A 71518-nucleotide genomic window follows, 5' to 3' on the forward strand; every position below is an offset into this window, starting at 1 on the left:
CCCAGATCGGCCAATTGAGCTGAGATTGAGTGAACTTCTTAGAGAAGTAAGCGCACAGATGCAGTTGACTGTCCCTCCTCCCACTGCAGCAGCACACCTCCCACTGCCACCTCAGAAGCGTCTACTTGGACTATAAACATTCGTTCACAATCAGGGTGCTGTAGAACCGGTTCGGAGGTAAACAGTCGTTTGAGGCTGTCAAAAGCAGTTTGACATCTGGCCGTAGGCAAGGTGGCCGCATTTCCCTTTCCTTTAGTTTTAAAGAGGTCAGTGATGGGCAGCGCAATCTGAGCGAAGTTGGGGAGGAACCCCCTGTAGAAATTTGCAAATCCGAGAAATCTTTGAACTTGCCTACGTGGGTGGTTCCCAATTGGTCACAGCTTGCACCTTTTCTTGATGTTGCAATACTTCCCTAACCAAAGCAACATGTTCATCAAAGGTTTTTGAATAAATTAAAATATCATCCAGGTAAACCACCACCCCCTTGAACAGCAAGTCATGTAGGATCTCATTAATGAGTTGAAGACCCCAGGAGCCCCTTTTAATCCAAAAGGCATCACCAGAAACTCAAACATCCCAAAGCAACTGGAGAAGGCTGTTAGAGGCTCATCTCCTTCTCGAATCCTGATTCTATAATAGGCTTCGACTAAGTCCAATTTGGTAAAAATGTGTCCCTCCTTTAGTTGCTCAAAAGATCCGAGATGAAAGGAATAGGGTAGGCATTCGTTTGGGTAACAGCATTGAGTTTTCGAAAGTCAATGCATAAACCCAAATCACAGGTTTTCTTATGCATGAAGAATGCTGGGGCCAAATAAGGCGCGGTAGAGGGTCGGATGAAACCTCGAGCCAGATTCTTGTCTAAAAATTCATGGAGCACTGTTCTTTCAGTAGAGCTCATGGGATAGATTTTGCTTTTTGGTAGTTTTCCATCCCCCACCACCTCAATAGCACAGTCCGGCGGTGCGGGGGTAACACATCACATTCCTGCACATTAAAGACATCCATAACGTCCTGATATTTGGGAGGCAGTTGGGATGGACTGGAAGGAGTTGATTGGCCAAGGCAGGAGTTGATTGGATTACGGTCTTAACAGCTATTTCATATCGATGCTGTTCACATAGCAGGTTAGTAAACGTTAAAGTCTCGGCCTCCCAGTCTATGGTGGGATTGTGTCCCCTGAGCCAATTTATTCCCAACACCACAGTGCAACGAACATTGGGGGCTATGGTAAAGTTGATTTGTTCCCAATGGTGGCCAATTCCCATTGCCACTCCATCAGTGCGACGATTCACCGCCCCACCCCTGAAATCACTGCCATCCATCTGGGCGAACTGAACAGGTGCCGGTAAAGGCACTGACTTAACTTTAAGTGTCTTAAAAGTGGCTTCATTGATCAAAGAGCGGGCACATCCAGAGTCTATTAAAGCTTTAACTTGTAACTGGGAACCCTTTCTATAATGCTGCAATACTACATCCACATATACAGTCTCTCTCACTTCACTCACCATTAAGGGAGCTTTGGGTTTCGCAGAGGCACCTGCGGAGGTCTGCAGTGTCGCTCCATTCACTGCAGACACAGTCCGTTTTTTGGTTGCTGGAGGGGAGACTCCAAGTTGAGGGCAGGGGAGTCCCAGTGGCCGCCTTCCTCGGATGAAGCAGAACTGTCCTCCTCTGGGGCAATTGTAATCCAGGACCCCGACGGGTCCGCTGGCGAGGACTCGTTTACAGTTTCCTCAATGTGGAGAGCTGGGGGCGCTTTCCGTCCTGGAGCGACGCTACAATCAGCCGTGGCGCCTCTCCTCTGAGCACTTCCTCTCCCGCGAGGGGTCCCCTCTGGCCAGGGAGTGGGAGTCGTTGATTCTGGACACGACGGGCAGGCCGCAGTGAAGTGACCCATGGCACCACAAACGAGGCAGGCTCCCCTTTGAAACCACGACGTTCAGTCTTGCGAGGGTTGAGCCGGTCTCCGCGGAGCAGGAGCGGCAGCCTTGGGAGGGTTTTTCTGGCCTCCCCGCTCCTTGGCCTGACATCGGGCAAGAGAAATGAACTGGCGGCAGCTTTCAACTTCCTCCGCCAGTAGGATCCACTCCTCCAGGGTGGCTGGATCCCGCTGCATATAAGCCCAGTTCAAAATCTCAGGATGTAAGGCTTCTCGAAAGTAATGCACCCGGGTAGCTTCCGTCCAATCGACGATTTTACTAGCAAATCTCTGAAACTCATCAGCAAACTCCCTGACCAAAGAGGATCCTTGACGGAGTTGTAGAAGGGCAGCCTTGGCCTTCTCTCCTGAAACGGATCCTTGAAGTGTCTTCTCAACGCTCACATAAACTCGTTGAGCGAGCGGATGGATCGGGCTCAAGTATCAAACTGTAGGATCATCCATTCAGCAGCCCTCCCGGTCAAAAGAGATGAAACAAATCTCACCCGACTATCTTCCGTGGGGAAGGCATTCCCCTGTTCCCTCATGTAGCTGTCCACTTGGTGTAGAAAACAGGGTAGTGCTTCCGCAGATCCGTCGAAAGTTACTTGTAGACGGGGCTGTTGCCATGGGACGACCGGTGCCGCTGGTTGGACCAGTGCCGCCGGCTGCATCGGGACCGCTGGCTGGATTGGAACCCCTAGCAGTGGCACCGCCAGCTGCCCTGGGATTGGTTGTCCCGGGGCCAGCTGCCCTGGGACCGGTTGTCCTGGGGCCGGCTGTCCTGGGGGCGGTTGTCCCGGGACCAGCGCCGGCATGGGCACCGCTTGGCCCCGATGCAGGCGCCCATACTCATGCACCAACACGTCCATTTGGTCCTGCATCCGGGCCATGCGATCTAACAACTCAGTTTTGAAACTTTAGAGCGTGTTGGTTCTTGTAGGTTATCCGGGCTGTGTAACCGTGGTCTTGGAATTTTCTTTCCTGACGTTTCGCCAGCAACTGTGGCAGGCATCTTCAGAGTAGTAACACTGAAGGACAGTGTCTCTCAGTGTCAAGGGTGTAGGAAGAGTAATATATAGTCAGAATGGGGTTGGGTTTGAGCTGAGTATTGTCCTGCAAAAGTAATGTGCTAATCGTTGTCCTGTAAGTATCAAGATAATGTGCTAATGATGGTATGGTATGTTAATATGGAACCATTGTATCCTGAAGTGATCTGTTAATGTGTGTAATCCAAAACTAATCTGCATGGCTATTGTTGAATGTTGTCTTTGTTAGTCTGGAGGTTTTTTAGAACAGGAAGCCAAGCCTTATTCATTCTTAAACTCTCCTCTTTTCTGTTAAAGTTGTGCTGATGTTTATGAATTTCAATGGCTTCTCTGTGCAATCTGACAAAATAGTTGGTAGAATTGTCCAGTCTTTCAGTGTCTTGGAATAAGACCCTGTGCCCTGTTTGTCAATCCATGTTCAGCCACTGCTGATTTCTCAGGTTGGCCAAGTCTGCAGTATCTTTCATGTTCTTTTATCCTTGTTTGTATGCTGCGTTTTGTGGTCCCCCTCACCTCTGCAGGAGTATATCGTATACCTTGCAGCTGTGGAGCGGCAGCCTTGGGAGGGTTTTTCTGGCCTCCCCGCTCCTTGGCCTGACATCGGGCAAGAGAAATGAACTGGCGGCAGCTTTCAACTTCCTCCGCCAGTAGGATCCACTCCTCCAGGGTGGCTGGATCCCGCTGCATATAAGCCCTTTTGTCTCTTTTGTCTTTTGCTGATCGTAGCATTTGTTGTATTTTCTTGGTGGGTTTAAACACTGTTTGTAGGTTATGTTTTTTCAAAAGTTTCTCCATCCTATCAGTGACTCCTTTAATAAATGGGAAGAATACCTTTCCTATGGGAGACTGTTTTTCCTGAGTTTTCTGATTTTTGTTTGGTTTAATGGCCCTTCTGATTTCATTCTTGGAGTATACCTTGCAGCTGTGGAGAAGTTTACATCGGGACCACAAAACGCAGCATACAAACAAGGATAAAAGAACATGAAAGTTGCTCCGCCGCCTGTTGTTGAGCAGCCTGAGCTTGAGCCGCTTCCAAAGTGGTGGCCCAAGCCGCCGCTGCCGCCGCCACCAGCAGCTCAGCCGCGTGCTCCAGTAACAGCTGGATTTCTCTATGATTGCCCAGTAGTGGTAAGAACCTGTGGGCAAGATCCACAGAGGAAGAACCAAACTCTGGTTGAAGCAACTTTAGTACATCTTCCTCCGACGCCGTGTTTGGCGGTGAATCCATAAGGGACAAAACTGTCCTGGCGGCTGCGTTTTGAGCGTCTTGGCTGCACTGGCTGGGATCCGGAATATCTCCTCCCCCAGCTCCCGCCATTGGGAACTGGAAACCGGGGACCTGGATTGGGGCCACCGGCTCCCGCTGCGCCCCGCAGAACGCAAACTCGGCAAACAGCTGGGTCAGGAGAGTAGAGTCTTCTTGCGCTAACCGGGTCTCCTCCAGCAAGGTGTCCAGCCAGCAAAGTTCGCTGTGGGCACGGAGGTCAGCGTCCCGTGTCTCCCAAGGGGCCGCTGCCGCCAGTCGATGCCATTGATCCGCCACCAACCCAGTAAGTGGGTTGGTCTTGGCATGAGTCCGCCGCGCCTCCTCAAGGATGGCACGCAGGTCAGAATCCTCGGGGAGCTTGTCCAAAGCTCTAACCCGAGTTCCCGGCGATCCCTCCAGGGCTCCAGCCAGGGAAGAGTATAGGATAACGGACTAGTGTCCAAATGTGAGCTCTAGTCCTGTGACAGTTCCATAAACAGACTTCAGCAGACAGGCAGTCCAACAAAAGCTGATTTATTAGAAAAATCTACAAGTATCAGAAGCCATAAGTCAAATGGACGCTAGTAAAAGCTATGGGTACAGTACAGGGCATATATAGAAGAGGAAAGGGCAAATCTGAGTAGATCTGGATACCATGGCAACCCCCCTCCCTGGAGCTGTCAGGGTGCTAGGAGAGTTCCCACAGATAGAAGTCTAAACACATTGTTCACCGGGCACGAAGCTGGCCTTGGCCAGCACCTGGGGAAACCACAACATTCCTTTCCCGGGCCCATGCCAGACAGACCCCGATTATCTTCTGAGATCTGACTGCACCATGCTGCCTTCTCTCCCTGCTATTGCTCTGCTGGTGGTGTTGCAATGTCCTGACAAGTCACAGCTGACTTATGGCAACCCTGTAGGGTTTTCAGGGCAAGAGACGAACAGAGGTGGTTTGCCGTTACCTGCCTCTGCATAGTGACCCTGGACTTCCTTGGTGGTCTCCCATCCAAGTAGTAGCCAGGACCAATCCTCTTTAGCTTCTCTGGTTATATGTAAGTTAGAGAATACATGTTTATATTTTTACCTAAAGATTCTGGCAGAGGTGTATAAATATAGGTATACACTATTAGCTAATGATAATTTAGAAGTTTTATGTATTGTTTAGACATCTTGGTTAAAGGCTTAGAAACAGTAGTAGCATACTAATACAATGCAAGTTGTGTTAGGTAGCTAGATTAGATGTAGGTTCGAATATAAACGTATGCATTTCAGTTATGTCAAAGATACAACCACTTTCAAGTTCTAATGACTAATAATAGATATTTAGAATGATTTATTTCCATTCCTGAGTGAGGATCTTGTTGTACATATGGAGTAAAAAGCCAAACCACGCCTGTTAAAATGTTTGAAGTGTCATTTGAGCAGAACTCAAAAAAGGGGCCTGTATGGCCCCTTCCACCTCTACGATTCTACTATTTCTTCATCTGACAGCCAGAACAACTACAGTTCTCAGTAAGCAGTATGAGAGTTTGCACTTTCCGGTGTAAACAGGGTTGCCAACTCTGGTTCGGGAATTTCCTGGAGATTTGGGGTTGGAGCGGAGGGAGGGCAGGGTTTGGGGAAGGGAGGGACCTCAGCAGGATAAAATACCACAAAGCAGCCATTTTCTCCCAGGGGAACGATCTTTGTAGTCTGGAGATTGGTTGTGATTCTGGGAAATCTCCCAGTCCCTTTTGGAGGTTGGCAACCCTAGGTGAAAATGGAGAAGAATAAGAGTTGGTTTTTATATGCCGACTCTGCTTTTTAAGGAGAATCAAACCAGCTTACAATCTCCTTCCCCTCCCCACAACAGACATTTTGTGAGGTAGGTGGGGCTGAGAGAACTCAAAGAGAACTGTGACTAGCCCAAGGTCACCCAGCTGGCTTCATGTGTAGGAGAGGGGAAACCAACCTGGTTCATCAGATTAGAGTCCGGTGCTCATTTGGAGAAGTGGAGAATCAAACCCAGTTCTCCAGATTAGCGTCCACCTCTCTTAACCACTACACCACGCTGGCTCTCCTGTGTAGAATAACTACACTGGGAGCCGTTGAAAAATATGTATGGAACAAGAGCAAAATTGTTACTAGAGGACTAAAACCAGCTGTCATTATTGTCAAAGACAGGGAGAGAGGAGGTTGCACCCTTGCTGAAGACTCTTTCTCAGCCAGGCAATGAACTGGTACAATCCACACTCCCTTTCACTTAATTTTGTAGTCAGATACCTATCACACCTTTCCCTTTTTTCCCCCATCATGGCTTTGGTCTGACTGCATTCCAGAGCTTTGCCTATTTAGCCAGGGAAGTTCTTCTTAGAACAGCTGGCACATCTCCCCAGGTTGCCCCTTATGGGGCAAGAGAATCTCTAGTCAGTGCTTGGCTAGGCACTCTCGACCGATCTGGGGCACAGAAATGTCGGAATCTGCTGGGGAAAGTAGCAGAGTCATTAACTATGCATTTCATTAAGTTAATTTTGGCTGCATTCACATGCGCCTCCGGCATAAAGAATCTTGTACCCTTCCCGGAGACAGCATGGGAATCACTTCTCTGCCATTTTTTCCCATGCTGTTTCAACTATGTAGAACAGGAGGAACTTGAAGGAGACAGAAAGGAACACACCAGGTTTTGTTTTTGTTCTTTCAAACCAGGAAAGGCCCCCTTTTGGAACAGAGAAAGGCCACCGTGACGCAGGCTGTGGTCACCCTCAGAATCAGTTATGGCCGGGGTCCACACCAACACCTTTCCTGGTGCCTGCCAAGAGTTTTAAGAAAATGGGCAGGCCCAAGTGGGGTTTTTTCCCAGCAAGGCTTCTGCTCAGCCACTGAACACACATCAACACATGAAGCTTCCTTATACTGAATCAGACCCTTAGTCCATCAAAGTCGGTATTCTCAGACTGGCAGCGGCTCTCAGGCAGGGCTCTTTCACATCACCTGCCTGCCCAGTCCCTTTAACTGGAGATGCCGAGGATTGAACCTGGGAACCTTCTGCATGCCAAGCAGATGCTCGACCACTGAGCCATGGCCCCTCCCCAAGAGCCGAAGAGTCTCTCACTGGTTACCAGATAGGCTCCAGGGCCAATTCAAAGTGGCGGAAATCGGTATTGCACCAATGGTTTGATGTTGTTCCCTGGTTTGCACAGGGTGACACTCTTGCTCCCTACTTCCCATGCTCCCTCCTGGAATTATTCGTGATCTCCAGGTGACTGACATAATTTCCCCTGGAGAAAATGGCTGCACTGAAGGGTGTATTCTATAGCATTATACCCTGCTGAGGTCCCTCCCCTTCCCAACCCCTGCCCTCCCCAGTCTCCACCCCACAAATTTCCAGGAATTTCCCAAGTGGAAGTTGGCAACCCTAATTCTATCTATGTAGTGCAGCAGTTAGAGTGTAGCACTGCTCCCACATTACAAAGAATACACACATATCCTAGATGTACGTGCCTTTCCTTTTATTACTAAGCTCGCATGACCAAAGGTTTTGAGCATAAAACCAATACACAAACCAATATAACATCACATAACAACAAAAGATACCAAATCAATAAAATACAAGTATCCACAACACATTAGGAACTGGATGTACATGCGTATATCTGGTAGTAAGAAAGCGCCTATGTGTGTTCCCCTTACAATGAAACCAGTGATCAGTAACTGAATAAATGCTCTGTTTCAGTCACACGTACAATTGTACCTGTGTTGAATGCATAGATTGTACATGCATTCCCTTTCATAAGAACATCAGAAAAGCCCCTGCTGGCTCAGACCAAGGCCCATCAAGTCCAGCAGTCTGTTCACACAGTGGCCAACCAGGGGCCTCTAGGAAGCCCACAACAAACAACACGACTGCAGCAGCACCATCCTGCCTGAGTTCCACAGCACCTAATATATGAGGCATGCTCCTCTGATCCTGGAGAGAATAGGTGTGCATCATGACGAGTATCCATTTTGACTAGTAGCCATGAATTAGCCCCCTCCTCCATGAACATGTTCACTTCCTGCTTAAAACCTTCCAAGTTGGCAGCCATCTCCACCTCCTGGGGCAGGGAGTTCCACAATGTAACTATGCGTTGTGTGTCACTTGTGAACAGGGCCTTTCCACACAAACCCATGTCCGTGCCACTATCCCGGGCTGATGTACACACATCTGGAAACATTGTTATTTCTGTGCCAGACTGTGTGAACAACTGTCCCAAGGGGCAAGGCCCACGATTTGGGTTAAGAGTTCCCACGGAGCCACATGAAACAGATAAAAATAGCTCCAAAGGTGCATTGGCGTATGTTTTTAAATTTGTTTCTGTATTTACGACCGCTGAGGAAGGAAGGCCTATTCAAGCTGAAACGTGTATGGGCCAGTATCGGTCATTCATATTGAATGTATATCAACTGTGCATAAGAATTTCGTAACAGATAATGTTATATGTTGCCTGGAATACAGGTCCTGTGTTTTTAACAATTTTATAGTGTACACCTTGTAATAAACACAATTGTTTTGTTGTAGTTTATAGTGTTACGGATACAGCGGCCCGCCAAAAAAACAAATCAGTGGGTTATAGATGAAATCAAGCCTGAACTGACCCTAGAAGCTCAAATGACTAAACTGAGGCTGTCGTATTTTGGTCACGTTATGAGAAGACAGGAGTCACTGGAAAAGACAGTCATGCTAGGAAAAGTGGAGGGCAGCAGGAAAAGAGGAAGACCCGACAAGAGATGGATGGACTCAATGAATAAAGGAAGCCAGGGAACTCAATTGGCAAGATCTGAGCAAGGCTGTTAACGATAGGACGTTTTGGAGGATATGGATTCATAGGGTCGCCATGACATGAGTCGACTTGGCGGCCCTTAACACACACACACACACACAGCTTGTCGCGCACCACCACCCCCTCCCGAATTGCGGCCACTCCCTCCTTCTCCCCCTCTGGGCCGCTCTCCGGACAGCAGCTCCAGGCCTGGCCCGTTACACCCCCCCGGGCCAAACGTGGGAACGGTCTTCCGCCGCGACCCCCGCCCTCCCCCGTCTCCCGAGCACTCTGCCAGGGCGTCCCGAGACGCCTTTTCCATGCATGCCTGCGCGCGCCCGGGACGCCCTTGGCACGCGTGCACGCGCCCGGGGACGCTGTCTGCATATAGGGTGGGGGGTTTTTGTTTTGATTTTTTGCAAAAGGGGCGCGCGCGCATGCATGGGAAAGGCTTTCGGGGGGGGAGCATGCATGCGCGCGCCTTTTGCCAAAAATAAAAACAAAAAACCCCCAACCTGGGCGCGGAGCAAGGGGAGGGGGAGCGGCGCTGGCCCCGGCCGGGGGGGGGAGGCAGGGCGAGGGGGCGGGCGGGCAGGGAGCGGTCCTTCCCTCCAGCCTTTCAAGCTGCCTCCTCCCCCCCCCCGCGCCCCGCGAGGAGATGGTCTCTTCCCGCGGCCAGCCCTGCTTCCGGAGGCACTTTCGCTCCCCCCTATATAGGCGGGCGGCCGAGTGACAGCTGCGGCCAGAGGGGGGGAGGCCGGCCGGTCGCTGCCGTCGCGCGCCGAAGGGGAGCCTCGCGCGCCTTGGGGAGCCGGGAGGGGCGGCTGACCCCCAAGGGGAAGGGGGGAGCCCTGCAGCAGCAGCAGCCGCAGCCATGAACGGGACCCTGGAGAGCCTCTGCGGGCCCGCGCTGAACGACGAAGCCGTCTTCATGTTCACCTCGGAGTCGGTGGGCGAGGGGCACCCAGGTCAGCGGGCCCCGCGGCGCGGCGGGGGGGGGGGAGTCCCGGGCCCCCCGGAGCATATTGGCTAGCGAGAGGTCCCAGTGACTTCAGGGGACTTTGCTGCTGCCTGCCTGCCTTCCTTCCTTCCTCTTCTTCTTCTTCTTCCTCTTCTTCCTTTTCTCCTTGCTCTTCTTCTTTCTCCTTCCTTCCTTCCTTCCTTCTTCTCCTTCTTCCTTCTTCAATATGCTTCGAAGTGCGGCTTGAAGGCTGTGGCTAGATCCCTCCTCCCCCCCCCACAAGTCAAGGAAACCTGGAAATTTGTGTACTCTGCAACAGCAACTGTTCAGCAGTTGTTGAGCTGGTGGTTTTTGTGTGTGATTCCATTGTCGTAGCGCAGGGGTGGGGAACCTTTTTCCTGCCAAGGGCCATTTGCACATTTATAACATCATTCGGGGGCCATACCAGGTGTAGGGGGGGAGAGGCTAGGGTTGCCAGGTCTCCAGCCACCACCTGGAGGTTGGCAACCCCAGGGGAGGCCACGCAGAGAAGGCCTAGAGGGCTCCCCCAGTCCTCCACCCCTTCCAGGCAGGAGGGCAGCCAGCGGTGGGCCCAAGCAAACGAGGCGCCAGGGAGGCGCAGCCCGCGGTCAACCGGCAAGGGAGGAAGGAAGGAAAACAGAGAAAGAGGGAAAGGGAGAGAGGGAAAAAGAAATGGAAAGGGGGGAGAAAGAAAAGGACGGAGGGAGAGACAGAAAGAGAGGGAGAGAGAGAAGCCTTCCTCCCCCCCACACACACCCGCAGGCCCCACGCAACCTGGCCCCAGGCTCCATGCCCTCCCTGCTCCAGAGTCCACAAAAGGCCCCCTGAAGCCCGACCGGCTCCTGCGCGCATGCTCTGCCGCCGGGAGCCGCGGGCCTGTTTCCCCCCCTCACTGCTCAACAGCCGACAGGCAGCAAGAGTGTGCCCCGGCATTCCTGCATGCTGCGGCTATAGGAGGCAACCTTGGGGGAAAGCGTCCCTCTCCCTCCTCTTGCCGACCAACAGCCATCAGTCGGTGAGAGGAGGTCCAAAGGGCGACGCAGCACCCCTGCAAGCCGTGGCCCCAGGAACACCCTCAGGGAGGGCCGCCCTATGCCACGCCTTCGCGGCGGGGCCCCAGAGCTCCCAAGGGCCACAAAAAATGTCCTCGAGGGCAGCATACGGCCCCCGGGCCTGAGGTTTCCCATCCCTGTCGTAGCGGCTGAATCATACAATCGTCGAGTGGCAAGGGACCACCAGGGTTATCTAGTCCACCCCCCACCCCCCGCACAATGCAGGAAATTCACCAGTGTTCGTGAGCTGGTGTGGACCACAAGAAAAGCAGAATACTGTTTTTGTGCTTGTGTTTTTTTGAAGCCGTGGATAATGGGTGAGATTGGGACGTGGAATGGTACAATATAGCCGGATGTCATCAGATTTCAGAAACTAAGCCAGGTTGGTACTTGGAAGGGAGACCACCAAGGAAGGCTCTGCAGAGGAAAGCAATGGCAAACCACCTCTGCTTCTCACTTGCCTTGAAAGCCCCTTGCTGGGGTCGCCATAAGTCGGCTGCAACTTGTCACCACTTTACACACACAATGGCTAGATCTGATGCAACAGATCTTAGGGACCCAAAGATATGTATTTTAAATTGATTAAATGATGTATTTTATCAAGTGTTCCCTTTTGGTGCGGCAGTAGCAAGCGTGTTTTAAAGCAACACAGAACCCTTCATCAGTCAAAGCGTTCCCTGATGAAAATTTCTGTGCAACTCAGAAGTCCACGTCTTCCTCTCCATGCAAAACAGCTTGTTCCGAGACCTGGCTTCCTTTCAAAGCTTTGGAGGGGCCCCGCGTTCATCTTCTCCTGAACGCCATGCCGTGTTCCCCTTCTGGAATTCATCCGCATGCTAACTATATCACACAACTGTAAATCATTGCCCGTAACAGCTGGGCCTAGCATTTACGAGGAGGTACCCTGTCTCCTGCTTCTGGGGCAGCTGAACAGGGGCGGGAGACAGTCGGAGATTAGCACGCCAATTTCATTTTTTTAAAATTAATTTCAACAGCAAAAGGAAGGGTTGAGCATGGTGTTGCTTAACCGGGCAAGGGGACAGTTATCAGCCAGGTTCTGTGCGCCAACTGCACAGTGCAAGTTAATGTTATCTGGTCCTTACGGGAACACCAGTTGCATGCTTCCAGCAGGTGGGGAGAGACAAACGTTCTTTCGGACAAGGCTGAAGTTGTTTGATGTACTCAGGTGCAATCCGAGCAATCCGGAAAGGTTGCATCGTGATTCAGGGCTTTCCCTGAGGTTGTGTAACAGTGAGCAGAATTTTTTTATTTTTATGGACAGGTTTAGCTATTAGAAAGCAAAACAACTTCCCATTGCTTGGGGAAGGTCACACTGGTGTTTGCGCATGGTTTAACTTGGCACGTTCTTTCCAAAGCATTAGCTGAAGGCCGTGTGACACTTACCCTTAAGGAAAAACCCACTACAGTAGATCTGCGGGACTCCACCAAACAGAAGAGTGTCCCCCCCCCCCAGTTTATAGTGGATGATATTACGATACCAAGTTACAATCGTGCCTTAGGACTGTGTTCTTCAACCTCATAAGTTGATGGGCCTTGTAGAACCCCACCTGAGATCCTATTTTTGTTTTGCCGTCAAGTCACAGCTGAGTTAGGGCGACCCTGTAGGGTTTTCAAGGCAAGAGACACTCAGAGATGGTTTGCCATTGCCTGCCATCAGTGTTGTGTAGTGGTTATGAGCAGCAGACTCTAATCTGGTGAAGCGGGTTGGTTTCCCCACTCCTCCACACAAAGCCTGCTGGGTGACCTTGGGCTAGTCACAGCTCTCAACTCTCTCAGCCCCACCTACCTGACAAGGTGTCTGTTGTGGGGAGAGGAAGGGAAGGAGATGGTAAGCCGGTTTGAGTCTCCTTAAAAGGGAGAGAGAAAGGCAGCATATAAGAACCAACTCTTCTTCTTGTCACGCCCCTGGTATTCCTTGGAGGTCTCCCATCCACATACTTGTCAGGGTGGAGGCTGAGAGCGTACGACTGGCCCAAGGTCACCCAGCAAGTTTCCATGGCAGAGTGGGGATTCGTACCTGGGTTTCCCAGATCCTACTCCTTCATCTTAACCGCTACACCATGGTGGACAGAGCTCCCTTTTCTCCTGCTTTTTGGAGACTCCACAATGTTAGTGCGCATGCGTAGACAGAAGGGGGCGCCCTACCTCTTGTGTTTCTTTGCATGTGTGTTCAGAGGTGCAGCAGGAAGGGAAATGAAGTCCTGGCGGGAAAGGATTCCTCTATGGCAGGGGCGTCAAACATAAGACCCGGGGGCTGCATTCGGCCCCTTGAGGGCTCTTATTCAGCCCGTGAGCCAGCTGAGGCAACCCCCTCCCACACACACTCTCTCGATCTGGGCTGGCAAGGCATAGCCCAGCCCGACCAAGTGACATTTATGTCATATCCGTCCCTCGTAACAATTGAGTTCGACATTCCTGCTCTGTGGCTTTGAGCTTTGAGGGGGAGAAGGAAGTTTTAGCCGTAGCGCAGGATCTCTAACTGCCCATTCACACACATGGAACGGCCTTTATTTTTATAGCTGAACTTGTCCCCTCAGTTCCTTGGCTCAGCCAAACTGCCCTGCTTTCCGGTCTGTTCTCAGAATGCTTCTCTAAAGATCTAGTTACTTCCTTGGTATCCCCAGGGGTGCCTTAATTTAGTTCATCCCCCCTCAATCCATAGGCTGTTCACCCCTGGTATCCCTCCCCCCACATGTATAGATGTCACCACATTGAGCTGGCTGGCTGGAGCCCCCCCCCTTTTTCCAACTCTCGAATTAGAGTGAGTCCACTTCCGTGGAACAGTTAAGAACATTTATTCTGGTACAGGCTGCTGAATCTCGTAAAAGAGAAAATGCACAGGGAATACAAGGGGGATCTGGGGCCAAGATTTGGTATTAGCCTATAATTTCGCATGCAGTGAATATTTGAGCCAGCAAATAACAATACTACAAAAAGAATATTCAGGCCAGCACACTTCCTTACTGAACTCCTTGTAGATTGACATGAGGTAGCGAAAATGATTCGTTCTTCCTGGAAGCTCGGGATTCGATAAAGCAGGGGTTCTGTCGAGCCATTGCTGGTCTTTTATGCATGGCTGTTTCACTCGCCATCACCCCTCCGACAACTTCGAGTCTTTGTTTCGATTACGTATGCCATTTCCAACCGTCAGGTCGTCTTCCCCTGCATTTCCCCGCATTTTGAGGTACCTGTTTTATCTCGAATTTAAAAATGCAGGCAAAATGCGGGGAAAGGCAGGGGGAGAACGAGGCAACCTCTGATGGTTGGAAATGGCATGCATGCATAATCAACACAAAGACCTGAGGTCGTCAGAGGGGTGACGGCAAGTGAAACAGCCATGCATAAAAGACCGCTGTCTGACTATGTCCAGTAAGCACACTATGCATGCGACTGATTCTCTTTAAAGATTTAATTTTTTTTTAAAGCATGTAATTTTGACAACGGTGGGGGGAAGGCAGCATGGTATAGCCCGATCTCCTCAGATCTCGGAAACTGAGCAGGGTTGGTACTTGGGAGACCACCAAGGAAGACTGTGCAGAGAAAGCCAATGGCAAACCAGCATGGTGTGGTGGGTAAGAGTGGTGGTTTGGAGCGGTGGACTCTAATCGGGAGAACCGAGTTGGTTTCCCCACTCCTCCACATGAAGCCCGCTGGGTGACCTTGGGCTAGTCACAGTTCTCTCCAAGCTCTCTCAGCCTCACCAACCTCACAGGGTGTCTTTTGTGGGGAGGGGAAGGGAAGGTGATTGTAAGCCGGTTTGATGCTTCCTTAAGTGGTAGAGAAAGTCGGCATATAAAAACCAACTCTTCTTCGTATCGCTTCTGCTTCTCACTTGCCTTGAAAGCCCCTGTCTGGGGTCGCCATAAGTAAGTTGCGACTTGACGGGACTTAAGTACGTATGTAACTTTGGCAGGCCGAGCGCTATATGTAAAACTGATTTTTTAAAATAATAACAAAAATAATAAAGGTGTCTTGTCTGTGAAGGGGGATTCCAAGACGGCCCTGTGCTGCTCCAGTTCCTGCAAATCTGGTAGATCTGTTAGCGTCCCGGACACACCCCTGTTCCAGACTCTGAAGGACGGGAGGGGTAACTGTCTACGAAAACACCGATGTCTCTAGACGTCCATTTACGCTGTGATAAAGTAGCTGGGTGTGGAAACACACCAAAGCACATTTAGGACATGCCAATGCTACATGCTTAGACACAGGTCAGGGCATGATCTTAGGCCTCTCTGACACACCGTTGACAGGTCTGTACTAGAGCAAGGTTGGCATCTGCCTGGGTATTATGCCAATTCCTCCTCCACCCCCACCCCCTGGTTAGCAACTACCACGTTTCCCCGAAAATAAAACACTGTCTTATATTTATTTTTCCTCAAGAAGACACTATGGCTTATTTTCAGGGGATGTCTTATTTTTATAAAGTATGGTACAACAATCTACATTTATTCAAAGATAGTTGTCGTCCGAATTTGGCCGAATAAAGCCATTAAAAACACAATCGCACCTTTCCGTGGCTCCGGGGGGGGCATTTTGGGGGGTAGAGGTCCAAACTTTCAGCGTCGCTTGAGGGGACCCTTCTTGCAAGAACCCCCAAGTTTTGTAAAGATTGGGTCAGGGGGGGCTGAGATATGGGCCCGAAAGGGGTCCCCCCTCCTTAATGTGCATCTCTGACAATGGGGGTTTGCAATTAGCAGAGCTTGCTGCCCACCCCAAAGCTCCCAGACCCGACAAACAGCTGAGCTGTGGGGAGCAAGGGCGGGGCAGGTGCGAAGAAGTTTGCAAACCATGCAAAGCAACACATTTGCAGCCATACAAACCATGCAAAGCTACATGTTTGCGACCATGCAAAGCAACACGTTTGCAACCATGCAAAGCAACACCTGACACCTGGGAGTTTGCAAACCATGGAAAGAGACAGAGGCAGCTAGCTATGCATAAGGAGCAGGAGGGGGTGGAATTTCCCCTTTTGCATCGGACTCAGGACCAGGCAAATGCATTCTTTAAGTCACCATTTGAAAACCAGTTTTGAGCAAGCATCAGAATAGACCTAACCGATCTTATAAATGAAGGAAAACCTGAGGACGCACAACTGAAGCCCTCCCCTCAAACCAGGGAGAGAGAGACTCAGGGGGCACCCCCCCAGAACAGGCAAAAGCCCCCTTTGGCTTCCCCCCCACCCACAGAAACTGCTCCCTCCCCACACACACACAGACTCTGCTCCCCCCCCCACACACACACACAGGAGAAAAATAGAGAAAAGCCCCAAAATGGGTCTTACTGTGGATGTCTTCTGTTCTGGGAATGGGCATGGCAGGGGGAAACGGGCGGGGCTACAGGACGAGTGGTCTGAGACCGAGGAAACTCTCCGGGAACAGCGAACTGGCGGGAAGTCTTGGTACGCTGCATAGCCACGCCTATCACTATGTCTTATTTTCGGGGTATGGCTTATATTGCGCAAATGCTTAGAAATCCTGCTATGGCTTATTTTATGGGTATGTCTTATTTTCGGGGAAACACGGTAGTTTTACAGGAGGGTCATGGGCCAGCCCCACCCTTAAAACTAGATTGACAGCAAGAAGTGTCTGTCTGTCTGTCTCTCTCTCTCTCTCTCTCATCCATCTATCGATCTGTCTGTCTTATCTATCTTGTCTGTCTGTCTATCTGTCTTATGTGTCTGTGTGTCTATCTATTTCAGAGATTTAAAGATGGTATAATACAGGAACCGTTTAACCCTATTTTTTTAGAAGAATCTGTATCCCTGATGTTAAATCTATATTATATGTTAGTGCTGAGAGACCAGTGCAACAAACTGAAGGTGGAAAATAGTGGGCGATCCAGCTGACAGAGCCCCCCCTCCCCAGAGATCATCATTGGGGGGTCCTACTGAAGTTGGTGGGGCTGGGCGGTGGTGGTTATCATTCTCCACGAGTCTCTCCCTAGTTTGCAGAATCCCGGCGCAAACTACTGACAGCAGGTATTGACTGTTGCTTATGTTGGGATTCAGGGATAGATTGCGTTGTCTGCATGTTTACTGCTACCTAGGTCTGTGGTGAGTGCCCTGTCTAAGGTGCCAGAGGTAATATCAGGTAATATCCCTGTCCATCTAGGCCTTTTATGCAAAGCTGTTTCCCTCGCGGTCACACCTCCGACAGCTTCGGGTCTTTGTTTTGATTATTCATGCTGTTTCCAACCATCAGAGGTCGCCTTGTTCTCCCTCTGCATTTTGCCGCATTTTGCCCTCTTTTAAAAATTCGAGAGAAACGCGGGGAAACGCAGGGGGAGAGCGAGGCGACTTCTGATGGTTGGAAACGGCATGCATAACCCAAACAAAGACCCAAAGTCATTGTCAGGGTGACAGTGAGGGAAACAGCCCTGCATAAAAGGCCCATGTGGCTCCATTTCTTGGGAGACTGGATTTGGTCCAGAGGTGTCCAGCTGCTGATCTCTGTGTTTGTGCAGGCACTAATGGAAAAGCAGAAGGAATTCACCGTTGCATCCTTCATTCATCCAGGTTCTTTTTAATTTATGGTGAGAAACCAAAAAGACAAGCTTGGTGGGGCACAAGAATCATCTGATCTGTATTTATTTTTGCGGTTATGTTAATTTGTTCCCCCATCCAATATCGAACGAGTGTAATGTAAACCTTTGACAGTTGGGAGGGTTGCGCAACAGTCTGACACACGCATGTTTTGGGCAAACATTCCAGTTTGGACAAGTCAGTTCCCATAAGTGGCAGTTCTGTATCATCCCCCTTTGCTTTGGCAATGCCAAGTGGGCATTTTAAAATCTGGCACAATTCCATTGAAATCACTGCCGTCTCCCCCTCCAGAGTTTCATCTTCATTTGAATTTCAGCAGAGATGCCAGTCATTTCCCTGTAGAACGAGATCACATTTCCAGAAATTTCAGCTTGCGTAATAAAAACAGCGGACTAGTTACTCCACTTTGAACCGATCCATTTCAGTAACTGGAGTAACTTCGCAGAGGATTGTATTGCTTGGACCATAAATGCAGCTGGTTACCATTCACTTCCCTTCTTCTGGCCTTTCCCAGCTCCTGTGCCCCCTTCTTTCCCAATTAGGGTTGCCAACTTACAGGTGGTGGCTGGAGATCTCCTGGGATTGCAACTGATCTCCAGGCAGCCGAGATCACTTCCCCTGGAGAAAATGGCCACTTTGGAAGTGGACTCTATGGAATTACACCCCATTGAAGTCCCTCCCCTCTCCAAACCCTGCCCTCATCAGGCTCCACCTCGCAAAATTTTTTTCTAGGTATCCCCATCTGAAAACCCTATTTCCAATTAGGAACCAAAAAGGTTAAGACAACATAAATGTATGGGCTCAATATCTTATAGACGTTCTGGCATGCACCCCAAAACTCTATAGCAACCATAAATAGGGTTGCCAACCTCCAATCTATTATTTGGGGCACGTATATATTCCTATATTTCTTTAGATTTATACTTTTAACATATAGGAATATATATATATGTATGTATGTATTACAATACTCCTTAAAAACACATATCCTGACCCAAGTAATAGGTTGGAGGTTGGCAACCCTATTTATGGTTGCTATAGAATTTTGGGGTACGTGCTAGAGCATCACCCCAGCACAATGCTGGCACTTCCAGGTTACACTGGAAGTGATGTCATCGTGCAGCAGTAAGTACCCACCTCCCCTCTGCTGGCTGCTGGGCCATGCCTGGAAGCCCTACCTACTACATGGAGATATTTTACACTAAAATGGATAAATCGTTTGTAGGTTATAATGAGAAGACGTATGGGATTCAAATATGATCGATACCTTTTCAGGGATTTTTTATCAGTACACGGCAGGAAGTAGCTCTTGATAGTTTCACACCTCTTTTGTTTTGATTGGTCTGTGATGCCACTTGCCAGAAAGCTCAATTGCAGAACAAATGCCTCTCTCTGCATTAACCATAATGGCACTTCGGCATAAACAGCACAAGAAAAAAAAACATTAAAAAGTCCCAAAATTCTGTAAGAAGAGTTTGGCGGAGGGATTGAGTGTTGCACTAACTCAAGTTGAACCTGAGTTGTCATGTAGGGGACTACATTATCTCTCTAGTGTGGTACGTGGCAGGTGGGAAACCACAGTCCGGGAGTAGAGTAGCGTATAGGAGCATTTCCTATTTCTGACCATAGAGTCAGATTTATGAGAAATTGCCAGTCAGCAAGGTAATATTGGTCAGTCATCTCAAGTAACACCATCTGCAGCATATGGAGACATGCACATGTATCGGGAGGTGGCCCAGATCCAAGGAAAGAGAGCCGAGCCTGCTGTGCTTTGTGAATGGCTGGCATTTCAAAGATCCCCAGCCGCCAGTTTAGGTTTTCATTTGTGAAGGAAGAGGTCCCGAGAAATAGGGATTAGCGAAGTCAAGTCTTCAGCTGCCTTGTCTAGAAATAACACCGCGGCTCACCCAGTCTGGAGGAGAGATTTCTCCGCACAGGCTAAAGAGGTGGAGAAAGAACTGATTTCCTCGGATCAGCAGAGCAAGGGGCGTTCCAATGACTGATGCGCTTTGGGGCAGTTCCTCCAGGTTGCCTGAGCTTCCCATCTCCAGGATCTAGCTTGTATTCCTTTTTTAAAAGAGGAAGACCCAACATGAGTTGAATTGACTCAACCAAGGAAGCCACGGCCCTCAGTTTGCAAGACCAGAGCAAGGCAGTTAACAATAGGAATGTTTTGGAGGACATTGATTCATTGGGTCGCCATGAGTTGGAAGCGACTTGATGGCACTTAACACGAATACACACACACACTTGAGCACCTTGCTGGGGGAGCAACTTGACTTCCCACCTTCTTCCTGTCTTCCGCTAGGAGAGAAAAAAACTTTTAAAACTAAATGTGGATATTTTTTTTTGTCAAGAAAACCGCAAAGTAAAAAAAAGATATTTTTCCACAGGTACCATAAATGTGGAAGCGAACATCTCCAAGCATCTAGGTGACATGTCTCAGGACGTTGTGACCAGTTGTGGTTCTAGGGTGGCCAACTCTGGGTTCGGAAATACCTGGAGATTTGGGGGTGGAGGGTGGGGTTTAGGGAAAGGAAGAGCTTCAGTAGGGCATAATGCCATACAGTCCACCTTTCACAGCAGCCCAAGAGAAGAGGAAGACATATTTTAAATAAATAATTAATAGATGATCTAAGTAGTCTGGAGAACAGTTAAAATTCTGGGAGATTTCCAGGCCCCACCAGGAGGATGGCAACCCTTTGTGGTTCAAAAGGAAGCACTTCCACTGCATATTCACAAGTGTTTGGAGAGGTGCTTCTCTCCTGAATGCATTGGACCTGAAAGAAAGTCTGGTGTGAATACCAACACAGCAATCATAACACAAACTGGTCCCAAGGGCTGAAGCTCACCACAGACGGGAGTCTTTATTGGATCTTTTTTTCTGACCTTATTAGTCCGGAAAAGTAGGATTTTGGACCTTGATGACTTGCAAACTTAAAAAAAAAATCTGTCAAGGACCTAGAAGGACGATATGGTTTACATGCTTGAGAAGATAATAGTCCAGGGGTCCCCAACCATTTCAAGCCAGTGGGCACCTTTGGAATTCTGACAAAGGGTAGTGGGCAAAATCACAAAAATGGCTGCCACAGGAGGCAGAGCCAACAACAAAATGCCAGGGATCAAAGTTATATTCAAATCTAACCATCACCCTTCAACATGTCAGACAGAAGCTCCGTTTAGCAGGATGCCTTTAAATCTGCAGGGCCAATCAGAAGCCCTGTTGGGGAAAAAGCCTCACCTAGCCCCACCCACTTTCTAAATGCACTTGGGGGGCACCAGGAAATGTGTCGGCGGGCATCATGGTGCCCACAGACACCGCATTGGGGACCCCTGATAGAGTGAGATGCAGCAGTCTGCGATCTCTGCTAAGCTGTTCACTTTGGTAGGTTTTGGATTTTGTGAGCTTGCTGGGGAGTGAGAGCATTTCCATTTGGCAGGATGCTTTTTGGCTGCATAAAAAGAGAGGAGAACTCCTTTCCTTGCCTGAAAAAGTCGGAATGGGCCTTTGGAGATCAGCATGTTGGAGAGAAGCGGACGAAAGTCACTTGATTTGCCACAGTTTGTCCCCTATCATAAACCTTAACCTTGGATAACACATTTTCCATTCAATTCAGGCTGCACTTTCTTGCTTGCCGAGTGGCTTCCCGCATTTTGCCTGGGTTTTCAGGGATCTGTTTTATCTGGAATTTGAAAATGTGAACAAAACATGGGGAAACACGGGGGGAGAGCGAGGCGACCTCTGATGGTCGGAAACAGCATGCATAAATGAAACAAGGGTCAGAGGGGTGACCGCGAGGGAAACAGCCATGCATAAAAGGCCTTTGGCTTTGACTTCTGAGCTTCTCTTAAGGGTCTATAAATGGGCCAACTTTCCCTCTTCACAATTGTGAGCCGCATGCTAGCGTCACTTTCCGACTCTCCACTCTGGTCTCTTTCAGACAAGATATGCGACCAGATCAGTGATGCGGTGCTCGACGCTCATCTGAACCAAGATCCAAATGCCAAGGTGGCTTGCGGTAAGAAATCAACCCTTTTTCGTCTCAGTGGAGATCTCTTCTGCCATCTGCGTTTTCCAGCAAAATCTCTATCATTACAAGGGGTGGATGGGAGGCATATACTGCTGAGATCCTTGGCAGAAATTTAGAGAGCGTGGAGAAAGGCTCGCTCATCCCCTTCAAACCATGTTTTGGGGCACCTGATTTACACTACCCCTTGGATTTAAACCCCCCATTTTTAAAAAAATCTGATTTTTCTGCAAACCTAGAAGGTCCCCCAAGTCTGCAGAAACATCTGTTTGGGGTGAGTGTGCCCCCTATTTAGGAATCCGCAGGCAGGGGGCACACTTCGGAATTAGATATATAGATCTGGGAGACCTGTATTTTGCTTGGAGCCGGTTGGATGAAAGAAAGGGGAATAAAATGTAATTTACAAAAATGTTTCAAGTATAAAGTGAAAGGGCTTGCAAAAGACATAATACAGCGCTTGTGAGTGACTGGTATCCAGGAGCAAGGAATGTATTTATTTTTAGAGGAATCCTTCAGCCAGCCTAATAGTTTCCCCACTTGCTTTCTTTTAGAGACAGTGTGCAAAACAGGGATGGTACTACTGTGCGGGGAGATCACCTCTCGAGCTGTGGTGGATTACCAGCGGGTTGTACGAGACACAATCAGTCACATTGGTTATGACGATTCCGCGAAAGGTGGGTGGAAAACGGATGGATTCTTGTCCGGTCAGCCAAAGGTGGGAAAGCATGTTTTGGCATGTTTTGCTAGGAGAAGGCAAAAGACCCATGCGGCTGTGCCTAGGGAAATGCTCCAACACTTCCAGCGGATAAGCTCTAAGTACTTCGGTAACAAGAACAAAACTCCTTCCCTGGAGGTTTTTAAGAAGAAATTAGATGGCCATCTGTCAGCAATGCTGATTCTGTGACCTTAGGCAGATGATGAGAGGGAGGGCATCTTGGCCATCTTCTGGTCACTAGGGGTGTGGGGGTCGGAGGTAGTTGTGAATTTCCTGCATTGTGCAGGGGGTTGGACTAGATGACCCTGGTGGTCCCTTCCAACTCTATGATTCTAGGATTCTATTTACCTTGCAGTTAGAATTATTTCAGGAGAGAAGCCATGGACCGCTTGTGAACTGGAACCCTCTGTAGCATCCCTGCTATTTGAGCTGGGATTTGCTGCTTCCGCTGAGTATTGTTGCATCCTGCAACCCAGCCTTAGGATGGGATCAGGGAAATAATGTTGCAGTGCCAGGACAGGGGTAATTTGCCCTAGATCAGGGGTCCCCAACCGTTTTGAGCCTGTGGGCACCTTTGGAATTTTGCTAAAGTGTGGTGGGCACAGCCACGAACTGGCTGCCACAGGAGGCGGAGCCGGCCAAAAAAATGGCTGCTGCAGCTTCCCTTCAGTCACACAGCGAAGATCCTTGTGCTGTGGGGGCAGCTGCTGCCAAAGCAAGATTTTAAATAATCTGTACGGTCAATCAGAAGCCTTGCTGTGGAAAAGCCCTGACTGTCCCTGCCCACTTTTTAAGAAGACTTAGTGAGCACCAGAAAAGTGATTCAGTTGAAAGTGTGAGGGGGACAGACGAGCTTCAGCCTCCCCCACCCCCCCGTGCTGTTTTCCTGAGCCAAAACAGCTCTGTGTGTGTGGGATGCTATAGCCCCTGCTTCCCCTGCGCCACTCTCCTGAACTGAATCAGGCCCTGGCTGCTAGGTAACGTAAGAACATAAGAAAAGGCCCTGCTGGATCAGACCAAGGCCCATCAAGTCCACCAGTCCGTTCACACAGTGGCCAACCAGGTGCCTCTAGGAAGCCCACAAACAAGACGAGTGCAGCAGCATTGTCCTACCTGTGCTCCACAGCACCTAATATCATAGGCATGCTCCTCTGATCCTGGAGAGAATAGGTATGCATCATGACTAGTAGCCCTTTTGACTAGTAGCCATGGATAGCCCTATCATCCCTGAACATGTCCACTTCCCTCTTCAAGCCTTCCAAGTAGACACCCATCACCACATCCTGGGGCAGGGAGCTCCACAATTTAACTATGCATTGTGTGAAGAAATGCTTCCTTTTTATCTGTTTTGAATCTCTCACCCTCCAGCTTCAGTAGATGACCCCGCATTCTGGTATTATGAGAGAGGGAGAAAAGCTTCACCCTGTCCACTCTCTCCATACCATGCATAATTATATAGACCTCTATCATGTCTCCCCTTAACTTGAGTTCTGTGATGTCACAAATGTCTCCAAATCCGGTCCAGGGATCCCATACCTGACTTTTGAAACCTGTATCACCTAGTTTGGCCCTAACATACAGAAAGCCGTTGTATGGTAGTGGTTTGGATCTAGGATCTAGGATTTCAAGCCCATAATATGGCCATGAAGCTTTTTGGCTGACCTTAGGCCAGTGACCATCTCCGACCGAACCGACTTCACTGGGTTGTCGTGGGGATGAAATGGATGCTGCCCTGAGCTCCTTGTAGGGGACGCGAGACAGAAAGCAGGCGTGTGGGTTTTTATAGCCCTGGAGGTTAGTTTAGTGACAAAAAGACCCAGAGATACAGGCCTTTTATGCAGGGACGTTTCCCCGCAGACGCCTCCGCCAAATGCTTTGGGGCTTCCTTTTGATTATGCATGCCTTTTCTGCCCCTCAGAGGTCGCCTCTCTTTCCCCACGTGTTTTGCCCATGTTTTCCAAATGCTGTTTTAGCCAGAATCCGGAAAATGCGGACAAAACGTGTGGGGAGAGCGAGGTGACCTCTGACGGGCGGAAAAGGCATGCATCATCAAAAGGAAGCCCCAAAGCATTCGGCGGGGGTGACCGCGGGGAAACGTCCCTGCATAAAAGGCCACAGTTAGATAGGAGCAAAACGGATGTGAACTTTACAATGTGCACGGGTGCTGTTGAGGCTTGGATTGCTTCTTCAAAAGCCAAACTATACATTATGTGGGAGTTCCATGGTTGATTTCTCAATATCCCCTCTCCCCCCAATTTTGAACACGGGATGAGGAGTAATTTCCAATTTGTGGGAAACAGTATTTGGGGAAAATGTGTTGCTGTTTCCCCCCGAAAAATATAGTACATGATTTTTTTCCTCTGATAAGGAAAACAACAGAGTGTGTGTTCGGAAAGGGTGGTGGTATTTTGATTGCGAATATGGTAGAAACTGCTGACAAACACTTAAGAACAGAAGAAAACCCTGCTGGATCCGACCAGGGGTCCATCTAGTCCAGCATCCTGTCTCACTCAGTGGCTGACCAGTTCCTCCGGCGGTCCAACGAACAGGGCATAGAGGCCAAGGACTTCCCCTGATGTTGCCTCCTGCCTCTGGGATTCAGAGGTTGACTGCCTCCAAACGAGGAGACTCCCTTTGGTCACCATGGTTGGGAGCCACTGATAGATCCATCCTCCATGAATCTGTCTAATCTCCTTTTAAGGCTATCTATGCCTGTGGCCGAGGAGAGAAGGCAGCATGGTATAGCCCGATCTCATTGGATCTCAGAAGCTAAGCAGGGTCAACCCAGGTTAGTCTTTGGGTGGGAGACCACCAAGGAAGTCCAGGGTTGCTGTACAGAGGAAGGCAGAGGCACACTGCCTCTGTTAGTCTCTTGCCTTGAAAACCCCATAAGGGGTTGCCGTAAGTCGGTACTCTACACACCCACACACACACACACACACACACTTGTGGCCGTTGTTACATCTTCTGGTCTCCCCCTTTTCCTCTGGTTTCTCCACTTAGTCTCTCCTTTGTGTTGAACCATCGGTTGAATACATTTTTATTCCTTCCTTCCTCCAAGGAATTAAGGGCAGTGTACATAATCCCCCCCCATTTTACCTTCACAACAATCCTGTGAGGTAGGTTAAGCTGAGCAAGTAAATAGCTCAAGGTCACCCAGCGAGCTTCCCAGCAGAGTGGGGGTATTTTAACCTGTATCTTCCAGATCCTAGACCCACTCACTAACCACTATGCCACAAATTGGCAACCCTTCCACACACATGCTTAAAAAAATTGGGAAATCCATGAGAGATTTTCAGGGGGCTTAGCACAACTTTAAAGGGCCAGACTATACCTGACAGAGCAGCCATGTTGGTTTATTCACATGTCTGCCCAATCACAGATATAAAGTGTGGATGGGGTGAAGTTGGGGGTGTAATTTTTACCTCAGAAAACTGTGTGAAGGGAGTTCCACATACGCACACCCATACCTGTTGTTTCAAACCATTTTTCACTCCCACGCAACTCACCTCCAGTATACAGGTTGAGCATCCCTTATCCGGACATCTGATATCCGGACTGACCCGAAAACTGGACTTTTTGAGCCAGCGTGCACTCATTTCTCACAGGCCCTCAGCAGTACACCAATTTGCTTCCTGATGGTTCAGTGTAATCACAATTATTAAAAATATTGTTTGACATTACATTCAGGCTATGTGTATAATGTATTTATAAAGCATATATAAACGTAAATGAATTTTGTGTTTAGACTTGGGTCCCATCCCCAAGATATCTCATTGTGTGTATGCAAAAATTCCAAAATACGGACAGGTCCGAAATATGGACCACTTCTGGTCCCAAGCAGTCTGGATAAGGGATACTCAACCTGTATTACCTAAATGATTTTTGAGCTTTCTGTCTGCTCAAATCAAATTGAATGTATTACAGTCATAAAACAAATAAAACAAAACGTTACATAGTATGTGATAAAAACACAAATATTCGGGATAATCTGTCTGCTCAAGGTGCATGGTTTATCAGGATCATAGGTGGAGCGGAATATTTTCCGAGGGAAATCAAAACCATGTATCTGTCTGCTTAAGGTACATGGTTTTGATTTCCCTCGGAAAATATTCTGCTCCACCTATGATCCTGATAAGCAAATCTCTTTGCATGTGGACCGAAATCCCATAACTTCTCACTAGTCCTAGTAAGAGCGTGCTTTGGTTATGCCTTCCTGGCTTCTTACATCCTCTTTAGAAGAACTTGGACGCTAAAACCCCGCTCAGGGGAAGTCTCTGGAGGGTATCATAAAAACATTCCGTGTGGTCTTGCAAATCATGATTTTAAGGTTGGGGGGGGGGGAACTCAAGGCCATTCACAATCTGGAACTCCATTCCACAGGGTTCGACTACAAGACCTGCAACGTTCTGGTGGCGTTGGAACAACAGTCCCCTGATATCGCTCAGGGTGTTCATCTGCACCGGGCTGAAGAAGAAGTAGGAGCCGGGGACCAGGTAAAGCAAAAACAAAAAACACCTCACCATTAATTCAGATTAACTGTTCCAGAATGTAAAATTCATTCTGTTTTTATTGTACTGGGCTGTCAGCCTAAAGCAGGGGTCCCTACCGTGGTGCCGATGGGTGGCATGGTACCCGCCAAACATTCTTAGAAAGTGGGTGGGGCCAAGTGTGGCTCTTGCCCAGAAGGTCTTCTGATTGGCCACTGGAGATCAGATTAGCTGGGCAGATTATAATAATATTGTTTTGGTGGCAGCTCCCAAACCAGCGTTGCTTTTGTTCTCTCTCACACTCCCCTTTCCCAGTGTATTTTTTTTTAAAAATTACTACTCTTATCTCCCCTGCACTTGAGCTTCCTCTGTGTGTGGCTCTACCTGCTGCAGTGGCCATTTTGTAGCTGGCTCCACCTCCCAGGGCAGCAATTTTGCAATCACGCCCACCACACTGTATCCAAATTCCAAAGATGCCTATAGACTCAAAAAGGTTGGGGACCCCTGGCCGAAAGCAACTAAGCAACGGATACTGGATCACGGAATAGAATAATACAGCTGCTGTCAAGCTGTAAACAAGGGCGGATTGGTCCCTAGTGTTAAACGAGGATTGATCCCTGGTGTTAAGGATGCAAATCGTAAAGGTTCACTCACTACTTCCAGTTACCCTTTAACAGAACTTTCTCCTTGCCAGACTATTTCCGTTGGTTAGAAATCCATAAATTTGGACAAGCTTTCTTATTGGCAAGATGTAACGCTTTAGACTCAGTCGAAATGCAAGGGAGATTACAATAAAATTATTGCAGAACGCATATGTCCGTTTTGTCCGGATCAAGTAGACCCACTAGTCCACATTGTTTTATCATGTCCACAAAATAACAGTGCGCGAAATAAATATATCACTCCCTGAATAAAACAGCTAATGACACTTGCTGAAAAGTGGATGCTACGTTATTTGCTGTCAAATAGACCAGCGAATTGCATCAGAGACGTGGCAACTTTTCTCTTTATAGCGTCAAGAAAAAAAATAATGTTCATTTCCACCACCGCCCCTTTTTTTTTTTTAAGTGTGAAATGGTAGACAGATAGCCAATGGCTGTTAAATCTAGGGAAAGGAATACAGCTGCTTTCCCTCTGTGCACACACATAATTGTCAAGTCAAAGGCAAAAAACCGGGCGGGTGCAGGTTATGGGGGGGGGGGGGCTGTAGTCAGGGCCCACAGAGAAAGGAGGAACAAGGAACATCAGAAGAGCCCTGCTGGATCAGACCAGTGGTCCATCTAGGCCAGCGTCCTGTCTCACACAGTGGCCAACCAGTTCCTCTGGAGGGCCAACAACCACGGCATAGAGGCCGAGACCTTCCCCTGAGTTTGCCGCCCAATATCCAGAGGATGACTGCCTCCAAACGTGGATGTTCCATTCAGTCATCATGGCCATTAGCCTCTGAGAGTCCTGCCCTCCACGAATCTGCCTAACCTCCATTCAAAGCCGTCTACGCCTGTGTAAGAGAATGAAAAACAGGAAGGCCTCTTTGTTTGCCGTGAACATCGATCCTTCTCTTCCTGCTGCAGGGTCTGATGTTCGGCTACGCGACAGACGAGACGGAGGAGTGCATGCCGCTGACCATCGTACTGGCTCACAAACTGAACGCCAAGCTGGCTGAGCTGAGGCGCAGCGGGGAACTCCCTTGGCTCAGACCAGACTCCAAAACCCAGGTCAGTTGGAGCTGGACCCTAATTGGGGGGGGGAAGGGGGGAGTCGGCAATGGGATGGAGAAATCAGAGCTTGGACACTCGGTCCACAAGGCCACAGCCAGCCTGGAGAATACAGTCAGCATCCCCTATTTAAGTTATCTAATAAAAGATAAAGAACCCCCCCCCCAAAAAAAGTCCAAAAAACCCCCAGACTTCATAGGGTTTTCAAGAGATGTTCATAGGTGGTTTGCCATTGCCTGCTTCTGCATAGCTACGCTGGACTTCCTTGTTGGGTCTTTCATCCAAATACTAACCTCAGCCAATGCTGCTTAGCTTCTGAGATCTGATGAGATCGGGTTAGCCTGGCCCATCCAGGTGAGGGCAGCCACACGGAGGTGTTTTGCCATTGCCTGCTTCTGCGTAGCTGCCCTGGACTTCCTTGGTGGTCTCCCCTCCAAGTAATAACCAGGGTCGACCCTGCTTAGCTTCCAAGATCGGACTAGCCTGTCCTGTCCAGGTCAAGGCAGTCCTAAGCAGCCTTAATGAAAATTTCTTTGTATCTCCTACCGCATTTTACTTAAGTCACAACCGGTTTACTCCCTCCATTCTTAAGCAGAGCAAGCCCTAAAACACCGCCAGGACATTTTGCGACTAAAGGTGAGTCTTTTTGGAAGATGGTGAGATGAGCATCCTACCTGCTCGTCCCGCCCTCTCATCCTGTGGTCCTTTCAACGTTTTCTCTTGTCTCTCCTTAGGTCACTGTCCAGTATCTCCAGAAGGACGGCGTCGTCATTCCTATGCGCGTCCACACCATTGTGGTCTCTGTGCAACATGACGAAACCATCTCCCTGGAGGCCATGCGCAGGGCCCTGCGAGAGCGGGTCGTCAAGCCCGTGGTTCCCGCCAAATACTTGGACGAGGACACTGTTTACCACCTTCAACCCAGCGGCCGATTCGTCATCGGCGGCCCCCAGGTGTGTGAAAGCATGGACCTGCCTTATCCTGAACCAGAACCTTAGTCCATCCAAGTCAGTATTGTTTACTCAGACTGGGAGCGGCTCTTTCACAGCACCTACTGCCAGACCCTCTTAATTGTGAAACTCCCTGCCCCAGGATGTGGTGATGGCTGCCAGCTTGGAAGGCTTTAAGAGGGGAGTGGACATGTTCACAGAGGAGAAGGCTATCCATGGCTACTAGTCAAAATGAAGACTAGCCATGATGCTTACCTATTCTCTCCAGGATCAGAGGAACATGCCTATTACATTAGGTGCTGTGGAACACAGGCAGGATAATGCTGCTGCAGTCGTCTTGTTTGTGGGCTTCCTAGAGGCACCTGGTTGGCCACTGTGTGAACAGACTGCTGGACTTGATGGCGATTGCCCGAAAGTGGCGATCGGCATTTCCCTGGGCATGTAAGAACGGGCCACAAGATCCAAACACTGACACAGCCCCTCCTGCCCTCCCTCTCACGATCTGTTCAAGTTCACAGAATAAGACTTGATGACAGAATCAGTTTTGTAACATTCCGAATTGTACCGTCCAATGAAAACACAAGGAGTGACATCTACCATTGTAACATCACAGGGTGATGCCGGAGTGACCGGCCGGAAGATCATCGTGGACACTTACGGCGGATGGGGTGCTCACGGAGGTGGGGCTTTTTCGGGCAAAGACTACACAAAGGTGGATCGGTCCGCGGCATATGCAGCCCGCTGGGTGGCCAAATCCCTGGTGAAAGCCGGCCTGTGCCGCCGGGTTCTAGTCCAAGTAAGTTCTGCAACTGTAAACGGGAAGTAGAGTGCGTGGATAGTGCCGAAATGAACAGCCCCGTGCCCTCATCGTTCCCGCTACTAGTGTTTCCAAGACTTTGCCAGTACTAGTGTTTCCTGGACTTTCCCACTAACCAAAGAAGGTCTTTTTATTTATTTGTTTGTTTATTTAATTATTTATTTAGAAGAAAAGTTGGTTTTTATATGCCAACTTTCTCTACCACTTAAGGGAGACTCAAACCGGCTTATAATTACCTTCCCTTCCCCTCCCCACAATAGACACCCTGTGAGGTAGGTAGGGCTGAAAGAACTGTGACTAGTCCAGGGTCATCTAGCTGGCTTCATGTGTAGGAGTGGGGAATCAAACCCGGTTCTCCAGATTAGCGTCTGCCACTCATTTGGAGGAGTGGGGAATCAGACCCGGTTATCCAGGTCAGAGTCCACTGCTCCAAACCACCGCTCTTAACCACTACACCACACTGGCTTCCACACCATGCTTTACTTTAATGATACTGGCCAATTCAGCCTGAACAATGTCACACTAAAATCAAAATTAAAAAAGGAACTATATAAAAACTTGGCAACTGCCAATGTAGTATTAAAATCCACCCCTGCTAAAAGAACCCTCAGATATTCCAATTCACAAGCAGATACCCAGATGAAAGGTTTTATCCATCCCTCCTTCGCTTCGTTGAGCAGGTCGCAGCTGAACAAGGAATGCTGAAGAGTGTCTATTTGGCCAGAACCACAGTGGCATACTCTCTCACAATAGGGTACCCTATTTAGGCGACCCATTAACTCCCCTGATGGAATGGCATTTAGTCTAACCAACATAAATAATTGTCTGGATCGTGGGATTGTCAGAAAATCAAAATGCATTAGAGAGATTGCGGCAAGTTTAGACCTAGTTATAGAGGTGAGCATACTCTACGTGCTCTTATGGTAGTACTTCTGGAATCCAGTTTTTGCAAGCAGCTCAGGATGGAAGAAAGAGCTGCCAATGACCCGCGATCCTTTAGGTCAGAAAGAGACATTCCTAAAGACTGGATATGACATTCAACCAGTTTACTCCATGAGCTCTGGTAGGAATCAGCTTGAAGTAGGCGTAAATATCCATTCACCTCCATGGAGGAAGAAATCTTAGGCCAGAATCTAAAAGCCATAGCCCAAATCTGAGCTTCATGGGAACTAAGGCCCGTGTGAGAGATCCCCTCTCTCTGAGTTTGCTTCTCCAAATCAAATGTTCAGACGGTGGTAAAGAAACAAAGGATTTATTGAAGACATCAGGAGATGAGACAGGCACAGGTAGAAAGTTGCAAGTGAGGGGCTATTCGGGTTTACAGAATATATTGACTCCAGGGCACTGGGGCACTGGGGTTCACACTTATTGTTATGGGAAGTTACCAGCTTGGCATAATACAAAACATCAGACGAGTCCCAGGAAGTCTGGTGAAGCTATCACACTTCCAAGGCCGCATCGGCCTGAGGGAGTACTGACAGGAAGAACAGCGGGGGGGAAGATACTTGGGGCAATCAGGCCTGGCGCCTGAGACCAGAAGGTGTGAACTGCTTTTACGAGTTCACTGATAACAAAGCAGGTGATGGGAAGCAGAGACACATAGACAGAGACCCTCACAGCCCGATTCGGCATACAGTGATACCCCGGCAATACAGTTGGGAGCGCCAGTAATTGTATTTATTTATTTACTATTGTCAACTTCTGTCCCAGCCGAAGCCAGGCTTAAGGCAGGTAACAATACATTCACAGTTGATGTGTATCTATACAATGACCAGACGCGTTTCAGCCTTATCTAGGCCTCCCTCAGTGGTCATACATAAAATTATTATATAATACACATCCTGACATCTCCATTAACGCAATACAAGGTTAAAAAATATGTAAAACCCTTTTATTATGTGTGGCTTTGTGTAGGAATGTTTATTCCATGTGTATTAACACATGGCCCACAGCTCACACCTTGTGTAAGATGACGAGCTTCTCAGGATATGTATAACATCAACAAGCCCTGTATTTTTAACATAATTGTGCACCATATTAATAAAACAGATGTATTTGTTGATATTTTAATAGCTTTATGCTCAAGCCCTTTGGTTTCGTTCTACTTTCCAGTTGAGTTTCTTTCTCTCCCCTTTTTTTCAGTTGGTTTTCAGGGCTGGTAACAACTAAAATTAAAAGGTTCCACAGCTTATTATACCACTGCCCAGTGGAAGGTATCTTAGCTTTTTTCCAGTGTGAGGCAATCAGAAATTTGTCACCAGTAGAAGTATCGAAATTAATTCCCTTTTTAGGATAGAGGGTTTTTGTATATCCAATTTTTCAAATAAGACAGTTAAGGCATCATGAGGGACTTGGTAATGGGTGATTAACCATGCAATCCTGAAGGGAGACGGGTGGAGCCTTATAGGAGCCGGTGTGACCCCTACACCAGTATCCATGCCGCTTGCGCTGTGCAAAATGGCATGGACGCCGGTGCAGGGCAACTTACACCGGCCCCAAGAACGGCGCAGTGGTGCGGGCCTCAGGTGCCGGTGCTGTCTCCCTGGCAGTGTTGTCCAGGTGTAAGAGGACGCGCCGGCATCCAGGGGGGGCATTCCCAGGGGTGGAGCTGATGTTAGTCATCCTCCAAACCCCTTTTGGCCCAAGAATGCCTCTTTACATTGTGGCTGAGCTACGCCTGCAAAAAAGCTGTCATAGCCCTGTGAAACTCTGTGGGCAATTTTCATGGGGGTTATTCAACAGCACTTTTCATTTCTTTTTCTGGCCGAGATGCTTCTCGGGAGGCGGCACTGCTGGGCCGTTCCCAGCCATAGCCTAACCGCCCGCCCTCAGGAATGGGCTGTAACTCTATCAATCTCAAGATCTTGTCCCAAAATAAACATACTTTTGGGCATGTTCCCCAACAGTGTGAAAAATTAGCTGGGTTGCCACAGCCTTTCCAGCATAGACCTGAGTGCCCTGGTATGATAAGATGAAGACAAGAGGGCGTGAGATACCACTAGCCCATAATTTTATAAGCAAATTCTTTAATGTTGGTAGAAGCCCATTTAAGAGGGTACGTCTTCCAAATCGATGGCCACTTGAGCGTGATGGAATTTAACAGTGTAGTGCAGAAGAAAGCATGAAGTAATAGAGAAGCGGAAGAACGGACGGACGGGCCGTACGAAAGGGCTTGAATGGCAAATCAAAAACACAGGAGACTTGAAGCCAAGCTTCTGGACAGGACAAAGTGCCCAGTGGAAAACAGCCAAGTTTTCAGGATTCTGGGTTGGGGATGCTTCCTCAAGCGTCTGTTGAGAGACTGAGCAGTTATGACAAATTGGTTTCTCTGGCCCAGTGTGGGACTGTAACAGAAAGGCCGTCAGCTCTGGCTAGGGTTGCCAACCTCCAGGTGTTGCCTGGACAACTCCTGGAATTACATCTGACCCCTGGACTTCAGGGGTCAGCTCCCTGGAGAAAATGGCTGGTTTGGAGGGTGGACTCTATGGCATTGTACCCTCCTGTGAGGTTTAGAAGGGCATTAGAATTACTTTCATTTCTAGAATAGGTAGAAGAATAAATTGTGTCTAGATTTATTATATTTCCAGTGATAAATGACTCCCTGTCTGCCTCTTTTCCTTTTAAAACAGTCCCCCTTCTACACAGGTGGCGGATTGCACATTTAAAGGCATGCATGTCAGCTGATTGTACGTAACTGGCACATTGCACATTTAAAGGCATGCCTGTCAGCTGATTGTACGTAACTGGCGCATTGCACATTTAAAGGCATGCATGTCAGCTGATTCTATGTAGCTGGTGCATTGCACACTTAAAGGCATGCACGTCAGCTGATTCTACGTAGCTGGTATATTGCACATTTAAAAGCATGCATGAGCTGATTCTATATAGCTGGCGCATTGCACATTTAAAAGGATGTGTGTCAGCTGATTACATAGCTGGCACATTGCACACTTAAAGGCATGCATGTCAGCTGGTTGTACGTAGCTGGTGTAGTGCACATTTAAAAGCATGTGCATTAGCTGATTCGCGCATGTAAAGTTGCTGAGCGCCATCACTGTCAAGGCATACGAATTTCTGAGCAGGGTCTCAATATTGTGCTTTTTCTTTTTATAACAAAAAGGTTGCCTATGCCATCGGCGTGGCCGAACCTCTCTCAATTTCACTGTTTACTTACGGCACCTGCGTAAAACCCGAGAAAGAATTGCTGAACATCGTACACCAGAATTTTGACCTCCGACCAGGGGTCATTGTCAGGTAAATACTCTTCTGCTGAATCTGGGCTACCCATGTCCTCCGGGTCAAAAGACAGCATCTTAATCTGTGCGCACGCATGGCCCTCACTACACCACTGGTCCCCCTCTCGCCACAACGACTGAGCCCTTTTAGCTTTTTTGCTAACCAGACAGCAATTTAGTCTAGGGCGTGTACGCACTCCTCCAGCCGTTCAAGAAGAAGGTAGGGCATTCTATTCCTGCCCCCTTTCCCTTCCCCCCATAAGAAGTTTTGGCAGGTGTGGAATTTGCCACCGACAAAGAACAGCAGAGCAATACTCATAAGTAAGCAGCCCAGATCTGCTGCCCTCTGTCTTAAACAAAGGGATGGGACTATCATTAGCTGGTTGGTCTGCACATGCTGCCCTATGAGGAGCATTTAAAAGGCTTAGGGCTGTTTAGCTTGGAAAGAAGGCAGTTAAGGGGAGACATGATAGAGGTCTATAAAATTGTGCATGGTGTGGAGAGAGGACAGGGTGAAGCTTTTCTCCCTCTCATAATACCAGAACGCAGGGCCATCTGCTGAAGCTGGAGGGTGAGAAACTGAAAACAGATAAAAGGAGGTATTTCTTCACACAACGTATTGTTAAATTGTGGAACTCCCTGCCCCAGGATGTGGTGATGACTGCCAGCTTGGAAGGCTTTAAGAGGGGAGTGGACATGTTCATGGAGGAGAGGGCTATCCATGGCTACTAGTAAAAATGGCTACTAGTCACGATGCATACCTACTCTCTCCAGGATCAGAGGAGCATGCCTATTATATTAGGTGCTTTGGAACAAAGGCAGGATGGTGCTGCAGTCGCCTTGTTTGTGGGCTTCCTAGAGGCACCTGGTTTGCCAGTGTGTGAACAGACTGCTGGACTTGATGGGCCTTGGTCTGATCCAGCATGGCCTTTCTTATATTCTTAAAATTGCCATATAGGGAAGGGTGGATTCATGTGGGAGATGCTAATCGCTGCTTCATATCTGCCAGCTAGGAAAGGGCTGTCTTTTAAATGGGAGACTGGAGGATCCAGTGCCTCTGATCATCTACACAACGCACATGGAGCATCACAGGAAGAGATCTCCTTAAAGAGAATTGAATAAACACAGGTCTCCTTTAAGAGACTTCTAACTTTCCCACTTCCAGCCCAGAAATGGTATCCTAACTCATTATTTGGGAATCTGGTGTGAACAGTACCAGCTGTTCCCAGGAAACCAGCTAGCACTAACACAGCCATAGATTTTTTTTTCATATAGTCCTAATCTGTATTCTACAACTGTCGGTATATATGTAACCTCATGTTCCTCCAAAGGAGGTCAGGGAAGCATGTGCGGCTCTTCTCCCCCGTTTTTTCTCCACAACAGCCCTGTAAGGTAGCTCAGGCTGAGAGAGTGTGACTGCCCAGGGTCATCTAGCAAGTTTCATGGCTCAGCCAGAATTTGAACCAGGTCCTCATCTAGGGTTCTCATGATAGGAGACATGTAGTAGGGGACCCGCGGGAAAAAATTGCTGTGGGCCCCAATTCTGCTCTGGAACTTGGAGGAGCAAAGATGTACGGCAGGTTTTTGTTTGTCCTGCTGCTGGGGTCCATGTGACACACCAGGAGACGGGCGACTGCAAGTCGACTCACATCACACATCTTGTGTAACGAGGACCTCACACTCCAATCAAGACTGGCTAAGTTTCAGCCAGCTGTGTCTTAGAAACATAGAGGTGGAAGGGACCTCTAGGGTCATCTAGTTCAGCCCCCTGCACAGTGCAGGAAATTCACAACCAGATGTGTCTCCTAAGGAAATTAAACCACTCATTAAATTAAACCTACGCTCAGGCAAAGCCCCAGGTCCTGATCTAATTCCCTACGAACTTTTTAAAGTCAACAGCGAATGGTGGGCCAACATTCTTGCTCCTGTATTCACACAAATTAATGCATCAGGAGCCATTCCAAAATCTTGGAGACATACTATTATCGTCCCAATCTTTAAAAAGGGTCAGCGCTCTGACCCAAGCTGTTATCGTCCAATCAGCCTTTTGTCTTGCTTAGGCAAATTGTATTCCTCCTACTTATTAAAGAGGCTGTTGGACTGGGTTGAGAGTAATGACATCCTTGGCTGGGAACAGATTGGCTTCAGAAGGGGTTGGTCTGTCATGGACCACTGTTTAGTGCTCTCCCATCTAGCCGAGAAATATTCCTCCCCCCGAAATGGCACCCTTTATGCGGGTTTTATGGATCTTAAGGGAGCTTTTGATACCATCCCGAGGGAGAGGCTATGGTTGAAACTATCACATTCTACTATGGTTAGGAGGTTACTATGGCTTGTCCGGGCTGTGTGACCGTGGTCTTGGTATTTTCTTTCCTGACGTTTCGCCAGCAGCTGTGGCAGGCATCTTCAGAGGTTTAACACTGAATACCAAGACCACGATCACACAGCCCAGATAACCTACAAGAACCAATGAACTCTGACCGTGGAAGCCTTCGACAATATTACTATGGCTTATTCAGCAATTTCATACTGACCTCACAGCTCAGGTTGGCTGTGGCAACCAAGGAGAACTATCCGAGCCCTTTGAACTGGTCAAGGGAGTTAGATAAGGTTGCCTCCTTGCTCCTCTCTTGTTTAATCTATACCTGAATGATATGGCAACCAATTTCTCAGAGTTTTGCCACCCCCCAAAGCTTGCAAGTCATCCCACCCCAATTCTATTGTATGCTGACGATGCAGTTCTCCTGTCCCGCACAAGAATTGGTTTGAAAAGATCTTTGCAAACTTTTTCTGAGTACTGCTCTAGGGAAGGTCTTAAAATAGACCATCATAAATCTAAGATTATGATCTTCACTAAGAGGAGAAAAATGCCTCTTTTTTGCTGGGTATTAGATGGTTTTGAGGGTGACCAAGTCAAGGAGTTTGTTTACCTTGGCATTCTGTTTTCCCATAACCTAAATTGGAATGCCCATCAAAAAGCAGTGTCCAACAAAATTAAAGCTGGGGTTGGTGCTATTGTCAACTTTTTTCACATCAAAGGTGGCAAATATATTCCAGAGGCTATTCAGGTTTTTAACCTGAAAATTACCCCAATTATCCTCTTTGGTGTTGCCATCTGGATTACAGTCATTAATGAATCTATAGATCGTCCACTGCTTCAGTTCTTACGAAAACTCCTAAATGCCCCTCGATGTGTTGCTGGCGTTGCTCTTCGTTCCGAGTTTGGCCAAACGTCACTTGAAGCTAGGGCATGGTTGGCCGCCTTTAAACTACACCTTAAACTGTGCTTTAGCACTGAGGGGTTCCTAGCTTCTCTGAAGCATGACTCTTTTAAATCCTCATGGCAAAAAATCTTAGATGAGAAACTGTCGTTGTTGGGCTTCTCGCAGGATATGTTATTAGATCTTGGGAAAACTGAAGCTTTTACCAGAATTAAAAAGCGCATTAAAGAGCTCGATTATAACAGCACTACTTTTCGTGCTTGTCACGTCTGTTCATCCCAGTTCTTCGGAATACCCCCTCCACATGGTCTGCCTGCCTATACATATTATTTGACAACTCCTCGTCTCTGTAGAGCTTTTTGCTTGGCTAGATTGAATGCTAACCCTTCTATGGTAATGCAGGGCAGAATTCTGAATATACCATACTCAGACAGGATCTGCCCTTGCTCTTCTGGCTCTATTGACTCATTAGCCCATGCCCTTTTGGAATGCCGCTTTTATGAGGAACTTCAATCGCACTATATTTCCCCCCTTTTAATATACAAATCCAATGCCTCTGTGACTGACATAATGCCTTTTTTACTAAGCGATAGGGACCCCAAGGCTACATTGTCAGTGGCAAGATTTGTTTCAGTCCTTATATCCCTCCAACACTAGATAAATGCTGCTCAAGATCAATTGATCAAGGAGCTTCTAAGGGATAAAAGGAAAGGAAGGAAGGAAAGGAAAGGAAATTCACAACCCCCTCCCCCCCCCTCCACACACATACCCAGTGACTCCTACTCCATGTCCAGAAGATGGGGAAAAAACCTTCCAGGATCTCTGGCCAATCTGGCCTGGAGGAAAATTGCTTCCTGACCCCAAAGTGGCAATCGGCATTACCCTGGGCATGAAAGAAAGGGCCATGAGACCCAAACACTGACTCTATTCTTCCTTCCCTCCCTCTCATGATCTGCCTAACTGCACAGAATAAGCATTGCTGACAGATGGCCATCTAGCCTCTGCTTAAATACCTCCAAAGAAGGAGAGTCCGCCACCTCCCAAGGAAGCCTGTTCCGCTGAGGAACTGCTCTAACTGTCTGGAAGTTCTTAATCTTTAGCCGAAAACTCTTTTGATTTAATTTCAACCCATTGGTTCTGGTCCGACATTCTGGGGCAACAGAAAACAACTCGGCACCCTCCTCTATATGACAGCCCTTCAAGTACTTGAAGATGGTTATAATATCACCAGCTTGTCAGCATCTGTACCAAAGGTTGTTGCTTTCTCAAATTTATGAAAAGTTTACTAAGTACCCATTATGGGCTTTTAGCTCCATTCCTTGTAGCAGCTGCCTTTTTAGTCTGACCTGCTTGTGGTTCATGAAGGACCCTCACTGTGTTGGTACTTAAGACAAAGCATGGTTTTCACAGAGCTAGCAAAGAGCACATTAGTTGGCTATAGTTTTATACTATAACAAGAAGTAAGTAAGTAAAGTAAGACTTATAAATGGTCTTTATCCTTCTGTTTGTTTGTTTTTAACTGAAACATTAGGGATCTGGATTTAAGGAAGCCGATCTACCAGAAGACTGCCTGCTATGGTCACTTCGGCCGAAAGGAATTCTCTTGGGAGGTTCCTAAGAAACTGGTATTTTAACGGTTGTTGGGACACCCCCTCAAGCTTAACTGGGACAGGATTTCACTACAAAGGGTGCTTCCACTGACCATCCCCTCAGCTGGGAAAATGAACAGAAGAAAGATGTTTTCATGGAAACCACCGTAATTTGTATTCTCAACATCTTGGCATGAAATGAAAGAAAGAAAAAGGCTGGACACCATTTTTCTTTTTTTTACTATTGCTATTTTTATTTTGGGTTCCACTTACCAAGGCAACATACAACTTGGACACACACAAAGAAAACAATCTTTTGCCTTCAAACCAGTTGGCTGTATTCAAAAGGAAGGAAAAATTCCCTTCGGTTCAATAAGCTTTCTCACTGTGACTGGATAAATGAGAAATTCTGGGGTGCTGTTTCCTGACAGGGAGTCGGTACTAAAAAAATCATTGCTGGGCTCTTGGGTTGCAACCTTTGACAAAGAATTTTGTCACGTTTTTAAGCTTCTCTCCCAGGTCCCTGTTACTCTAAAGCCTCTGGGAGAGGCTGAAGTCTTGTGGCAAAATGTAACCCGTATATTTGGTGCCTTCTGTCTTTGTGCTTACATACTGGTAAAGTCGCCAGAGCCCATTCTGGACAGGTCTGTCTTATGCATAAAAGGCTAAAACCCTCTTGCAAGCGAGTGACGCATACCTACAACGTGCCCCTCACCTATTGGCTGAGCTGCTGTGATGTCATGGACCTTTCGTGACATTCTAATGGGTTTAAGGGGGAACAAATTAGCATCGTCGGGACATTCTCGGAAGGGGCGGGGCTGAAAGGTCAGTTTGACGGGAAAATCAACTCGTGTGACGACAGGAAAGTCTGTATGGATAGGCAAGGTGGCTATAGTGCTAGGGAAGCTGAGGGCTGGAAAATGGGATTGTTCCAGGGCAGAGACCTGGAGGCTGTGAGCCATGCAAAGCTGAAAAACGAGAACAAATAGGATTGGTGAGAGAAGGAAAGGGGCAGCAGTTGACAGAATACCAGGCCAATAAAGGAATCTAGAGGGGAAACATTAACATATGGAGTTGCCTTAGACAGTATCAGACCCAGGTCTGTAAAGGTCAGTATTGCTCGCTCAAAATGGCAGTGGCTCTCCAGGGTCTCGGGCAGGGGTGTTTCACATCACTTACAGCTTGGCCCGTCTAACCGGAGATGCCGAGCATTGGACTCGGGGCCTTCTGCATGCCAAGCAGATGCTCTTTCACTGCACCACGGCCCCTCCCCCAAAATGCGATCTCCGCAGTTTACACAGCGAGCAGGGTTTGAGCCTGCCTGGTGAGAATCCCCGCCCCCATTGGGTTTCAAGTCCAACTTTAACCACTCAGCCGTTGGTGCTACATAGTTTGGCAGGGGAACACCTCGAGACAGGAATCACTTGGGACAGCAAGGGGGTTGAGATGGTGAAGCGGCTATTAGTCTGGGCAAGAGGGTAGAGAACTGAGGAGTGACAGGTGGCCACAGCCTTGAATAGGAACCAGTGTGGTGTAGTGGTTAAGAGTGGTGGACTCTAATCTGGAGAACCGGGTTGGTTTCCCCACTCCTATGCCTGATGCCTGCTGGGTAACCTTGGGCTAGTCACAGTTCTCTCTGAACTCTTTCAACCCCATGTACCTCACAAGGTGTCTGTTGTGGGGAGAGGAAGGGAAGGCGGTTTGAGCCTCCTTAAAATCAGAGAAAATTGGGGTATAAAAACCAACTCTTCTTCTTCACATTAACTTGAAATTGCCAGCCACATTTTGGATTGCAGGTCTGCAGATTTTTTTTGCCTTTAGTTGGGTCACGACGAGAAGGTATCGTTTCCCCCATCACAGCAAACACTTTCAAGAGACAGAGGCTGAACTTGGGGAAAAAATAGTTCCCTCTGGCTCAGATCTTAAAGGACCAGATGCCCAGTCTGGAATGGGCTTTGGCACTTTTGCGTATCAGCACTTCAGAATCTCCGCTCAGAGTTTTATTTTACTTTGCGGGACACCGTGTGAAACGGCAGTACTACATACATGGACACCCAGCCAGCGCTAACCGTCGCTGAAAGGGCCAGTCTCAGTATTGTGAACACTTAAGTTTGCTAGGTGCACTGCTTTTCAAACTTTGGAAACGGAACGCCCGGTTCAGTGCCTTTGTCCACGCACCACTTTGCGGCAGATTTCAACGGTTCTCCCCCACCCCTCCCGTGTATACCCTCCCTCCTCCTCTCACCTGGGATGACAGCGACTGTCGGCATGCCAAAAGAACTTTCTTCCCCAAAGCGTTCCTCCCACTGTTATTGTAGGCCTGAAAAATCATTTCGGCTGAATGCGTCATGATAGACGCCGGAATGTCATCTTGTGGAAACAAAACGGGCCGCACTCGGTTAACTCTAAATTTCATCCGAAAAATCCGACTGTATTCCGATGTCACGAACAATTTGCTTGTGAGGTGAACGAGCTGCAAATCTTTATGCTTGTGTGTTTTCCCCTTCTCTCTCCCACCTATGCTCATAGAGCTGTAATCAATGACTTAATTTTTTTTGGGGGGGAAGTCTTCAATTTAACTTCCGTTTGTTGTGACATTTGAATACAAGCCTCTGGACAAATTGCGGGGGGGCGGTTGTTTCCCAGTCACCAGGTTTTAAACCTGGATTAAGCGTTGGTTTAGAATCTTGGTCTGCAGGTGGGAAACCAATCTGTCGGTGAAAGAGCTGGCACTGAGATGTCACAATATGTTGGAGTTCGATTGACGGTTCTGGGGCGCACAATGTCTTCAGGTACAGGTCCACAGATGAAGGGAAGGAAACATGCATGCACAAGGCGCTAAAGCTCATTTATGACACAGGCAAATTGTGATTTGTTTAAGACCTCAGAATTGTGGGTTGGATCCAAGCGCGCAAAGATCCCTGCGCAAGCGCTAAAGTTATTCCTCGCTGTCTGCTTGCGCTAAGCGAAAGTGATTGTACCTTCTGTTTTTCCTGTATGCGCGTAGCACAGGGTGTTTGTCCTGATACAATCTCAAAAACAAATGAAATAAAATCATGCGGATGATCTGCTGTACCTCCCACTGTTCCATGTGCACATTGTGGAACTATATTGAAACACTAGGTGTGGCCTGCACCTATGGGGCCAATTACCCCTGGAAGACAACCTTGAATGCAAGAGGGAAAAAACCCCACCCCTGGTTATACACAAAGCATATTATTGTATGTCTCTGTGAGTTGTATGTGCATTTAAGACAACCCCCTATTTCTCTTGATGGCATTCCTGGGGGTGGGTGGTGGGTGGGATTTGATCCTTTCAGGTAAAGAGGGAACATACTCCCAGTCACATATCACTGGGTTCGAACCAGTGGACTCTCTCTGGTCAGCAAAATTTGAAGCCTTCCTCTTTCCCATGGAAGCTTTCTCTAATGCATGTGGCTGTTCTGGAGGTAGGGTTGCCAACCTCCAGGTGGGGCCTAGAGATTTCCTAGCATTACTGTTGGTCTCCAAATGACAGAGATCAGTTCCCCTGGAGAAAATGGCCGCTTTGGAGGGTGGGACTGTATGGTATACCCTGCTTAGATCCAGTGCAGTGTAGTGGTTAGGAGCAGCGGATTCTAATCTGGAGAACTGGGTTTGGTTCCCCGCTCTTCCACGTGAAGCCTACTGGGTGAACTTGGGCTAGTCACAGTTCTCTTAGAGCTCTCTCAGCCCTACCTACCTCACAGAGTGTGTGTTGTGGGGAGAGGAGGGGAAGGAGATTGTAAACCGGCTTGATTCTCCTTAAAAGGTAGAGAGAGTCGCCATATAAAAACCAACTCTTCTTCCCTTTCCTCTCCAACCCCCCCTCCTCCCCAGGATCCACCCCCAGATATCTAGGAGTTGGCAACCCTATCTGGAGGAATCAAGTTGGTGGAAGGGTTCAAAGTTTGTTGAGTTGGGGGAATATCAAGAATGATTTTGAAAGGTGGAACAGATTAAAGTTATCGCTATTGGGATGAATTGCAGTAGTGAAGATGAATGTTTTACCCAGACTGAACTTTCTCTTTCTGACACTTCCTATTACTGTCAAACTTGATAATATACAGAAATGGCAACAAAAGATAAATAAATTTATTTGGAATGGGAAAAAACCGAGAATCCGATTAAAAACAAAAACAAAAACTTTGCTGAGTGGTAGGATATAGGCCAATATTTCCGAAGCAGCAATAGCTGAGCTGGCCACTAGCTGGCAGTATAACCCATAACATTGATCAGATTAAGAAAACTACGGTGGAATCTTGAACCGCAATACCCTCTAAATCCGTTGAAGTCATAGGGGAATTTTTCACGGAGCTTTGCTGCTGTTTAGAATCTGATTTGAGGCGCTCCAAATTTTTGATTATTCATTGCAGCGCCGAGTTTTCCTGAACCGAGCAACAAAACCCGCATTATGCCCACATCAACTGAAACCTCTTTTGCGCTGTACTTTTTTGTTACAGCGCATTTTTTGGCTCGGAATTCCATGTAGAAGTTTTGCTTCGGTTCATTTGCCACCACCCATGATGGGCAATGACCCCTCCCCCAAGAACGGTGATTGGCCGGGGGAGTTTCGTGCTTGGTTGAAGACACCGCCCCTTTTGTTTCAGTTTGTGCGGCGGCCAGCAGATGTAGCTTGCTACAGGAGTGGTCAGCATTGTGTGCCTATTTCAAGTTATTTCCTTTGTTTCAAAAGTCCCTCTGTATCGCTGTGGTGCTCGAGCCAATCGCATTACGCGTCCAGGTCACTTGCCCCCCCCTTGCCCAATGGCAAACAGGGTTTGCGCCTCGCTCTCTGCCGTGAATGTGCTTTGTGTTGGTAGAGGCTGACCCATTTCTTGTATTCCCTCTCGGGCCAGCACGCTCATCCTAACTCACCTGAAGAAGCTGCATTTTTTTTTAATGGCTGGAAGCCAAAAATCAACTGGTGTCCGTGGTGTTTCGTGGAGGGAACAAGAAATGCTCGATTTACTCTCCATATGGGGCAAGCACAGGACGCAGCGGGCTCTGCTCAAATCGCATCGCAACATTGATGTGTTTGAGAAAATAGCCACAGAGATGGCGCGGAAGGGCCATCATCGTCTGCGCTTGAGTGCCGTACTAAAACCAAAGCGCTGTATCGAGATTACAAGAGATTGTATGGAGAGGAGAGGCAGAAGGCTTAATTTCCCCCCAAAAAAAGCGGCGGCCCTTGTCCTTTCGGAGTGGATCTGCTTCCCAGTTGGGCTGGCGCGGAAAAGGGCCAGAGGTCTCTCTGGCAGCGGCTTCTCCGCTCGGCCGTCGGGAGGGAGGGAGGGAGCTGCTGCAGCTCACCGGCCAGCCAGGCCCTACCCACAGCCGGGAGCCCAGCTGCTCGGGAACCCCGGGGGCGGGCTGGAAAGGCAGGCCGGAGGGTGCCGAGTTGAGGAAGAGTGGGGGGATCGCAGAGGGAGGCTGGGTGGGGGTTTCCCCCGTTCCCGGGCGAGGGTCGGAGGAGGAGGTCTGGTGCTCCTTGGCCATTGATGCACGGGAGGTTTTGCCTTGGGTTTGCACATTTCCAGATGCATTTTCCCCATCCAAATTCTCAGAACTCAACAGTAAGTGCCCCATGCAGGGTTTTGAGAATTCGGATGGGGGAAATGTGCATCTAGAGAGCGGCAAATCCAAGGTGAGACCTCCCAGGCATAGCACACATTGGGAGGAAGGGAGCCTCCAGGTTTCAGGCAGGGACTGTTGGGGGGGTGTCTGGAGAGGGGAGGCAGCTAACCGGGCGGTGGCCCTGGGCAGCCCTTGTCCTTCCCAGATGCACATTTTCCCCATCCAAATTCTCAGAACTCAACAGTAAGCGCCCCATGCAGTGTTTTGAGAATTCGGATGGGGGAAATGTGCATCTAGAGAGTGGCAAATCCAAGGCGAGACCTCCCAGGCATAAACGGCTGGCAACTTGGCTGGCCCGTTCGGCGCGCGGCTCCCTCCCCGGTTCTTATTCTGGCTTGAGGGAAGAGGAGCCGCTGCTGCCATTCTCCCTCCTCCCTGCCCTCTTCCCTACTTCCTTCCCAGCCGGCGGCATGGAAAAGCCCCAAGAGAGCCATAACGGCTTCTTGGAGCCGGGTGACCCAGCCGAGCTGGAGGCGTGTGAGAAAGTCTGGAGGGGGGGGGAATGGAGCGAGGCAGGATCATGGGAAGAGTGGGCAGGATTAGGCGGATTTGGAGTGGTGAGTCACGAGTGAGAGCAGACGTAAGCAGCGCAGAGAAGTGCGCTTTTTCTCCCATGAAAAATCGAAAATGCCTTGGGATGGGGGGGGGGGGAAGCTGCGCTGCCATGAAAAAGCTATTTAAATTGGTTTCTTGTTTGCTCCGATTCGAAACTGAAACAAAATCCACCGTGAAAAATACCCCATAGTGTGGTGTTCTGCGTGGGAACCAATGCAGAGAAATGAGAGTGAAATCTATTTTCAGGTGTGTCAGCTTTGGTAACTTTATTTTGATGTATATGAGCTTTCAGAGAGGATGGAGTTCTGCTTTAGACTCCTCTTCAGGTTTTATTGCTCTCTGCACAGGCCAGCGTGGTATCGTGGTTAAAAGCGGCGGTTTGGAGCGGTGGACTCTAATCTGGTGAACCAGGTTTGATTTCCCCACTCCTACCCATAAGGCCATCTGGGTGACCCTTGGGCTAGTCACAGCTCTCTCAGCCCCACCTACCTCACAGGGTGTCTGTTGTGGCGAAGGGAAGGTGACTGTAAGCCAGCTGGATTCTTCCTTAAGTGGTAGAGAAAGTCGGCATATAAAAACCAACTCTTCTCTCCTTTCTCCTCAGAACTGACTCTTCTCTTTCTTTGCTCGGGCATATCTTATGGCTCCTCCAGAGGGATAAAAAACAAAAGAACATACAAACCTTTCCCTCACTGATTCCAAGCCCATACTGTACTGGTACCTACTTTACAAACCACAACAGACTCCCAACTTTATCAGTAAACCCACAATAAAACCCACACAAAAGCAAAACAAAAACAAAACCCAAACCCTACAATTTGCAAACCTCAGTGCAAAGTAAAACGCCTTTAGTCTGGTGGTAAAAAATTCACAGACCGGGCGGCAAACAAAGGGTTAACAAGAGGGTAAGAGTGACGCTTGGTGCCACAACTGAAAAGATCCTGCTCTAAGTGACCCACTTTCTTTTTTGAGGGCAGGACACACAAATCAGGGTCTCTGAACGAAGAGCTCAGGCAGATACAGGACTAATGGAGCAGGCTGATGTCTGAGAACTCTTTTGACAAGTTTTTTTTTTAATGACAAATTAACCATTATTTTGGTGGAATATTTTGACTGTGTCATCCGGAAATCTATCAGGGATTGCGAGTTTGAACAAACCTTTCTTTTCAAATGAATCCAGTGCTGTTTGTTGGCGTTATCTTCGTTTCCTGGGGAAGCCACGGGGCATGTCCAAAATGGAATGCAATATACTTGCCAGACCACAAGACGCAAAGAAAGACTTGTACTGTGGGTTAATTTGTCTTATTGTATGCTTACATTAGTATCAGGCAAAACCTGATAAGGTTAACTATGCTGCTCTTCTACTTTGCTAAATCTACAATGAGAGAAGCCGAAGGAAGCCTTTGCCGTAGCCAATGGATTCATCTAGACTTCCCAGAGGGTATTTTGGTACTCCAAGAAGAGAGGATGGTTTGAACCAACAACTGCTATTCCTGTATGTCGCTGCTCTGTATGTTGCTGAGCCAGCATGGTGTACTGGTTAAGAGCAGCAGACTCTAAGCTGGAGAACCAGGTTTGACTCCCCGTTCCTCCACATGAGCGGCGGACTTTAATCTGGTGAACCAGGTTGGTTTCCCCACTCCCACACATGAAGCCTGTTGGGTGACCTTGGGCTAGTCACAGCTCTCTTAGAGCTCTCTCAGCCCTACCTGCCTCACAAGGTGTCTGTTGTGGGGAGAGGAAGAGAAGGAGATTGTAAGCCAGTTTGATTCACCTTAAAAGATAGAGAAATTTTGCATATAGAAACCAACTCTTCTTCCTAAGGGGCAATGTGAATTAAGTAGCTGAGCAGCACAGAGACAGATACATCTCTTCAATAATACTTTTTAATAATTATACTTCAATAAGGCTTTTAAATGGACGCATCTTCAGAACAGCTCTGAGAAGTGGGGCATGGTTGAGACGGTGGGTTGGATTCAGCAGTAGATTTCCACTAACGGAAGGGAGTGGGCCATGTTTGTTAACCCCCCCCCCCATTGTGGACTGCCAACTCTCCCCTCATACTAGGGTTGCCAAATCCAGGTTAGGGAAATTTTTGGAGATTTGGGAGCAATGCCTAAGGAATAGGGTTGCCAGCTCCAGGTTGGGAAATACTTGGAGATTTTGGGGGCAGAGGCTGAGGAGGGTGGGGTTTGGAGAGGGGAGGGACTTCAATGCCATAGAGTTCACTTTCCAAAGCTGCCATTTTCTCCAGGGGAACTGATCTCTGTCGCCTGGAGATCAGGTGTAAGAGCGTGAGATCTCCAGCCACCACCTGGAGGTTAGCATATATGCGAAAAGATTAAACAAAGTGCAAAAACCTTTATGGTGCTACACACTTATACAAACCACAAAGGTGATACAATGGATGAAAACATGATAAACATGAACAACAACAATGTCACTTATTAGTTTATATCTTCACTACTTGGCAAACTTCGAGGGACCATTAGCAAACATGAGCACTACCTTATTATGGATTGTTGACTTTTTCTTCTCAAAAGGCTTCTGCCTTTGGATTGTACATGTTATGAATACTTACCTTACTAAGGACTGTTGACTTCCATTTTTCAAAAGGCCTTTGGATTATGTATGAACTGCTTTTGTATGTTCTGCTTTTGTATGTTCTTTGTTCAGTTACATTGTTGTTGTTCATGTTTATCATGTTTTCATCCATTGTATCACCTTTGTGGTTTGTATAAGTGTGTAGCACCATAACGTTTTTTGCACTTTGTTTAATCTTTTTGCATCTATGCTGATTTCTAAACTCAGGTACTAGCATAGAGGTGCCTTTTCCCCACATACCACCTGGAGGTTGGCAACCCTTCTGAAGAAGGTGGAGTTAGGGGGAGGGGAATTCAACTCTGTATTGTGGCCCACATGTAGGCAAGGATGTCCGCTGCAGATTGCCGTCGTGCGAACCCTCTTTCTTGAGCAATGAGAAGTTTTGGGGGCAATATTTGGGTTCTTTTGGATGAGAAATCACCCAAGACTTGTGGCAGTTTTGTAATATTTATCAATCAGTATACAGGCAAAGCGCAGACGGGCAAAGAAATACTTCTAACAGACAGCAGATGCTGCCGCAACCAAACAATCCTGCCCAAGGCAGCTGACAAAAAAACGGAACAATAAATAACACAATTAATTTCAGGCAATTGTAAAGGATTAATAACATCTCCGCGATAAAATTTCCGGCAGCAAAATAATAACCGATCAAACCATCGGTATAAAAGCTTACAAGCAGAAGGCAAGTCAGAGGAAGAGTTATGCCAATAGTGGATTTCAAAACTACTTGCTTCCCTTCTCTCCTTTCGCTACATGGCCTCAATTTGACCTGAAACATACCTTAAAAGGCACTAGGAAGTCTTTGTCTCGTTTAGTCTGATCCTTAACAGCACTTAAGAAAGTCCAACTTTATGGCCTTTTATTCGGGGACGTTTCTCTGCGGTCACCCCCGCCAACTGCTTTGGGGCTTCCTTTTGATTATGCATGTCTTTTCTGCCTGTCAAGAGGTCGCCTTGCGCTCCCTCCACATTTTGCCCATGTTTTCCAGATGCTGATTTAGCCAGAATCTGGAAAATGCAGGCAAAACGTGTGGGGAGAGTGAGGCGACCTCTGACAGGCGGAAAAGGCATGCATAATCAAAAGGAAGCCCTGAAGCAGTCAGCGGGGGGTGGCCGTGGGAAATGTCCCTACATAAAAGGCCTTACTTCAGAGTAAGCCTCAATGAAAACAGTGGGGCTAACTTCCACGTAAGTACACATTGAACTCAATGGGACTTCTGTGTAAGCATGCATAGGATTCCACTCTCACCGTGGCCACATTATACCTATCTGGTGAATATTTTAATCTTCCAGGCCATTCTGTCGCTCATCTTACAGTTACAATTTGGTTGGCCTTGACGCTGTTCTCCTGCAAATGAACATCAAAGGGAAAATCAAACACACAATCCATGAAGTAGAACTCATTCACAAGTTTAAGGTTATTTAACTCCCAGGTGTTAATGGTGACCTCGGATTGCTCACTAACTCTAGGTGTTAAAATCTTGAAAATCCCAGCCTTTACATATATCAATCAGTCCAGCTATACCTCTGTAACTTCCTATAGTACCTCATTACCTTGCACTCGATTTTCTGTTAATCCTGCATTGCCTATCGATCAACAATTGTGTGGCCTTCACCCACACTGAGTAATCTAATTACTAATTTGATTGGATCTTGTTTTAAACTGACTTCCCTTTGTAATACCCTACCCTTAAAAAAAAAAAAAATAATCAGTGATGCTATTACATCATTTTGGGTGACAGTCCCAGAAATGACATTATGACATTGGCAATGCTCTAGGAATCTCCCACATCTCTATGGATTTTACTATAGAGACTTGGAGAAACTCCTAGAGCATCGTGCAATGCCAGGATGTAACTTCTGGATCCCATTTTCTACCCCATTCTGCTCCATGGAGTGGCATTAGGAGCACAGACCTTGAAGGCAGGAGTTTCCCTGGCATAGTGGGCAACCTGAAAACCCTAGTGAATATAAAGCATTGGCCTACTGGATATACAGTGTATCCAGTGATCTAATCTCTGACTCTAGAAAACTACTGTGTGTGTGTGTAAAGTGACTTCAAGTTGCAGCCGACTTATGGTGATCCCTTTTTGGGGTTTTCATGGCAAGTGACTAACAGAGGTGGTTTGCCAGTACCTTCCTCTGCACAGCAACCCTGGTATTCCTTGGTGGTCTCCCATCCAAATACTAACCAGGGCTGACCCTGCTTAGCTTCTGAGATCTGACGAGATCAGGCTAGCCTGGGCCATCCAGGTCAGGGCAGAAAACTACTACTGGAAATCAGTTTGTTAGTCTTTAGGGTGCGATTGGACTCCTGCTCGATTTTGCTTTTACAGATCACCCATGTGGAATTATATCTATTGCACTTGCTTTAAAAAAAATAATACTGGTTCTTGCTGAAGGGCAGTGAATGGCAAGGCACTTTGAGATGAGTTGAAAGAAAACATATTTCTTTGCATCAAAAGTCTCAAGACATGGCCGGTTGTTTTCTGTCCAGGATCTTGAAGATCTGCATCTGTCGTTTCACAGGGATAACTCAGGAGACAAAGCTTCCGAATTTCCAGCAGTCTCCAGGGCTTACACTCACAGTAGCCGGGATGGCGGTGGCCTACACAGCACCATCCAAAGAGATCTGTGACAAGGATTTAATTCTCCAGATCAGCACAACGGCAGGAGGGAGAAACATGAGGAAACCCATTATCAGCACTGCGCCCAAGATGACCAAGACGATCGTCCACGGCTCCAAGATAGTTTGCACCATAGCGTTCTCCTCGCTTTCTCCTCCTCAAGGTATGGAATGGATCTATGAACAGAAAGACGCACAAGTCTGAAAAAACACCCCCATCTTTCAAGCTCAAACACTCGCAAAACCCCCGCCCTCCTTAGGGGTTTCTGAAGATACACATTCCTGAAAAATCATGGCAAACGCTGGCTGTTTTCACACAGGGGATGGGGAAAGTTGTGGCAGGGACGACTTTCACACACCCCATCCTCATGCCAATCGCTGCTGGTACTGTCCTCCACCACCCTCTTTAAAAACCCTGCTAATAGTCGTGTGCCAGTGAGCATCGCCATTATGGTGTTGATAAGCTCCGACCCCCCTCTCCAGTAGGGTTGCCAACCTCCAGGTACTAGCTGGAGATCTCCTGCTATCATAACTGATCTCCAGCCAATAGAGATCAGTTCCATTGGAAAAAATGGCCACTTTGGCAATTGGACTCTGTGGCGTTGAAGTCCCTCCCCTCCCCAAATCCCGGCCTCCTCAGGCTCTGCCCCAAAAACCTCCCGCTGGTGGCAAAGAGGGACCTGGCAACCCTACTCTCCAGATTGGCTGCAGGCAGAGCTTTTCACATAGAGGTCCCACCTGCAGCTGGCAAACTGTTTCTGTTTTCTCTTTAAGTCGGAGCAAAGGAAGTCTTTGGCCTTTTATGCAGGGACATTTCCCCGCGGTCACCCCACCGACTGCTTTGGGGCTTCCTTTTGATTATGCATGCTTTTCCTGCCCATCAGAGGTCGCCTCACTCTCCCCGTGTGTTTTGCCCATGTTTTTTTCTGGTTGTTGTTTTAGCCAGAATCTGGGAAATGTGGGCAAAACACATGGGAAGAGTGAGGCGACCTCCAGCGGTTGGAAAATGCAAGCATAATCAAAGCAAAGCCTTGAAGTAGTCGGTGGGGTGACCGCAAGGAAACAGGCATGCATAAATTGTCTTTGGAGTTTTACTGCAAACAATGGCTTTTTATACAGGGATGTTTCCCCGCAGACACCCCCCGCCAACTGCTTTGGGACTTACTGTCAGGCCTGCTTTCCACAGCTCTAAGCAGCCTGTCAGACTCTGACTGTTTTAGTTTCGATTCTACCAGGTGCCTCTCAAGGCCAAACTGGCTAACTGCTAAATTCCTGTTCCAGTGCTATCTACCGTGGGAACGGCTTCTCAGTAGAAGGGGGGCCGCCTTGACCTGTTGTGACTAATACTTTCCCTTATAGGCCTACCTCGTGCTCCCAATTGCCATTCGTGCCAGTGTACCTGTAAGCTCTGCATACCTGTATGTTTTCCATTAAATCAGCTCTCTTTTGGACTCTTTGTCTCTGGCTGCTGTTTGTGGGATTACCACGGGACAAGTGCTTACACTTACTTTTGATTATGCATGCCTTTTCCGACTGTTGGAGGTCTCTCTCGCTCTCCCCGCACATTTTGCCCGTGCTTTCCAGATGCTGTTTTAGCCAGAATCTGGAAAATGCAGGCAAAACGTGCAGGGAGAGCAAGGTGACCTCTGACAGATGGGAAAAGCATGCATAGTCAAAAGAAAGCCCTGAAGCAGCCGGCAGGGGTGACTGCGGGGAAATGTCCCTGCATAAAAGGCCTTTGTCCATAGAATGAAGAGAGCTGACACCAAAGCTTGGATAATCAAAGGGACAACTTTATTTTCATTGCTCAAGAGGGATCTGCAGTGCACAGAAGCCCAAACCCCCAGAGCTAATTGCAGTGCCGGCAATTGGTGGGATGCAACGTCCGCTTTCCCAAATCATAGAATCATAGAGTTGGAAGGGACCACCAGGGTCATCTAGTCCAACCCCCTGCACAATACAGAAAATTCACAACTAACCCCCCCACACACCCAGTGACCCCTACTCCTTGCCCAGAAGATGGCCAAGATACCCTCCTTCTCATCATCTGCTTGAGGTAACAGAATCAGCATTGCTGACAGATGGCCTCTTCTTAAAAACCTCCAGGGAAGGAGAGCCAACCACCTCCCGAGGAAGCCTGTTCCACTGAGGATCCGCTCTGACTGTAAGAAAATTATTCCTAATGTCTAGACGGAAACTCTTGATTTAATTTCAACCCACTGGTTCTGGTCCAACCTCCTGGGGCAACAGAAAACAGCTCAGCACCTTCCCCTATATGACAGTCCTTTAAGTATTTGAAGATGGTTATCATATCCCCTCTCAGTCTTCTCCTCTTCAGGCTAAACATACCTAGCTCCTGCAACCTTTCCTCATAGGACTTGGTCTCCAGACCCCTCACCATCTTTGTTGCCCTTCTTTGGACAAGTTCCAGCTTCTCTTTCTTAAATTGCGGTGCCCAAAACTGAACACAGTACTCTAGGTGAGGGAGGGTCAGCCTGACGTAGGCACATATATGCCCCTTCCTTGGGCCAGCTTTTCTTTCCGCTTCAGTCCCCAGGTGTGAATGCAGCCTGGCTCTCTGTTCATGCCACCAGTGGCCAAACCACGCCCTTCCTCTCACTTCCTTGATGGTGAGGATGGGTGGCCTTCTTTGCTCTAAAAGGAGAAAGCCCAGAAGTAGGGTTGCCAACCTCGAGGTACTAGCTGGAGATCTCCTGTTTTATAACAAATCTCTAGCGGATAGAGATCAGTTCACCTGGAGAAAGTGCCTGCTTTGGCAATTGAACTCTATAGCATTAAAGCCTTCCTCTCCCCAAACCCCGCCCTCCTCCAGCTCCACTCCAAAAACCTTCCGCCGGTGGCGAAGAGGGACCTAACAACTCTACCCAGAAGATGTGCTCAGAAAGACCACAATGCCATGTGGAAGCGCCAAAGATTTCTTTCTTGCTTTCTTTAGCACCAGCGTTTATATTTCAAAGACCATCTTCATTAGTTTTGCGTTTTTTTTAAGCAAGAATAAGAATTTTTTTATCGATAAGTGTTTGCTGTCAGTTTCTCAAAAATGCTAAGTTTTAGAAGTTCCTGGTTACCTCCTAAGCCTAGGGAAGAATTACAGCGTTTTGGTAGAGTTCCAAGCAGGGTATACAGTCCCCTTCTCAGATTCTAAAATTGGCTGTCATTTCACCGCAAGAGAAAAATGAAGAGGGGAATTATAAATTCTCCTTTCCATCTCCTTAACAACTCATGCGTAGAGGATACTGGCAGCCATGCTGTCAGTCTGTGGGAACAGATCCTGTGTGGCTTGAAGATATGCATCTTGGCACACACCGTTGTTGAAAATCCCCCCCTTACAGATGGGAGGGGTTTCACCTACCGAGCATTCTCATGAGCAAATTGTGTAAAACTGTTCTTGAGAAGAGAAAGAGCTCTTTGCAAAAGATCAGTTTACACCACGGAGCGAGTGATAATCTTGGCAAATTGGGACACATTGACTCGCTTGCTTTGGAACTCTTCCAGTCAAGCTTGTTTTCCCTTTCTACATGAGCATCGGCATCTGTTCTACACCATTGCCAGTTGCATAACTTTCTGCCATGCTGTGATCATCGGGTGAGATTTTCAGGGAATTGGATTTTGCACTCATCATGTGCAGTGTTAAGCTGTGGTCTGCACATTACACACAGCCTATCTTTATGCTGGTTCCTTCTTTATGCTGGCACAACTCAATTTAGGAATGTCTACGTTAGTGATCCTGACCTGGAGGTAGGGCTGCCAACCTCCAGGTGGCACCTGGAGATCTCCTGCTATTACAATTGATCTCCAGATGATCAAGATCAGTTCGCTTGGAAAAAATGGCCACTTCGGAAGGTGGACTCTATGGCATTATGCCCTGCTGAGGCACCTACCTTCCCCAAACCCCACCCACCTCCAAAATCTCCAGGTATTTCCCAACCCAGAGCTGGCAACCCTACCTGGAAGGCCTAGGCTAGCCGATCTTTAGGGTTGCCAGCTCTAGGTTGGGAAATACCTGGAGATTTTTGGGGAGGGCGGGGTTTGGGGAGGGGAGGGACTTCAATGCTATAGAGTCCAATTGCCAAAGCCATTGTCTCCAGGGGAACTGATCTCTGTCACCTGGAGATCCGTTGTAATAGCAGAAGATCTCCAGCCACCACCTGGAGGATGGCAACCCTAACTCTATGACACTGAAGTCCCTCCCCTTCACCGCCCTTTTCAGGCTCCACCCCCAAAATCTCCAGGTATTTCCCAACTCAGAGCTGGCTACCCTAATTATATCTTTAGTAGAAGGGGGCAAAGCGTCTCTGACAAGTGATACAGTATTACAGAATTTATTGTTTATTTATTGCAAACATTTCTATACTGCTTTCTCCCCAAAACAGGGTCACCAGCTCTGGATTGGAAAATTCCTGGAGATTTTGCGGGGTGGAACCTGGGGAAGGGTGGGGTTTGGGGTAGGGGAGGGACTTCATTGGGGAATAATGCCGTAGAGTCTACCTTCCAAAGTGGCCATTTTCTAGGGCTGTCAATTCGGTTCGGTCCGAACTGAAAATCAACCGAATTTCCCCTGATTCGGTGCTTTTCTGTTCGGACGGATCCGAACTCAAAACTGGCGGGCAACCGGGGGGGCCGAATTCAGCGTGTTCGGGAGTTCGCGAATAAATTCGGCCAATTCGGCCGTCAGTAAGCAGCATAACTGTCAGTAAGCAGCATTCTCCTCCCCCGGCCAATCGGTGGGCAAGCTGGGTCTTCTTCTGGCCAATCAGTCAGGATTGAGTACTGGAGGAATCAGCTGATGTGCGGCCCGGCCAGGGAGAGAGAGAGAGAGAGCGAAATCCTCGTGTGTGTGTGGGGAGTGCTTGTGCACATTCGCTCCTTTCTGTGGCTGCAGGGGGTGCATTTTTTGGGGTGCACACACAAAACTTTCACTGGAACTTCAGATGAAGCTTCTTAAGGTACCCCCCAAGTTTTGTAAACATTGGGTCAGGGGGTCCCGAGATATGGGCTCCCCCCTTTTTCTTTCCATGGCTGCAGGGGGTGCATTTTTGGGGGTACAAATCCCAAATGTTGAGCAGAGTTTCAGACCAGTGTTCTTAAGATACCCCCAAGTTTTGTAAACATTGGGTCAGGGGGTCTCGAGATATGGGCTCTCCCCCTTTTCCCTCCCCCCCTTTTCCATTTATGTGGCTGAAGGGGGCGCTTTTTTGGGGATATAGCCCCCAAACTTTTAGCATAGCTTCAGTGAATTATTCTTAAGATACTACCCAAGTTTTGTAAAGATGGGTTCAGTGGGGGCAGAAATATCGCCTCCCCCCTTTTCTCTTTCCATGGCTGCAGGGGGCGCATTTTTGGGGGTGCAGACACAAAACTTTCACTGGAACTTTAGATTAAGCTTCTTAAGGAACCCCCCAAGTTTTGTGAACATTGGGTCAGGGGGTCCCGAGATATGGGCTTTCCCCTTTCCCCTTTCCCCTATTGGGATGAATGGGGCAGCCGATCCGATCCTGTGTGCATCTCTCCAGAGCAAAACGTTCCGTGCCTAATTGGAATCATCTTGGATTACAGCCCGTCCTGATGGAACAGAAGACAGCCACAGTAAGACCCCTTTGGGGGCTTTAATCTATAATTTTTCTCCTGTGTATGTGTGTGTGTGTGGGGGAAAGCAGAGTCTGTGTGTGTGTGGGGAGGGAGCAGTTTCTGTGGGTGGGGGGGAAGCCAAAGGGGGCTTTCATCGGTTCTGCCTGGGGTGTGTGTTCCCCCTCGAGTCTCTCGCTCCCTGGTTTGAGGGGGGAGGTTTCAGTTGTGTGTTGCAAAGGTGTTGTTTAACAAGGTTGTGTTTGCAGTTGTTTTGCTAATTTCTCCGCTGTTGTCGGGCTGGGAGCTTTGTGCGTGGGCGGCAAGCTCTGCTGAGAGATGCACAACATTAAGGGTGGGGGGGACCCCTTTCAGGGCCCATATCTCAGCCCCCCCCTGACCCAATCTTTACAAAACTTGGGGAGTCTTTCAATAAACGTTCTTTGAAGCTCTGCCAAAAGTTTGGGACCTCTAAGCCCAAAAATGCCCCCCCAGAGCCGCGGAAAGGCGCGGTTGTGTTTTTAATGGCTTTATTCGGCCGAATTTGTTTCCGAACTTTGAATTCCCGCCGAATTGAACGGATCCGAAGTGGGGGAGTTCGGACTTCGGCACGTCCCGAACCCACAAGGGCCAAATTCGGCCGAATCCGAACTGTACCGAATTTTTTTTTTTTTGACAGCCCTACCATTTTCTCCAGGGGAACTGATCTCCGTCACCTGGAGATCATTTGTAAATCCCAGGAGAGCTCCAGACACAAGTTTGGCAACCCAGAATCATTCTGTAGCATCAGTCACCAGGACGACGATTTGCTTACTAGCAAATCAAATCTGTCATGTTAAACAACACCTGACAAATTGGGCTGAAAAGCCAATGATGAAACCTTTCGGGAAACGTGTAAAAACCATCAATTTCTCACTAATTTCAGGGTGAGAGTTCCTTGTCAAGTCTCCCATTAACATGTAGTCAGAAGAGTGTCTAGATATAAAAGACTGGAAAGACAAACTAACAGAGTATGCTGTGACGGCTAAATTGACCAGTTATGTGAACAAAAGATCCAGTGAAGAGTTTCAAAAAATTTTGGAAGTGTCAGCCCTTGGCCCACAGAACCAGAAATCACCACAAAGTCATATAGAGTCCAAACAGATGGTTTTTACTGATCAAATAGGCATACAGTGCAAACGGATAAAATGACAGCTCTGAGAGGCTCACTAGCTGGGAGATATTATAAAGCAGGCAAGGCGGGAGATTACACGCATGAATACAGTTTCCCAGGAGCTGAGTTCCCAGGCCTAGGCATGCGACCTTGGGGAGCAGACAACACAGCACAGAGACAGAGGCAATAACGAAACCGAGATAGCAGCCTGACATTCTGCTCCCCTCAAGGCCCCCTCCCAGTTCGCAAGGGGGCTGGCCTGTTCGGGTAAGCAATGTGAAAGGCGTCGACGAGATCGGGGGCGGATACGTCCCGTGCGCGCACCCATTCGTCATAGGCAGGGGGGAAATGTTTCCAACGGACTAGATATTGCAGACTGCCATGGTGGATGCGGGAGTCAAGGATCTTGGAGACTTCGAAGTGTTCTTCCCCCCCCACCATGATGGGTTGCGCAGGCGGTGGGTCCGGATGCCACCGTGGAGAAGCAACATGGGGTTTGAGGAGGCTTATGTGGAAAACAGGATGCACACGCCTCAAGGATTTGGGGAGAGCCAGTTCCACTGTGACAGGGTTTATGACCCGAGTAATGGGGAAAGGGCCAATGAATTTGGCGCTGAGCTTATGGCACGGTTGGGTGGAACGGAGATTTTTGGTGGAAAGGTAAACCAAAGCACCCACTTGCAGATCACCCCCGGGGGAGCGATGTTTGTCAGCTTGCGCTTTGTATTTACGTTTGGCCCGGTCGAGGTTGCTAACGAGCCAGGGCCAAGTGGTACGGAGGGCGTGTGCCCAGGAGGCAATGTCGGGGTTCCCCTCCCCCTCTACATCATCTGTAGGAGCGATGGGACTGAAATCTTGTCCATACACAGCAAAAAACGGGCTAAAACCTGTGGATTGATGCATGGCATTATTGTAGGCATATTCTGCTAAAGGTAACAGTTCCACCCAGTTATCCTGGTGGTAGTTAACATAACAACGCAAATAACATTCAAGTACAGCATTGACACGTTCAGTTTGACCATCAGTTTGAGGATGGTATGCACTAGACAATCCCTGTTCCACCCCCACCAACTTGAGGAAAGCTTTCCAAAACTTAGAAACGAAACCACTTCCGCGGTCACAAATTATTTTACGTGGAAACGAATGTAAACGAAAGATATGCGTCACGAAGAGGCGGGCCAGTTTCTGAGCAGAGGGGATCCCTGCGCATGGAATCAAATGTATTTGCTTAGAAAACAAATCAGTAACAACCCACAACACAGTTTTACCCCCACTGAGAGGGAGATCAGTCATGAAGTCCATAGCAATCACTTCCCAAGGTCTGCTGGGCGTTTCAAGAGGTTGTAGCAGTCCCGGGGGTTTGCCCTGCGATCGTTTCGCAGCGGCACAAACGGGACAGCTGCGGATGAAGGAGTCAATGTCGGAACGCATGCCCCCCCACCAGAACTGTCTGCGCAATAAGTGAAGGGTCTTCAGAAACCCAAAGTGCCCAGCTGTTTTGGCTCCATGAGCTAAATGTAAAACGTCTTTCCGGAGAGTTTTGGGTACATACAATTTTGAGTCTTTGTACCAGGACCCCCCTTGTTCCAAAACACCAGGAGGTAGGGTATGAGCGGAACGTTCTAAAAGGCACTGGTCCCGAAGGACAGTTAAAAAGGATTCGGAGATGGGGATTTTGGAGGGAGCCCCCCCGTCGGTCATGGAGATCTGAGAAACAGTTATAGGGCTAGTGCTTACGTGCGGCGGCGCGCAGACTGCAGGCGGCTGAGCGGTCGGAGGGGTAGGAGGGGCGGGAACTCCGGTCTGTTGCGGTGGCGGCTGGGCAGCCGGTTGGGCTGGCGGAGCTTGCGAGTTAGGGAAGGTGTGCTGATGCTGGGATCGGGTTTGCACAGCCAGCATAGGTAGGGCCCCACGTTGCATAGGGGTGAACAGAGAGTTGGTGGGTCTCTCGAGTTTTACCGGATATTGTGGTAAACGGGAGAGGGCATCCGCGAGAACGTTCTGCTTCCCAGGGACGTGCTTCAGGGTGAAACGGAACTGAGCAAAGAACTCCGCCCACCGTTGTTGTTTCGCCGATAGCTTATGGGACCCCGTGAGGGCAGCTAGATTTTTGTGATCGGTCCAAACTTCAAAGGGTACTGTAGACCCTTCCAAGAATTGCCGCCATAAAGTCAGTGCATGATGAACTGCAGAGGCCTCTTTCTCCCAGATGGGCCAGTTTAATTGAGCGTGCGCAAATTTTTTTGAAAAGTAAGCGCAAGGGTGAAGAAGACCGTCCGGTCCTTGCTGGAGGAGAGCCCCTCCCATGGCTACATCGGAAGCATCGACTTGCACAATGAACATTCGATTTGGGTCTGGGTGCCGTAGCACCGGCTCCGAAGTGAAGAGGCGTTTGAGGGCCAGAAAGGCGGCTTGGCATTGCTCAGTCCATAGGATTTTTGCGGAGGGTAAGGCAGCCGAGCTTACTTTTCCCTTAGTTTTTAGCAGGTCCGTAATGGGTAGAGCCACTTGGGCGAAGTTAGGGATGAATCCCCGATAGAAGTTTGCAAATCCCAGAAATTGCTGTACTTGCTTACGGTTGGTGGGGGGAGTCCAATCGAGAACGGCTTGGACTTTGGCGGGGTCCATGCGAAGACCTTGGTGGGAGATGATGTATCCCAAAAACGTGAGTTTGCTTTGGTGAAATTCACACTTAGCTAATTTAGCGAACAGTTGATGGTTACGCAGGCGTTGTAGAACTTCTCTGACCAGAGTCACATGCTCGTCCATAGTTTTCGAATAAATGAGAATGTCATCTAAGTAGACCACCACCCCACGATATAGAAGGTCATGTAGAATTTCATTGATGAGTTGCATGAAGACCCCCGGGGCCCCTTTTAATCCGAATGGCATTACAAGGAATTCATACATTCCGAAACAGCTAGAGAAGGCAGTAAGGTGTTCATCTCCTTCGCGGATACGGACTCGATAGTAGGCTTCCACCAAGTCTAATTTAGAGAACACCCGGCCTTCCTGTAATTGTCCCAAAATATCCGATATTAATGGGATAGGATAGGCGTTGGTCTGGGTAACCGCATTGAGCTTTCTGAAGTCAATGCATAGGCGAAGGTCGCCCTCTTTTTTCCGGACGAAAAACGCGGGGGCCGAGTTTGGGGCATTCGAAGGGCGAATGAACCCTCTGGCGAGGTTTTTGTCCAAAAAGTCCCGGAGGACAGTGCGCTCGGAAGCGCTCATAGGGTAAATCTTACTTTTGGTTAATGTGCAGTCCTTTACTACTTCAATCGCACAGTCTGAGGCCCGGTGGGGGGGTAAGGCATCACATTCCCTAAGGTCGAAGACATCTTCAAAGTCCCGGTATACAGCGGGTAGAGCTGGTGGTACTGGGGCAGTAGAGGTTAATGCTGGAACGGGCGGAAATGGCAGAGCAAAGTTTTGCCGATGCTGGTCGCAGGTGGGACTAGCGAAAGAGATAGTGTTTGTTTCCCAATCAATACTGGGACTATGTCCTTTAATCCAGTTAATTCCCAAGACCACTTCAAATCGGATAGGGGCTATAGTGAAGTCTATTTGTTCCCAGTGGGAACCAATTCCCATCGCCACCCCTATGGTGCGGTGATCAACTGGACCCCCCTGGAATTGGCTCCCGTCCATTTGAGCAAATTGGACGGGGGCGGGTAAAGCTTCTGAGTCGGCTCTGAGTGCAGCAAATGTGGCTTCACTTATGAGAGTGCGACAGCAACCGGAGTCAATTAGTGCTTTGACGGGGATTTGTGGACCTCCGTTAAGTTGTTGTAAAACTGCATCCACGTAGACGGTGGAGTCCACTTCTTTGATTTTGGTAGGAGCATTCGGTTTGATAGGAAGATCCTGAGAGGTCTGTGGAGATGCTCCATTCACCACAGACCGGAGCCGTTTTTTGACAAGTCGAGGGGAGATTCCAGGTTTAAGGCTGGAGAAATCCAAGGGTTTTCCTCATCCGAAGAGGGAAAGCTGTCCCCCAATGGGGCACTTGTAATCCGAGACCCGGCGGGGTCGTTGGAAGCAGGCAGGGAGGCTGGGTCCCCGGCATGGAGTGCAGAGGGTGTGGGCCTTCCCGGAGCTGCGCTGCGGGTGGCCGCGGTGCCTCTGCGTGGTGGACGACCTCGGGCGCGGGTTGTCGTGCTGGGACGAAATAATTCCTGGCGGCGTGGGCAAACGGCTGCAAAGTGGCCCATTTCTCCGCATGTAAGACAGGCACCCCTCTGAAATCGGGCTTCACGTTCCTGGAACGGACGTGGGGGATTTCGTGGGACGAGCAGTGGTGCCTTGGGTTGAGGCTTTTGGGTGCCCTTCTCCTTGTGTTTTTGACGGACGAGAGAAATAAAGCGGCGGCGGCTTTCCACTTCCTCGGCTAATAGGATCCAGCCTTCGAGGGTATCGGGATCGCCCCGCATGTAAGACCAGTTCAGAATGTCAGGATGCAAGGCTTCCCTGAAATGATGGATTAGGGTGGTCTCAGGCCAACCTACAATTTTACTTGCCAGTCGCTGAAATTCATCGGCAAACTCCCGAACTGTAGCAGAGCCTTGTTTTAATTGTAAGAGTTCCGTTTTGGCTCTTTCCCCCAGGAAGGGGTCCTCAAACCTCCTTCTCAGGGCAGTCATGAAGTTGTTGAGGGAACGAATCGCACGAGAGCGGGTGTCAAACTGGAGAACCATCCAGTCAGCCGCTTTGCCTGTCAGGAGGGAAGCTACGTACCGCACCCGGCTATCTTCCGTGGGGAAAAATTGACCTTGTTCTCGCATATAACTGTCCACTTGATGCAAGAAACAAGGCAAAGTCTCAAGAGATCCGTCATACGTAGTCCTCAATTTGAGTTGCTTCCAAGGGCCGGGCGCGGGTTGACCCGGTTGCACGGGTGGTCCGGGCGGAGGAGCAACAGGAGCTCCAGGAGGCAAGGGTGGAGCGGGCACATTAGCAGGTGGTTGCACGGGTGGTCCGGGCGGAGGAGCAACAGGAGCTCCAGGAGGTAAGGGTGGAGCAGGCACGTTAGCGGGTGGTTGTACGGGTACCCCCTGACCCGGTATCGGAACGGGCTGTCTCTGAGCTATCAGGGTGTGTTGTAATTGCCTGTTCTCTTGAAGCATAAGTTCCATTACTTCCTGGAGTTGATCAACACGGTCGGAGAGCTCCCGATTCTGGGCTCGTAAAAGATGAACCTCCTCACTTGGGCCACCAGTAAGATGAGGCTTACTGGTTCGGAAGCTCGTGGCCCATTGAGAGCTATCCCCATATAAATCCTCGTCTTCAGACTCATCTGAGTCTCGACGTCGGTCAGCCAAACGGCGTGCGCGTTGGGTCGCACGCGACGGGACAAACGCCGGGGAAAAAGTTAGACCTGATAGTCCCAGTACATAGTCCTTGGGGCGCGTGTCCACGTTCGCCTGATTCCTAATCCTTGCTGCAGCCGCCCTGGCTGCTTCCGCCGCCTCTCTCTCTCTTGCGACCCTAGCCGCTTCGGCGGCTTGCTGATCCGCAAGAACTTTGGCGTTTTCAAGTCTTAGGGCAGCCTCTGCCGTAATGCGCGGCAAAAGTTCTGTCTCGAGGAGCAAGAGTATGGGGTCAGGTTCCCCGCCCAGCAGAGGTTGTACTCGAACCGCCAGTGCGGATGCCTCGGCTCCAAACGTCGGGGTCAAAACTTGAGCCAAGGTGGCTACCGGGGTGTCCTTTGTACATTCCACAAGGAGAAGAGCGGTGCTAATAGCGACTCGCTTGGCCTCAGCCTGGCAGCTGGCCGCATCCGGGATCAGGGAAAAACCCTCCGGTGGGGCTCCCGCCATGGTAGAAAGAGTTTGTCGAGAAATAAGATTGTCCAAAAGTCCAGTTAATATTTGTAAATCCTCAGTCGCCAATCGGGCATCGTCCAGTAATTGATCCAAGTCCTGAAGATCTAAACGGGCATCAGTATCCTCCGATGTTAACATCCAGAGACGTCCTGTAAGAGATTGCCACTGCGCCTGTACCAGTCCCCTCAAGCGGCAAACCTCTCGGGTCGTCCGGAAAAGTTCAGCGATTAAGTCTTGTAACAGAGTAGGATCCTCTGAGAAGGGCTCCAGGGTAGTAAATCACCTGGAGAGCTGCACAGCTCCCATCCAAGTGGCAGGCGAACCCCCCTGGGCTCCAGCCTGGCTAGGAGAACGGTGAAGATGGGAGAGCTGTCATAATGTCAGCCCTTGGCCCACAGAACCAGAAATCACCACAAAGTCATATAGAGTCCAAACAGATGGTTTTTACTGATCAAATAGGCATACAGTGCAAACGGATAAAATGACAGCTCTGAGAGGCTCACTAGCTGGGAGATATTATAAAGCAGGCAAGGCGGGAGATTACACGCATGAATACAGTTTCCCAGGAGCTGAGTTCCCAGGCCTAGGCATGCGACCTTGGGGAGCAGACAACACAGCACAGAGACAGAGGCAATAACGAAACCGAGATAGCAGCCTGACAGGAAGTTATATTATGAATAAACTATATAAAATTGGAAATGAAAATGTTTAGTTGTAATGCTATAATGCTATAATAATATAATACAATAGAATTTATTGAGTATATATAAGTCTAAGTAGCTAGAATGATTTAATAAGGGTCAACTCTTTGATGCAAATTTAAAGTTCTTTTATTATGAGAGAGAAAGATTGATTAAAAAGCAGTAGATTCTATGTTATAAAGCAATAGATTTTAGTGTTACAAAGTTATGATAGTACAGGGAAGATAGCAAGAGGGAAACAAGGGAAAGTTTTATATGTCCAATCAAGTTAAAGCATATTTTATTAGATTCTGTATGGCCATTTTTGCATGGTAATTAGCAGCACGTTCCAGGCTGAATTGTCCCGCATATTTTTTAAAATTTTGCATGCTGAACCGTCATTTCGGAAGTGACTGCGAAGCCGGTGCTTACCTGGTTCACATTACCAAAGAGCCCATTTAACCCGACCTTTGGTGTTTGCCGTGAAGAATCCCCCTCAAGGAACAATGCAAAACAACAGAGGCGTGTTAGCTATGCACATGCTAATGGTTATGCAATCAGGAACAAAGGAGCAGGCAAGTGGGGGGATTGGAACTTCTCCTTTTGTGTCGAGACAGTGAAAAGGCATTTTTAAAGTCACATTTTTAAAAAGCTTTGAGTGAGCATCAACATTGACCATGAAAAAATGGCCTATGCGTACTGTGTTGTTTCTGTTTGTAATGTATTGGGTATGTATCATAAGTGCGTATTTTGTTTTATTTGTTTGTATGTTGGAATGTTCATATGAAATAAAAAATATTTGGGGGTGGGGGGAAGATGTAGACATTGCTATTTTACTACCCCGTCATTGAGTTGCTTGTGAAAAGTTTAGAAGCAACAGTTCTGGAGTGAAGAGAAGTAGGTGAGAAAACGGTTATGCCCCGCCCCCTCCAGTTCTTTTGTCATTGCAAAATTTCCCCCTCCCCAAAGTTGCTGTGCATGTAATGTCAGTTAAGTCCCACTGAAATCAGAGAGATGCATTTGAGAAAACATGGAGCAGTACAAGTGCTCAGTTATGCTTGGATCATACCTATATTGAGGTGCAGTGGTAAGACCGGTGGACAAGGATCTGGGAGACCCAGGTTCAAAACCCCACTCTGCCATGGAAGCTTGCTGGTTAACATAAGGCCTGGTCATACCCTCACAGCCTTACCTACCTCACAGGGTTGTTGTGAGGATTAAATGGAGAGAGAATGTTGCATGCCACTCAGGGTCCCCCTTGGAGAGAAAAGGGTGGAGGTATAAATGAAGTAAATAAAAAAATAAAATTGCAAGGGAAGAAAGCTATAGAATCATAGAATTGGAAGGGACCACCAAGGTTATCTAGTCCAACCCCTATGCAATGCAGGAAATTCAGAACTACCTCCACCACATACCCCCAGTGACCCCTACTTAGGGTTGCCAACCTCCAGGTACTAGCTGGAGATCTCCTGCTCTTACAACTGATCTCCAGCCAATAGAGATCAGTTCCTCTAGAGAAAATGGCCACTTTGACAATTGGACTCTATGGCATTGAAGTCCCTCCCCTCCCCAAATCCCGCCCTCCTCAGGCTCCACCTCAAAAACCTCCTGCCAGTGGCGAAGAGGGACCTGGCAACCCTACCCCTACTCCATACCCAGAAGACGGCGGGGGGGGGACCTCTCCAGGAACCCTGGGCCAATCTGGCCTGGGGGGAAATTGCTTCCTGACCCCAAAGTGGTGATCGGCATTACCCTGGGCATATAAGACAGGGCCACGAGAGCCAAACATTGACACAACCAGAGTCAAGCATTCACTTATTTTAAAAAAACAATAATGAAATAATGTATGTATCTTTTTATCAGAACTGGCTGGATGGAAAGCAAGTTTGCTCAGAGTATTTATTGCTCTCATGAAGCGTGTGGCAAACACAGTTATCTGTCCTCCATCTTTTCAATTCCGAGCTGTTCTGTTTGCTATAAACAGTTTTCTTTCAACAAGCATTGACTTTCGCAGGGGGAAAAACACACCTGGATTTTGCCTGTTAAAAGGCGATGAGATAAAATTGGTAAACAGAAAGACAGTCCAAGAGAAATACAGATTGACTTTCCCAGCTTAATCATGTTCTCCAGACATCCATCAATAATTATTTGCTAGGGTTCTCTGCTTTTTGGCAGCAATTCTGGCTGCAGGCCTTTTTCTACCCTTTGCTTGCAGACACAGTTAAGAGTGTATTTGTCTGTAGGTGTCCTTTTCTGTCCCTTCCCTAGGGTTGCCAGCTCTGGGTTGGGAAATCCCTGGAGATTTTGGGGTGGAGCCTGAGGAGGGCGTGGCTTGGGGAGGGGAGAGGCTTCAATGGGGGTATAAGGCCATAGAGCCCAATTGCCAAAGCGGCCATCTTCTCCAGGTGAATTGATCTCTGTCGCCTGGAGATCAGCTGTAATAATAGGAGATCTCCAGCCATCACCTGGAGGTTGGCAACCCTACCTTCCCCCATAAAATGGTAATGCTGGAGAATGGTGCAGAAGCCATAGGGGAAAGAAAGGACACTTGCCTCAGGCTCCGGGGGGGGGGGGGCTGCCCATGTGGACCACCTGCTGCAGGATTCTGGTGTCGGATCCTGTTGTACTCAGTGTAGCCCCCTCCCCAATTTTGAGGGCAGTGATCCAGCCCTGTGCCTGCAATCATGGCCTGTATGGTTGCCAGCTCTGGGTTAGGAAATACCTGGAGATTTTTGAGGTAGAGCCTGAGGAGGTGGTATTTGGGGAGGGGAGGGACTTCGGTGCCATGGAGTCCAGTTGTCAAAGCGGCCATTTTCTCTAAGTGAACTGATCTCTATCGGCTGGAGATAGATTGTAATAGCAGGAGATCTCCAGCTAGTACCTGGAGGTTGGCAACCTTAACAAGCTGCAGTTCCTCCATCCCACCACTTGGGTTCTGCAGCTCCAGCTGCTTCAGGTCACAGAGAAGAGACTAGGGCCTGTTCCACCGGATCCTACCCAGCCTCCGCAGCCAGCTCCGCAACATCCACCCCAGGCACCTGGCGGGGGACCCGGCGCGCCCGCCGCGCAGATTGGGCCAGGTGCCCCCGCCGCGCCGATCGGGCCAGGTGCGCCCGCCGCGCCGATCATGCCCTGTGTGCCCGTTGTGCCAGGCCAGCCGCCCCCTGGAGCGCCGGTGTTACCGCTCCCTGTGCAACCAATTCAATGGAAACAACCCCGACTAAAGATCACCTATGATGGCTCGGTCGAGGCTTTACCCTGTTTCCTGCATCATGTGGACAGTTACATGAGGGAACAAGGCCAGTTTTTCCCCACTGAGGACAGCCGGGTTCGTTTTGTCGCCTCCCTCTTAACAGGAAAAGTGGCGGACTGGATGATTCTCCAGTTTGACACTCGGGCTCGCTCCATACGCTCTCTCAATAATTTCATGAGGGCCCTGCGGAGACGTTTCGAGGACCCTTTTCTGGGAGAAAGGGCTAAAGCCGAACTCTTACAGCTCCGGCAGGGCTCAACCCCAGTCCGGGAGTTCGCCGACGAGTTTCAACGACTCACCAGTAAAATAGTGGACTGGCCAGAAGCTACCCGCATACACTATTTTCAGGAGGCATTACACCCTGACATTTTGAACTGGGCATATATGCGAGGGGATCCTGACACCTTGGAGGATTTGATCCTGCTGGCGGAAGAAGTGGAAAGCAGCCGCAAGTTCATCTCCCTAGTTCGGCGTTGGACCAAAGAGGGGAGCAGCCAAAAGCCTCCCTCTAAGGCTTCAACCCCCATTCCACGGAGACCAACGCGACCCTCACAGGACCCTGAATCCCGGTTCCAGAGGGGAGCCTGTCTCGTTTGCGGCACCATGGGCCACTTCACAGCAGCCTGCCCGTGCCGTCCAGACCTCGCTCTTCCTTCTCGTCCAGAAGGACCCCCCCCCGGGCTTGGGGACGACCTCAATGCAGAGGCACCGCTGCCGCAAGCAGTACTGCACCGGGACGACACACACCCTCGGCACTTCACGTCGGAGAAGTCACTGGTGAACCCACTCCTACCGTCCCATCCGGGACTCGGATTACAAGTGCCCCATTGGGGGACAGCTCTCAATCTTCTGATAAGGATCGCTCCTGGGATCCCCCTGCCCTCAACCTAGAATCTCCTCTTGACTAGTCAAAAAACGGGCAGGGTCTGCGGTGAGCAGAGCGACAGCAGACCCCTGCAGCTTCTCCTGCAAAACCCAAGGCTCCTGTTATGGTGAGTGAAGTTGAAAATACTGTATATGTGGATGTAGTGTTACAACATTACAAACGAGGCCCCAAACTACATGTTAAAACCCTCATAGACTGTGGGCGCTCCTTAATCAATGAGGCCACTTTCAAGGCACTTAAAGTTAAGTCCGAGACACTAACTGACCCTATCCAGTTTACTCAGATGGACGGCAGCACCTTTAGGGGTGGCCCGGTAGACCGTCGCACTTGCAGCGTTGCGATGGGTATCGGTTCTCATTGGGAACAAATAGACTTCACTATAGCCCCCATCCGATACGAAGTCATTTGGGGAATAAACTGGCTAAAGGGACATAGCCCTTCTATAGACTTGAAAGCTGATACTATCACCTTCTCGCATCCCGGTACGCCCAACACGGACACGAAGCCGCAGTAGTTCTCCCGACAGCCACAGCCTTGGTCTCTGATACACCCCCCCTCTAATACTGCCTGTTGAGTATCAGGATTTCACGGACGTTTTCGATGTCAAAGAGTGCGATGCTCTGCCCCCCCACCATAGAACGGACTGTGCTATTGAAGTGGTGGGGGATGGTAAATTGCCTAAAAGTAAAATATATCCCATGAGCACTGCCGAACGTACTGTATTGCGAGACTTTTTGGATAAAAACCTTGCTCGTGGTTTCATTCGACCTTCTTCAGTTCCTTGCTCGGCTCCTGCCTTTTTTGTCCGCAAAAAGACAGGTGATCTGCGCCTCTACATTGACTTTTGGAAGCTCAATGCTGTCACTCAGACTAATGCCTACCCCATCCCTCTAATTTCAGATATCTTGGGACAGCTAAAGGAGGGGCACATTTTCACCAAACTAGACTTAGTTGAAGCCTATTACAGAGTCCGCATTCGTGACGGGGATGAGCCCCTGACAGCCTTTTCCAGCTGTTTTGGTATGTTTGAATTCCTTGTCATGCCCTTCGGATTAAAGGGGGCTCCGGGGTTCTTCATGCAATTCATTAATGAAATCCTCCATGATTTGTTATACCGGGGCGTGGTGGTTTATCTAGATGACATCCTCATTTATTCTAACTCCATGGAAGAGCATGTAGCTTTGGTGCGAGAAGTACTACAACGGCTCCGGGACAATCAGCTCTATGCTAAAGTATCCAAATGCGAATTTCACCAAAGCCAATTGACATTTCTGGGTTATATTGTTTCACACCAAGGTCTCACCATGGACCCCGCCAAGGTCCAGTCGGTTGTTGATTGGGCTCCCCCTTCGACTCGTAAGCAAGTGCAACAATTCCTTGGCTTTGCGAACTTTTATCGGGGGTTTATTCTCAACTTTGCCCAAATTGCTCTGCCTATCACTGATCTCAAGACTAAAGGCAAGGGGGCTTCCGCCTCTCTCCCCACAGCCAAAGTTCTATGGACTCTTCAATGTCAAACTGCTTTTGATACCCTTAAGCGTTTTTTCACCTCTGAACCAGTTTTAAAACATCCTGATCGTATGTTTATAGTATAAGCAGATGCTTCGGATGTAGCCATGGGAGGTGCCCTTCTGCAGCAGGGCAATGATGGTCTGCTTTACTCCTGCGCTTATTTTTCTAAAAAGTTTGCGCACTCCCAACTCAACTGGCCCATTTGGGAAAAAGAAGCAGCCGCCGTCTACCATGCTCTGACTACATGGCGACAATTCCTTGAGGATTCCCGGGTCCCCTTTGAAGTCTGGACAGATCACAAAAATCTGGAGGCACTAACTGGGACCCATAAACTGTCCGCGAAGCAACTTTGTTGGGCTGACTTCTTTTCCCAATTCCGTTTTGTACTCAAACATGTCCTGGGCAAGCAAAACGTACTGGCGGACACTCTCTCCAGGCTCCCCCAGTATCCTACCAAAGTTGACCGTCCCACGGTCTCCTTATTCACCCCAGCGCAAAGAAGTCTCTTGCCCACCCTTGCCGTCCAGACCAGATCACAGACCCTACGACAGCCCTGCACTGGGGGGGATGTCCAGAACTCGAACCTGACTCCCTCACCCTCCACAGCCACCCCCCCCCGGCGCCCGTACGTGCGGACTTGCCACCCTCTCCTCCAATTGCTCCTCCGATTCCACAACCAGCCTCATCCATCTCACCAAGTAAGATGGACCTGTCTGATTCCTTCCTGGACTCACTCTGTGCCCTTTGCCAGGCTGAACTCTCCGCTCACACCCTCCCTCCCTCCCTTCTGGAACGTGGCGGTTGTTGGTACAAAGACTCTAAATTATACGTGCCCAAGGACTTGCGGAAGGAAGTGTTAAAATTAGCCCATGGAGCTAAAACAGCAGGGCACTTTGGATTCTTGAAAACTCTTCACTTGTTGCGTAGGCAATTCTGGTGGGCGGGCATGCACACTGACGTGGACTCCTTCATTTGTGGCTGCCCAACTTGTGCCACTGTCAAATGTTCTCAAGGGAAACCCCCCTTAGAAACCCTTAGAAATCCCCTCCAGACCCTGGGAAGTCATTGCCATGGATTTTATGACTGACCTCCCTCTTAGTGAGGGTAAAACTGTTCTATGGGTTGTTACGGACCTTTTCTCCAAACAGGTGCACCTCATCCTGTGCGCAAGTATTCCCTCCGCCCCAAAGCTGGCCCGCCTCTTTGTGTCACATGTCTTCCATCTACATTCCTTCTCGCGGAAGATAGTGAGTGACGGGGGGGCACCTATGTGGCCAAATTTTGGAAAGCTTTCCTTAAATTGGTGGGGGTGGAGCAGGGTCTCTCTAGTGCATTCCATCCCCAGACTGATGGGCAAACTGAACGTGTCAGATAATTGGGTTGAACTGTTGCCTTTTGCTGAATATGCCTACAACAATGCTGTTCACCAATCCAGAGGGTTTAGTCCATGTCAAGCTGTATATGGTCAAGACTTTGGTTGAACAACTAAATATTTTCAGGGGGGAGGGCGATGGAGATGTAGCTGCATGGGTAGAGGCAATTCATACCACCTGGCCCTGGCTGATAAAGAATTTGGAACGAGCCAAACGTAAATACAAAGCTCAGGCTGACAAACATCAATCTCCTTGCCAAGACTATAAAGTGGGGGACTTGGTCTACCTGTCTACCAAGAACCTTTGTTCCACCCGTCCTTGTGACAAACTAAGTGCCAAATATGTGGGACCTTATCCCGTGTCTCGTATCATCAACCCCGTGACAGTGGAACTCACTCTGCCAAGGGCACTCAGACGTATCCATCCAGTTTTCCATGTAAGCCTTTTGAAACCGCACACTCCCTC

At 48.7% G+C, this 71518-nt stretch overlaps 1 protein-coding gene across 1 annotated transcript; it reads left to right on the forward strand.

Annotated features, from left to right (window-relative positions):
- The first annotated feature begins 9865 nt into the window (after positions 1–9865).
- Positions 9866–39502, forward strand: MAT1A (methionine adenosyltransferase 1A). The gene is made up of 9 exons (XM_056850101.1): positions 9866–9959; positions 21529–21606; positions 22167–22289; positions 26714–26826; positions 28392–28535; positions 29270–29488; positions 30099–30281; positions 34423–34556; positions 39290–39502. Exons 1-9 carry the CDS (start codon positions 9866–9868, stop codon positions 39390–39392), a joined length of 1191 nt encoding a protein of 396 aa, XP_056706079.1. The 3' UTR covers positions 39393–39502.
- The last annotated feature ends 32016 nt before the right edge of the window (positions 39503–71518 follow it).

Source organism: Euleptes europaea, chromosome 5, assembly GCF_029931775.1.
Source record: "Euleptes europaea isolate rEulEur1 chromosome 5, rEulEur1.hap1, whole genome shotgun sequence".
Classification (NCBI taxonomy): Eukaryota; Metazoa; Chordata; class Lepidosauria; order Squamata; family Sphaerodactylidae; genus Euleptes; species Euleptes europaea.

Coding starts and splice junctions, on each gene's coding strand:
- MAT1A (XM_056850101.1), top strand. CDS start 9,866: ATGAACGGGACCCTGGAGAGCCTCTGCGGGCCCGCGCTGAACGACGAA. Junction 21,607..22,166: donor AAATGCCAAGGTGGCTTGCG/GTAAGAAATCAA, acceptor GCTTTCTTTTAG/AGACAGTGTGCAAAACAGGG. Junction 28,536..29,269: donor GACCAGACTCCAAAACCCAG/GTCAGTTGGAGC, acceptor GTCTCTCCTTAG/GTCACTGTCCAGTATCTCCA.